General features: G+C 35.7%; 3 protein-coding genes across 3 annotated transcripts; 1 reads left to right on the top strand and 2 right to left on the bottom strand.

Annotated features, from left to right (window-relative positions):
* Positions 1 to 16,443: 16,443 nt before the first annotated feature.
* On the bottom strand, positions 16,444 to 19,251 carry LOC145629177 (bidirectional sugar transporter SWEET2-like). The gene is made up of 7 exons (XM_081681715.1): positions 18,940 to 19,251; positions 18,020 to 18,056; positions 17,692 to 17,908; positions 17,438 to 17,596; positions 17,106 to 17,225; positions 16,871 to 17,004; positions 16,444 to 16,773 (listed from the first exon to the last, which is right to left on the bottom strand). The coding sequence occupies exons 1-6, from the start codon at positions 19,001 to 19,003 to the stop codon at positions 16,894 to 16,896; spliced, it is 708 nt and encodes a 235-aa protein (XP_081537841.1). The 5' UTR covers positions 19,004 to 19,251; the 3' UTR covers positions 16,444 to 16,773; positions 16,871 to 16,893.
* Positions 19,252 to 28,506: 9,255 nt separating this feature from the next.
* On the top strand, positions 28,507 to 28,995 carry LOC145627997 (uncharacterized). Its single transcript, XM_081680333.1, has one exon. It carries the CDS (start codon positions 28,507 to 28,509, stop codon positions 28,993 to 28,995), a length of 489 nt encoding a protein of 162 aa, XP_081536459.1.
* A 2,489-nt stretch (positions 28,996 to 31,484) lies between these two features.
* On the bottom strand, positions 31,485 to 33,455 carry LOC145627996 (uncharacterized). Its single transcript, XM_081680332.1, has 2 exons — positions 32,861 to 33,455; positions 31,485 to 31,538 (listed from the first exon to the last, which is right to left on the bottom strand). Exons 1-2 carry the CDS (start codon positions 33,368 to 33,370, stop codon positions 31,485 to 31,487), a joined length of 564 nt encoding a protein of 187 aa, XP_081536458.1. The 5' UTR covers positions 33,371 to 33,455.
* Positions 33,456 to 72,089: the final 38,634 nt, after the last annotated feature.

The raw sequence follows: 72,089 nt of genomic DNA, 5'->3' as shown, positions 1-72,089 counted from the left end.
AGATGGAGTGGACCTTTCACCGTTAAGAAGGTGTTTCAATATGGAGCGATAGAAATCTCAAATAACAATGGTGAACCGTTCAAAGTGAATGGCTAAAGGCTTAAGGCATACTTTGACGGTTTTGTGCATGAGGAAGCCAAGGTTGTTCACCTTGATGAGTTTGATGTTCCGTACTCTCATTGATCTCGCAATGTCGTCAAGCTAGTGACGTTAAAAGAGCGCTTCCGGGAGGCAACCCGAGTTTCTCAACTCTCTCTCTCTCACAAACTATTATTTAATTTCCATCACTCTTACTATTACTAACTTTTCTCTCAAATGTCTTTTGTAGGTGTTGATGAAAAGAAAAGTAAGAAAAGGTTTTTTGTGGAAGTGAAGTAGTAGATAATAATAATAATAATAATAATAATAATAATAATAATAATAATAATAATAATAATAATCATGAAGAAATTGGCAGATATGTATTTCACAAAGATTACCGCTTCTGCAGAATCTGCTTATTCTTTAACTCCTCGACAATCAGCATTGTGGAAATCACAGCAGGGTGATCACACCTCTGCTTGGTTTCGGGCGGTTCCTATTTCGGGGTTGGGTCAGACGATGAACGCCAAGACTTATCGCTGTGTGTTGTCCTATCGGTTGGGTGTTCCATTGTTCTCTATCTCGACGTCGTGCTCTGCTTGTTCGAGGGTTTTTGCTGGAGATATTTTCGGTGATCACGCGGTGTCTTGTGCTGGTATTGTGGGTATTAAACATCGGCATAATGTTGTTCGGGATACCCTTGTTGATGTTTGTTATCGTTCTGGGATTTCAGCGAGAAAAGAGGTTGACATTGGGTTGGCTGGAGGGAACGACGAGGCCCTCAGACCTGCGGATGTGTTACTTTATTCATGGGATCGTGGTCGCGATGTCTGTATTGATTTGACAGGGTCTTCTCCTTTGACACAGTCAGGGCTATCTGACTTTATTCCTGGGCGGGTTGTGGCTGATGCTGCTCATCGGAAGCGGGTTAAGTATGAAGCTCGATGTCAGGCGATTGGATATGGTTTCATTCCTTTCTCCTTTTCTTCGCTTGGGGAATTAGAGAAGGAGGCTGTTGCGTTACTGAAGCGGATTCAGAGGTTCTCGACGACGCAAGACATTGGGGCTCGTGCTGCAGCTCATATCTTCACTAGGGTAGGATTTGCTATAGCTAGAGGAGTGGGGGCCCAGATTGTATCTCGGCTTCCCACTAATTTATTGTAGGTTGTATGACTTTTGTTTTTGATAATAATAATAATAATAATAATAATAATAATAAGGCTTGCTTGAAAAAAAAAAAAAAATAATAATAATAATAATAATAATAATAATAATAATAATAATGGTAATGATAATAATTCTATTATTATTATGCCTTACTATTACTATTATTCAAAAAAAAAAAAAAGGAGGATCGTGCAGCATCAGGTCTGCACGGACGTGCAGAGTATCGCACGTCCGTGCAGAGGCAGTCAGAAGCAATCAGAAACTTTGAATTAAATTTCTCCAGATTGGCACGGACGTGCAAAATTAAGCACGTCCGTGCAAGGTGGCTAAGCACGTCCGTGCCAAGTCCTGCACGTCCGTGCTGAACAAGTCAGTATGTTATCTAAGTTTCTGTCAGAGGCTGCACGTCCGTGCCAAATTACGCACGTCCGTGCTGAATTCTGCACGTCCGTGCCAAGCAAGTCAGTATCCTATTGACGCTTCTGTCTGAGGCTGCACGTCTGTGCCAATTGATGCACGTCCGTGCCGCCCCGAAAAAACCTGGCAGCAGCACGGTTATAACGAAAAAAAAAATCTTCACTCACTCTCATTTCTCCATCTCACGTTTCTCACTCCTCCTCTCTCTAAAACTCTTACTTCCTCTTTCAAAACCCACTCAATCCTCCATTCTCACCCAAATTCAACAATTTTCTCCAAAATCTTCACTCCATTTCAACATTTTCACAATCTACTACTCCTTTTCTCACATTCAAACCCAAAAATCACCCAAAATACTCAAACCCTAACCTTGAAAAATCAATTTGGGGGTTTTCTTTGGAGTTAAAGTTCAAGACAATTGGTTGAAGGAGTAAGTTCAAGTAAGCAAAAGGAAAGTTAGAAAGGTTCATTTGCGGGTTTTACACCCACGATAAGCTCGGTATAATCGTTCCTCCCTTTCACTAATTTCATGTTTAATTTCTTGAATTTTTGCATGAAATTGCTTGAGAAAGTTTGGTTGAATTGGTTGTGAGTGATTGATAGTTGATAATTGTAAAGCATTATTGAGTTTGAATGAAATTTGGTGTGTTTTGAGAATTGGATTTTTTTTGTAAGTGAGGTTGAAAAATTGATTTTCATGAAGGAAGAACATGCTTGTTTAGGTGGATTGTTGTGTTGGTTTGTTTGATAATGTTGCATGAAATCGATGTAAAATTGTTGTAGATGCATCATTGAAGTGGTCTTTGTTACTTGGTGATTTCCTTGTTTTAGGTGGGAGACTTAGAACTTGACTTGATTGTGTGGTGTTCATTGGCCTTGTTTGAGCTTTGGTTGGTCGACTTGTGGACTTAGTCTCTTTGTGTGGTTGCGAGGTGATTATTTTGTCTTGGTTTGTTTGATTGCATTGCATTAAGACCGACCATGTCTAGAAGAAATCGACCTAGAAACACGGATGCTAGGTATCGCAACCCCTCTCCTCCTCCTCCCGTTGATCCACCACAAGTGGACACCATGGGAATCGTGTTCAATGACCCAACATTCTTGAATAACTATATAAGAATAAGTAGGAGGAGAGTTCGACCTACAAAGTTCTATGACGAGAGTGTTGCCGAGGCTTTAGGGGTAGGGGACGATGTTAGGATGCTTTTCGAGGGTTGTGGCTTAGAAAATTGGCCAGATTTAAGCGCCCCGACCTACAAAAGGTTGACACTTGAATTCCTCTCCACCCTTCAAGTGCAACGAGACAACAATAGGTCCTCCCGCCGCCTTACTTTCAAACTCATGAACACCCAACACAACTTGAATATAAAGAGGGTGAACCAAGCTTTTGGGTGGCCAATTAACGGCACCATAGGACCAAAGGATAGGCCCCCCCGTAACTATTGTGCGGGTGAGTTTTGGAGGAAGATCACCGGCCTTTTCGACTACAACCCTAGGACTGATAAAGCTACGGCCATAATCCACCCCGCCTTTAGGATGTCACAGCGCACCATAGCAAACACGACGTTCGCTAGAGGTGATAGTTTGGGTGTAGTGTCCACTAGGGAGCTTCACTTCCTATGGCACTTGAGCGAGGGTAGTACGGCCCTAGATGTAGGGGCCTGGTTTGTCGATCACCTAGAGGATGTTGCCACTGGGTCCGACAACATCACCATAGGTGGCATGATCACCATTATTGCTTCTGCTCTTAACCTTGATTTTGTAGATGAGCAGGTTTGTCCAGGGCCGATGCAGCTAGACATGCAGTCGCTTAGGACCATGAGATGGGTTGCGGATGTGGAAGGGCCACATCCTTACTTGTGGCACGTGAGTGGCCGCCCCTATGCCTACCTCCCCGATCCGTAGCGGACCTACATCTACGACGAGAGCAACTGGGTATTCGAGAGGGACCACCCTTGGATTCCCGGTGATGATGAAGAAGAGCAAGAGCAAGAACAACCACAACAACAACAACCGCATCAACAACATTTCCAACAATAATTCCAACAACAACAACAATATGAGCACCAACAAGGGTACCAAGGTCAAGGCATGGGTGAGGGCAACCCACCCCTTTCCTTTGAGCAACAAATGCAGATGATGAATGCCGGGTTCAACCGCATGTCCACCGAGTTCGAGACTATGAGAAAGTCTCACGAAGACATGAGGTCCTCCTACGACAATATGAGGACAAGCTTTGAGGATCTTCGATCGGAATTGGGTGAATTCCGGAACGTCTACCGACATTGGTACCCCGGGGGCTCAAGCTCCCAAGGAGGCCCGAGCCAATGAGTTAGTTCTCTTTCTTCCCCTTCTTGTGCTTTAATTGTTTTAACATTGGGGACAATGTTTATGATAGCTTGGGGGGAGTCTTTCTCTTTGGTTCATATGTTGGTTCTTGTATGTCCTTGTTGGTATAAACCTTGCATGTTGTTTGTTCCTTCCCCTAGCATCCAAACCCCTAAACATCCAAATTTGCTCCTTTTGAAATCCAACACCCTAAATCCAAATCTCTTAATATGTGAATACTTCTCTTCTCTTCTCTCTTTATTTTTTTTAGATGTATAGTTGTGCTTCAAATTTCTTAAAAAAAAATAAAAAAAAAAAGGGCCCTTGGATGAGACTCAAATGACGATGCTTATATGATTTGCTTTCTTGACTCTTGAGTGATGAGTAAAAGTTCTTTTAGAAGGGTGTGTGCAAGAGTTGGGGTCATTTAGAGGCTTATTATTCTTGATTGCATTAGAGTATATGAAATGAAAACCGATGAATGCTCAATTGCACGTCTTGTATAGGATATTGTCAAATTTGCCCAAAGTAGGATATGTTTGAATCGAATTGCGGTCCCTTGTGCCCTTGATGTTCCTCCCCTCCTCCCCCTAAATGAAACTCTATTAGGAAATTGGTTCTATTTGTATCTTGTGTAATAAGTGGCATAATAAGCCACATGTATCGAATAAAAGAAAGAGCCGCTCACAGTTAAAAGAGGCGGGGGCAATGCATGTTAAAAAAAAATAGAAAAAGAAAAGGAGATCAAAAACTCCTCCAAATTTCTTAAAGTTTTCACTTTTTCTTCTCTAGAGTTCAAATTGTGGATGCCTCCCACACATTGTCTATTTTGATGTTTCTTGTGTAAATTTCCGAGTTAGAGTGTAGTTAAAGGGGATTGGGAGTGCATTTTGGGATGTGGACTTGCATTTTGAGATTTTATAACCGAAAGAGGGCTTTTTTTCAACTTTGGAATATCTAGACGTGCTCTAATGAACTAGTAAAAGGTATAAGGAAGTATCCTAATGCAACCTTGCTTAATTCTCCTCTCTACCCCCAACTCATGTGCACATTTGTATGATTGGTAATCCTTGAAAGTCGCTCACTTGTCTTGCTTGTGATTTATATCCCGATGAGTTGACTTGGGCAATAAAAACATTGGTTTTGGTGTGTACTGATCACCTTGATGATGATGATGTGTTATGACAATTTTGGCATGGTTTGTGTGAGTTGTGGGTTAAGCTCAAGGGAAACCCTCACGAGATAAAAACTCGTCCTCTTAGGCGACTTAGGGGTTCAAATTGCTTTTCACTTGTGCTAAAAGTGTTTATGGTTCTTGCCATGCGGATTTGTGTTTGTGTTTTCTCTTTAAGTATCTTTTCTTGGTTTGATCATTATCAAGTAATCTTCCTTCTTGATTTAACATGTTTGTTTTGCTCGAGGACTAGCAAAAGCTTAGCTTGGGGGGATTTTATAACTTGTTATTTGATACGATTTTAGAGTGAGTTCGAACCTTGTTTACTTGGTATATTGGCATTTTGGTTCACTTTTACTCTATTTTTGTTCAACTTTTGTGTATCCCTTGCTTCACGGGTTGTTAGTGTTTTTGTTGGGGTTTCCAGGTTCAAAGGCGACCATTTGAGGCATTTGGATGATAAACCGAGGTTAGAAGCCGAAACAATGGAGCAAAACCGAAGAAAAGTGAAGATAAAGGCCTTAGAGAGTCTGCACGGACGTGCAAAGTATGGCACGTCCGTGCAGAAGTGTTCCAGCACGACCAGAAGCTACTCCCTACTGCTTTCAAGGCCTGGACGTCCGTGCAGAACTCAGCACGCCCGTGCAGGTTATTCAGCACGTCCGTGGTTGATCCTGCACGTCCGTGCAGGTTGCTCAGCCAAAACTGATCCTTCTGCCTCCCAGGTGCACGCCCGTGCCAATCTCAGCACGTCCGTGCAGGTATAGCTGCACGTCCGTGCCAACCTCAGCACGTCCGTGCTGACCTGTAGCCGTGCCCGACTCTTGTTTTCTCCGTCCTTTTTATTTGGGGGTCTTTATAAATAACCTGGGAAGCTCATTTGTACGGCATCTAAGTTTTTAGTGCCTCCTCTTAGTTTGCAATGGTAGAAACACAAATATTCTCAAATCATTACCTAGATTATAATTATTAGCTTGGAAATTTGATTCTCAATCTTTGTAGAAGACAAGTTGCACCATTGATATTCAAGTTGAAGCTTCTAGTAACATTTTCTCACTCTTCTCTTCCATTTTAATTGCTTTTATTTTTAATCATCTTGCTTAATTCTTGTATGCTTAGATTGTTATTTAGCTTAATCTTTGGTTAATTCTTGTTCATGAGTTACTTGAAATCCTTAATTGCTTTAATCTCCATGGATTGTGAGTAGTCTAATTTTCTAGGGTTTGGGTAAAACCCTCAATGTAGTCACTAATTACTTGTTGCATGTGTTAATTTTGTAATTGTTGGGTGTTAATTAGTTGAGCTTAAGTGGTTTAATTGCTTAGTTCTTGTATATGGCCATTGCTAGAACTATTATCTAAGCTTTCTCAACGAAGGATCGAGAGATGAACTTGAGTTAGCTCCCTTGTGCTTAATTGACTTGAAATACCATGAGAATAGGAATTTCCAGTCAAGGGAATGTTTTTGTCATCGTGATTATGCTTTAATACTTGTTTTATGCTTTGTAACCACGAGAGTAGGTTGTATTCATAATTCGAGTAATCCCTCTTGCTTGAGAGAGTAGTTGGGTGCTTTAGATGACTTCCCCTATATTATCCCCTTTAATTACCATTGTTTGCTACTTGCTAATTGTGATTTGTGACAAAATTGAGTGGTATATCCCAAGCCCTAGAACTCTCTAAATATTGTTAATCTCCCCCTAGCTTTAGTTGACTTGAACTAGCACTTGTTACATAAAACCAAACCAATTTCGACTTCATTTAGCTTATTTATGCGGTAGTATTTCGGTGGTTGATTCAACGCCTCTCTTGGGTTCGACCTTTTCTTACCCTTGCTATTATCTAGTGAGACCAAGATAGGACTTTATCTTTGGTAGGCTTAACGACGGCCTATCACCCAGTGGAGTCGCCAAAAACTGTAGGGAATATTTCAAGCATTACCCCAAACTTGAACCCCACTGTGATCATACACTAAAGCATGGTGGCGTCCAACGGGAAAGAAGATAAAGCAAAAGAGTCACCAATAAGTTTTAGGAACTTGTAAACCGTTCACAGGGTAAAGATTACACCCCTTAACGATCTAGGAGATCGTCAAGTCCAATAAGTCTGGAACCATGATTGGTAGTTCGGGGATGAAGGTACAAATCCAACCTAAAAGAGATTGAACATGCCCTAATAATAGGCCTCTACTTTATTCTGATCATATTCATGTGCGCTTTCTGACTAACATGCAATCAGGAGGATTAACCCTAAACCTGTTTATCTATGTTGGTTGAATATTAATGCACAAATAAAACTATTATTGGCGATCACTTGAATTATAATCATATTAACCCTAAACAAGATTATTAATTATCTTATATAAGCATGATTACAAGTACAAATTCCCTTTAAACATGCATAAATGGTGTGATCAAACAATAAATAAATATCAAGGAAAATAATATGGATCATAATAAAAAATAATAATCAAAATCACGATAATAACAATCACAATTATCATAATCTCGTTAAAGCATAATAATAGTAAGATCCTAGGCATGATACTAACAAGATCAATAACAAACCCTAGCATGTCACTAAACAATAAAAATCAAAGCTTTAGCCCTAACATGATACTAACATGAATATTAGGAAAGAAATAGGAAGCATCGCAGGAATCATAATAAGCATATTTGATATTATAACCTTCTCCCTAAACATAATACTAGGAATCATTGTTGTCATTCAAAACATCAAGCATCCTAACATGATACTAGGAATCATAATAACAAACTAAACATGATTTCTATATCATAATAGCAATGCAAACAATTAATGCACTTACTTGGATACCTCGTATCTCTTTCTAATAACAAAATACACATGTTAGTAACTTCAAGGAAAATAATAAAACAAACAATTAAATTAAATAATTGAAGGAGAGATTTGGGACCAAACCCTCATAAATTAAAACCTTTCACGTCTAGGGCGAAGGCAACTTCAAACTTGGCTAGGTGTGTCTAGATCTTGTGAATGCGGAATTTTGTATGCAAAAGGGTTGGTTTAGAAAAGAGAGAGAGAGAGAGAGAGAGAGAGAGAGAATAAGCTTTAGCTTAGAAAGAGAAGAGAATTAGAAAACTAGAGATTTGATGATAATTGATGATCGAAAACGGAGATTTTAGGAGGCTATTTATAGAGAAAATCAGCCGGTCGGATAGAAAAACAAATCAGAGTTTCGACGAGAACAAAACAACTTTAGCGCCAGACGCTGGACATTAGCGCCAGGCGTTAGAGGTTAGCGCCCGGCGCCAAGCCTTAGCGCCAGGCGCTAATGCTTGTCGTCAGGCGCTAATAATCAGTTTCACGAGTTTTCTTAATTTTGATAAAATTTAGCCGTACAGAAGGGAAAAATCGTACTTTCCTTAAAAACACTTATTTTATTCTGATTACAACTCTAAAAAGTCAACCAAAATCAATTTATCAATGCTAATTAAATTAGGGTTTAAAAGAACCTTCTAGAAGAATCTAAAAGACTAAAATCAATTCTAATTGCATTAGGAATGATAAATCCATATTAGGCCCTCCTCTAGATCATTGGGCCGCATTTAAACATCAAATCAGGCCCAGTTTAGTAATTTGACCATAACTTCCTCATTTTTCATCGGAATTGGGCTTATAATATATCGTTGGAAAGCACTTTTCAAGCCCCATCCAACTACACTATTATTGGACCCTTGCCATGGACCAAACCAAACTGTATTGGCTATTTTCTTAAAATAGTTTTTCAAAAACAGAGAGAAAGGAAAGAATTAAAAAATATCCGCAACACTAGACTTTCCACACTTTCACTTCATTCGATTATGATTCGACATGAAAGGTACTCATCACTGGGTTTGGTTTTGGGGAGGCACATTTGGGTGTCTACAATACCTTCATCCCCGAACTTCAGTCATGCTTCCAAACCTATTGGAGTTAACGATATCATGGATCATTAAGGGGTGTAACCTTCACCCTGTGAACGGTTTACAAGTTTCTAAAACTTGTTAGCGACTCTTTTACTCTAGTTTCTTTCCCTTTGGACGCCACCATACTTAAGTGTATGATCACAGCGGGGCTCAAGTGTGGGATGCTTGAAATATCCCCTACAGAGGTCAAGGTGTTCCGGTGGGAGGTCAGGGGCTGTCAACGACTTTGGCTGGTGGTTCCGATGGTGGGGTTGGGTAACTTGGGTTAGGATTTAGGGGGATATTTTTTGTTGTCTTTTTAAAACAAATTGCTGAGTGACACGTGTCCATAATGAGCCCCACCAACACATTCCATCCAAGAATCCGTTAGATGGTGGTGAAATCATTTTTTTATTTTTTTATTTTTATTTTTTGTGTGTGTGGTGTTATAATAAAAGTTTGAAAAATTGTGGTGTTATCATCCATTTTTGGTAAAATTGATGGTGTTATTTTCTTATTTTTTTTCCATATATTTATGTACTTCCTACGTTACGCATTATGTGAAACATTTGCCAAAAAGGGAAACTACACATTATGTGAAGCAAACTTTTTCTTTCCTTTTTTGGTAAGTTTTTTTAAAAATAAAATTACTATATTACCTCCTGTTTAAGAAATAACAGCACTATTACTTAACATTTATAATTAAAAAAACTCCTCTCCTTTGCCACCATCATCATTGACCACCACCATCATCACTGACCACCCATGAGAACCAACGTACCAGACCACCAACACCACGAACAACTTCGACAGTTCACCTGACCACCGACACCAAGGCCACCATAAACACCTCCGACACTGAACCATTATATTACAACCACCAACATCATCTTCTTCATCTTCATTTAAAATTCACCTTCTTTACAGCCACCACCACCAACGCCAGTCGCATTCTTCTTTATCTCAAACTCTCAATTAAGGATCTCATATCGAAACAAAAGAGAAAGAGAATTGGGTGTGTGATTTCGCTGTTGGATTTCAGATCTAAAGCTAGGGATTTCATAGGTAGGGTGTTTTTGTGGTGGATTTCGATGGTGGTGGGGGTTTTGAGATTTCACTAGTGGTGGTCGTTTCTGGTGGTCGGGGTTTTGGAGTTTCTAGTGGCAGTCATTTCTGGTGTTGGTCGTTTCTGGTGGTGGTGGAATTGCGGAGTTTTTGGTAGTGGTCGGGGTTTTGCGATTTCGCTGGTGGAGTTTATGGTGGTGGTCGTGATCGGGATTTCGGAGTTTCTAGTGGTGGAGTTTCTAGTTGCGGTGCTGGTGGTGGAGTTTCGGGTGGAGAACTAATATAATAGTGGTGGTGGAGGGGTGTGTGTTGGTGGTGATGTGGTAGATTATTAGTCATACCACTCTCTCTCTCCTTCACATAAGCACTTGCCCTTCAATATTACTAATCAAGTAATATCTTTTGTCTTGGAGTCTGTGTCACCTATTTATTGCAGATAATATGTGTAGAGAATATTTCAAGCATCCTACACTTGAGCCTCACTGTGATCATACACTTAAGCATGGTGGCGTCCAAAGGGAAGGAGCTAGAGCAAAAGAATCACCAACAAGTTTTAGGAACTTGTAAACCATTCACGATCACACGATCATAGAGCTCGTAACTCCATAGTGGTCTTGAACCATGACTGGATATTCGTGGATGAAGGTACAAATTCAACCTAAAAGCGATTGAACATGCCCTAAATAGTCCTATATTTTGTTCTTCTTATACTCATGCGCGCTTTTCGAAGCAACATACAATCAATATATTAATCTTAAACTTGTTTAATCTATGTTCGTTGATATTAATGCACAAATAAATCTATCATCAGTGATCACTTGAATGAAAATCATGTTAGCCTAAAATCAAATTATTAATTATCTTATTAAGTGTGATTTAAGTACAAATTCCCTTTAAATCTGCAAGAGAGGGCGTGATCAAGCAAGCAATAACAATAATATCAACCAACATAATAACATTGATACAACAAATCATCATCATAACGATCTCAATCTCATTAAAGCATAAGAACGTTAGTAAGATCTTAAACATGATACTAACAAGATTAATAACAAATCTTAGCATGTCACTAATCATTTAAAATCAAAGCTTTAATCCTAACATGATACTAGAAAGAAATAAAAGCATCCTAACATGATACTAGGAATTAATAAAACAATCTAAGCATGATTTCTATAGAAATAGAGCAATGAAATTATTAACTTAGAAGCCTCGTACCTCTTTCTTTCACGTCGAGATCTAAGTCAACTTTGAGCTTGGCTAGATCCTAAATGTATTCGAGACTCGTGAATGAGGAATGGTGTATTTTATAAAAAGGTGTAGAAAGGCTTAGAAGGAGGGAGAAATAAAGAAAGAATAAGCTTTTAGCTTAGAGAGAGAAAAGAGAATAGATGATTGTTGATGATTTGAAAATGGGGGAAATTGATAGAGGAATAATTGCATCGTTAGACGACTACACCTAAATCAAATACAATTTTTAACACTCGACTTATCCTAATACAAGTATATGGTAAGAAGAGGGGTCGAACCACAGGGAGAAGCACATAAACACCGCATTCATCACTAGACTTTAAGCTATCTCGGGACAAAGGATAGGAATGACTAAGAGATTAAACTAAAAATAAAACAAGTTAAAATCAATATAACTAAACACCAAGGGAGATGGGTAGATATAGATGCCGCTTGATCATGCAATAACATAAAAGCAAATCAATAGTGAACTAAACATGCATGAATATCGAAATAAGGTTCAATCTAGCCGCCTTCCGGGGTTAATCGGTTTCTCCTAACATAGCCTCTATATTTCCACACTAGAACCATATATTAGGAGGTGCAATCAAAGAACAATCGATAGTAATGAATCCTAACTAAGTCAACTTCCGTTTCTTGTTAGCAAAGATTCACCTTTAATCAACTAACAATGTGCACTTGCAAGAAGATCAAAGAATATCAAGCATGCAAAGATTTTAATCACAATTAACTTAATCCCAATATTATAAGTATGAAAAATTAGCAACTACACCATCCCCACACCCTTGGCTAAGAGACTACTCGCAAACCATGTTGAGGACTATATCAATCATCAAATCAATAAGCATCACATGATTAATAAGCAAAGAAGGAAAATCAAAGTAAACAAGCAAAATTAAATGCAAAAGTAAAGAGAAAGAGTAAGAGATTTCTCATTAATTGAAGTTGAAGATCTACAAAAGATTAAACAAGCTTCTTCTTCAAAATCCAAGTTCATCAATGAAGAAATCCACACTTTCTCTCTTTACCAAATGAAGACTAATAGTGTTTCTCTCTCTAGATTAAGCTAAAAGTGCAGAAAATTAAAACTAAGTTAATCTAAATTTCATCAAAACGTTCTAAGATGGGACTTATATAGTCCGTACAGAGCCAGCTAAAAAAGAGGAGTGGTCCAACCGAACAATGGGAAGGTTCGGTCGGACTACAGGGTAGGTTCGGCCGAACCATGGCTAGGTTCGGTCGAACCTCCCTGATCCTGGTCTGGTCGAACTTCTGTGGTCCGACCACTCCTGCAAAATTGCCAAATTACTTCTTGACCCTGCCTTGACGTTCGGCCGGACCACTGAGCAGGTTCGGCCACACCATGGTTCAGCCACACCTTCAGGAGGTTCGGCCGAACCTCTTCTGAATCTTGCTTCCTTCAGCTTTCCTTGAGCTTAGCTTCCTCCTCTTGAAAACCCCAATGGTTCCTACAGAGCATAAGCATGGAAATCAAAGTAAAGAGTAGGAAAAAGGGGCAAAATCCAGAAAAGAAGATGCATAAAGGGAAAGGGAACTAAGTGCAAAGAAAAGGATGCAAACAAGCCGCAAATGTGGGAAAATGACCATCAAAATGAACCTTAATCGTGGCATAAATGCCACTCATCAGAAATCGACCCTATTTATAGAGAAAAATTGATTGTAAACGATTGAAAAGTGTAAGAATCAGACTCGGAGTAAAACTGGTTCCATTGCGACGCGACAGGACTATCGCGATACGATAGCTTCATCGCATGGTGATAATCCCATCACGGCGCGATGATTGCTGTATGATAAAATTTTCGTATGGAGTCCTCTTAATCAAATTAGGTTACTTAGAGTCCGTACTTATCTTTAATTAATCCGGATTAAATCTTTTAAAACACTTGTTTTATTTCAAATAAAATTCTTTATCTTTTCGAAATCAAATATATTAGAACTCAAAATAACCTTCTAGAAGTTTCTAGAAGACTAAGAAGAATCCTAATGACTTTAGGAATACAATTAAGATTAACGGACCCTTTACATGATCATTGGGTCGCCCATAAAACTCATTTAAGACCCAGTCTAGTATTCTGACCATAACTTCCTCGTTATAACACGGGATTGGTTTTATAATATATCGTTGGAAAGGTCTTTTCCAGCCCCATCCAATTACACAACTATTGGACCCATATCATGGACCAAACTAAACTGGATTGGATGTTTTTCATAAATAGGATACAAAATGAATGATTTTTAGAAAACATAAATGAATTATTTTTATTAAAACATTTTAGAAACAGAAAAATTCACGAGATTTTTCAACATTTCAGCCCGTTCGATATTCAATGACGTGAAAGATACTCATTACTGGGTTTGGTTTTTGGGGAGACACAATCAGGTGTCTACAATACGTAATGGAGGAAGTATTTTTTTTTTTTAAACTTAACTATTTTCTAGATCTTATTAGACAAACATTTTGGCATTTCATTGACCTTACCTCATAAGGGCACTGTCAATTAAAGGCCCTATCCACTAAGTACCGTTTAAGCTTGACCTTGATCCTATTGTCACTGGGCTACCCTATCCAATAATCAGGTCTAGTCTTTAGTAAGTACATACCCCCTTTCTTCGTTAATGCAAACTAGAAAATCGCCTCAAACACTAGAAACTCCACATTTTCTTTCTCCTTCGTTGTGTGCATTTACAACGAACCCACCATTGCTAATAGTTTATTGACTCATCAATAGTAAGCTAGACTAGACCGAGACTTGAATTCATGTACCATAAATTGCCCCAAACCTATCCAATAATCAGGTTTAGTCTCTAGTAAGTACATACCCCCTCTCTTCGTTAATGCAAACTAGAAAATCATCTCAAACACTAGCAACTCCACATTTTCTTTCTCCTTCGCTGATGTGTGCGTTTACAACCCACCATTGTTAATAGTTTATTGACTCGTTAATAGTAAGCCAGACTAGACCGAGTCTTGAATTCATTTACCAAAAATTGCCCCAAACCTAACCTAATCATACCCAATTACCCATATCCAAAATAAACCCAACTCTAACAGAACATGAACTACACACGAAAGGATAACTTAAAATGAGTTTGTCGGTTATAACTCAAACCAAGCTTGACTTGAACCAAACCCAAACCCAGCCTAGAGGCTATCTTGACCTAATAGGTACCAATCCACGTATGACCCACATGACCTAACTCGTACTTGCCCTAAGGATTAAGGACCAATAACTGACAAGTTGTCCAATAAAAGTAACGTAACTTAAAAAACGACGCAAGCATTTTACATAAAATTATTATCTTTTTTTTTTTATGACAGGTGGGAAACAAAATAAGAAACATACTACATAAACTAAAACCGAGTTACCCTTGTCTCATATTCCTAGTTTGAGTTGCTAGGATATGAGCTCTGATGGTAACATTCCTAGGAACATAAGAAACACAAAAGTACTTTAGACTAGAACTTAAGGAAAGGATATCGAAGACCAGATTTTGCAAGTCCTTTGGAGCCTTTTGCGGATTCTTCAAGGATTCTACACTAAGCTTGCTATCCGTTCTGACCTCCAACTGATCGAATCTTTGTTGTGCTCTTAAAATTCCCTCTCTTATGGCTAATAACTCGCATTGCAATGCAGAGCTACCAATCACTCTCTTATTTCCTTCTTCAATTAAAGCTTCCTCTTTCGAGAGCCCCCATCCTACCGCCGCTGCATCTAGCTTCCCCGTTTCCTTTTTCCATGCTCCATCCACTGTTACCACTACTACCTCTTGTGATTCATGCGTACCCCGTTGCCAAAAGTTCAACTCATCTGCACCGTTGCCTGTTGATACTTGAACTGCTTTGCTTATGTCGGCCTGTTCATCTCCCTTGCTACTACGTCAACCGCTTCCCTGATCAAGAGCATTATCCTGATAGGCGAGCTGGTAGCATTTCTAAATATAATATCATTCATGTGCTTCCACACACACCACAAAGTAGCTAAGATGCCTCCAGCGAGCAGGAGGTTTTCCTTGTTTTGCAAAGCATAGGCCAAAAAATTTTTAACCCATTTCCCTACTGGTAACAATTCATTCTGAATCCTCAACCCTAGGAGCCCACAATGCCACACCCTCTTGGTAACTTCGCAATCTCTGAAGAGGTGATCAGGCGTTTCTTGATCTTTCCTACACAATACAACACATGATGTGTCAACATTTACGCCCCTCTTTGCAAGCCTTACACTACAACTGCATGCGTCATTTTAGATTTTCCATCCGAGCATTATTAGCCAACTGGGTGGTACTTTCAGCTTCCAATACTCCTTCCAGAATCGATTCTTTTTCTCATCTTCCCCTTCCCCCTGCCTTGCCAACCATCTGTACCCTAATTTCACTGTATACTCCCCATTCTTTGTTTCCCCCCAAAGGATTTCATCATCCTGATCAAGTCTGGGATGTGTAAAGAGAATCTGTTTAACGAATTCAGAGTCGAACAACTTCCAGATTACTCCTGCTTTCCATAATCCTTTGTCATCCATCAAATCCGAAAAACTCCCATAACTCCTTCTTTCTTCCTCGTTAATTCCATCTTTCAGTCTCACCTTCCCTCCAGATGTCCACCTATCTCTCTGTGTATGCACATCACTGCCTCTCCCTATCTTGTACCAGAATCCCTCCTTCATTTGGATTGCTGTTTTAGTCATCCCTCTGAATGCCCATGAACATCTAATCGCCAAAGTTATCTTACTAATTTAAAGTATATAACTAATAAGATACCTATAGGATCGTCAAAGTTGTGCGTCGGCAATTATTAAATTCAATTGTAAAAAATTAGAGAACACATAAATAACCTTTTATCACTCCATCTTGGTAGATATGTGGGACAAAGACCAAGTTGTGCTTGGTGTTATGGATTCCAATTTGAGGTTATCTGTTTCCAACTACCGGTTCGACAAAGACCATAATACTGAGTATTTAACTTGTAAGAAAGAGTTCAACCCTTCAAGTTTTCCTTTGTGGTAATTTTTGCAGGGAATAACCAAATTAATCATACTTTTTATCATTTGCACCCAAAAAATTACAAAATTTGATGAAGAATTTTTCCAAATACAAAGCAAAGAATGGAAATACTCCTCAAGCAGGAAGAAGGTTATTCCATTCATGAATGGATGAATCAATCGGAATAAATATCAGGTGGACATCACCTGTGACAAAGAATTGCTTGATGCAAACAAATAATTCCCAAGGCACCAGCCAATGTGACCGGAAGAGATAGCTGAAGAAGAAAGAGCACAGATCTTATAGGATTCTTCCAATGCGGAAGAACAGCAGCATTGCACTTCTGAACAACCATTTATCAGTTCTCCTGCAAGGGTGCAAATAGATGCACATGAATTCGCTCATTCCATGATGTTAAAATTTATTTACAAAGGTCAAAGTGAGAAGCTTCAATGAAGCTTTACCTTGTGAATTTCAGCAAAAATTATCATGAGTAGGAAACAATCAAAGGTTCATGTTCTTCATTAGCCTTGTTACTATAATAGCCATACAGTCCCAGTTGAATGATTGCGAGAAGGGCTCCTATCCCATTTGGAACCTGGAGTTCAATCAGGAAAGCAAATACGACTGTATTCAGTAAAAGGGCAAAAAAAAACATTAAGCTATATACTTGATAAGTGAAGATATAAGACTGCTTACATAGATGAATGCATCCCAGTTAAGCATCCCATACGTAAAGAAAGACATGCTCATCAAGAAAGAAGAGAGTGAAAGGTAGAAAGGCATATATTCGACACTTTTTGTCCTTATAACCAGTCTCTGTAAAGTCAATACTGTGTGTCAGAAATGAAAAGGCATAGTCTGTATTTACATAATTAGTTAAGCAACTATTATCGACGACATGTCTTCAGCACCCTTATTGAGCAAACTGTAGTTAGCTGAGGGCGCATTGATCCCTTGGTTAATTAGCCAAGGAGGATTCAATATATTGCAAGAAATCAAACAAGAGTGCTGAAACTTGGAAAACATACGATTATAAAGAGTGGTGAAGCAAACATTGAAATTAGAGATGCGCAGCTCAAGAACCCAACAAAAATCTGCCTTGAATTAAAGTCAAAGACTCTTAAGCTCAAGGTGACCAAAATGGCAAACGAGACAACCACAGCAGATAGCAAACCAAGCATCTTCATCTGTTACATAACATGAAATGAAAGCAATCAACTAATAAACCATTCAATGATACTCCCAATCAATAGCCAGAGTTAAATCAGAAATGATATAATACCTTTCTCACTCGCTCAGCATATGCTATGAAGAGGGATATATAGACTATTTGGAAGATAGCCCCAGTCGAATTGACTGTTGTAATCAATATATTATCAACTGATACGAAGGGTGACCCATACCAGGCGCATATCATACAGTTCAGGAGGGTGTATATATAGGGCAATCCTGAGAATTCTTCTGTTGACCCATTTCTGATAATTCTCCTAAATGTCGGTCTGTTTATTGCACAAGTTATAGGATATTCAGTGAGAATAACACTCAGAAAAACTTGAACATAGATGAATGAAATTTGCAATATTCACACGAATTCGAGTGGTAAAACTCACATTGGTGACACAAACAGCCCAAAAGCAAAGATGTTCCCTGTAATGCAATGCAGATGAAAGTTTGTAAGTCAAAAGTCATGACATAAGAAAATCCTACAAATAATATCTATCATAACAACTACCTTGGTCATTAAATCAGCATCACTGATAGCTTTCAAATGTTCAATTTTAAATATGATAACAAACAACTGAAAACTACTTTTCCCATCTTAAATTGGTGTACTTATTTTTCAAAATAAACCGAAATATTCAAAACTCGCAACAACAACGATATGAGGTGCTTCCAATAGACCAACATCATCGAAATGAACAATTGATAACTCATTAACTCCCATATAAATTCAGTTATTCACAACTACATTAATCCCATCATTTTAAAAAGTACTTCCACTTTGACTTTTATATCTGCCACTGTACCATCCTATTACGAAGAACTTTTAGAGTCGGAGGGAGTACGAGAGATAATCATTCATATACAGTATAAGGCTTCTAGGATAGATGACTGATCGCAACAACTAAGCAAAGATTATATTACCTCCGTTTCATATTATTTGCAACAATATGAAACGGAGGTCGTATGAAATAATTACTCAATTATGCAATCTTTAACCAATTACACTCGAATGACTCAATTTAATATCAGCATTTAAATGTTTTGCTCAAATCATAAATTCCCAGAAATTAAAAACTCTCCTTGATATATTCCAACAATAAAGTCAACAAATTTTAATGATTGACCTCAAACAAGATGAAATCTAATCTGAAAAAAAAAGTCAAATCACAAAAATTAACACCCAAAAAGAGAGAATAATATCTGAACTAATCAATCAATTACATTCAACTATAAAAAAATTGCAATACAAAATCTCCATTTTTTCCAATAATTTAAAATAAAAAGAGAGAGAGAAATGGGAAATTACCAGCAACCCCAGCTGCATCTTTGAGAGCAGAATATGCAACTGCAACTGAAAGTGAAGAAACCATGAATTTAATTTGGATATGAAAATAAAATTAAAATTCCTGTTTCCTTTTTTTTTTTTTTTTTTTTTTTTTTTGTGTGTGTGTGGTGTTTTCAGACCAATCTCTTCTAAAATCTAAAATGTAAGTATGCTCGTCAAAGAGGTATTGTATTACAGTCTGTCACAAAAGATGTGACATTTTTATAATGGGAAATTGTCATGTTGTTAAAAAAGTGAAAACAATTGTTATGGTGGAGAAATGATTTTTAAGACTTTTATAAGGATACGGAGGTATTTTTATTCCTTATAATTGCAATTACTGGTTTTGGTCATTATCCTTTCAAGGATAATAGTATCACGTAGGATATTATGATGACTAGGTGAAACAACCCAACAAAATAGTGATTGGGCCCCAAGGATAGAATTTGATGACCAATATTCAAACAAAATCGGCCCTAATAAAATTTTCACTAACTTTTAACTTTTATGTCAGTTTGTTTACCGTGTGATCAGCTCAAGTGCCACGTTGGATATTATATGGGTCCAAAGTCAATTTGTTGACTTGATGCTAATTTAACTATTAATTAAAGCTAATTAAATTGGGTGAATAAATCAGATTAGCCCATTTAGTTATTTTAATTAAACTTGGTTATTAATTATTTAATAGTAAAAACCCATTAAAAATGGGTTATAAACTTATAATAATCAAAGCAGGCCCAATTCCAATGTACATTTAACACTAACCCTAGGTGTCACACACTCTATAAATAGAGCTCTCTCAATTTCATGAGGAGGAAAAATTCAGAGGAAAACCTAGAGAGAGAGAAAACTAGAGAGAAATAAAATACAGAGAAAATCTCTCAAATACTCTAAACCTCTTCAGAGAAAACCTCTCATCAAATACTCTAAACTTCTCCAAAGAAATCCTCTCAAAACCTAGAAGAAGAACAATAAGCATTCGACGTGCCGTTCTACTCTAGAAGATCACTCGTGGAAGAGATCAAGCCTCGACGGCCCTCAACACGAAGGAAAGAAGGACTTCAAATCATTAAAATCTCAACATCAAATAGTCATTGATCGAGATCAAGCCTCGTCGGCCCTCAATCAAGAATTCAAGTCAAAGGTATACATCAAAGATAAGTCAAAGGTCTGCATCAAATCTTCGATCAAGATCAAGCCTCGACGGCCCTCGTTCGAGAATCAAGTCAATCTTTGAATTACGTCAAAGTCAAAGGAGAGATCGAATCAGAGGATCAAATTAAATTAGAGATTGTACCCAATATTATCATATTAATAAAATTAACACTTTGTTTCATTTATTTTGAATCTATATTTTGCAGATTTAAAATTTGTGTTTACAAATTTGGCACGCCTAGTGGGACGATTTCTACCTCTCATCTCTTTCTCCACGAATCGAAATGATGAAGCACGTAGAAGGAATGATGACAAAAGACGGTGCACAAGACGACGTCGTCAATGTCATGGCAATTGAAGCAAACACCATCAAGGAGGAGTTGGCAAATATGAAGCTACTTCTTGAGAAGCTCATCAAGGACAATGAAGAAAAGGGGGCACAAATTAAGCTCCAAAGCGAACAAATTTCTGCGCTCGAAAGAAGACTCGAGAAGCGCCCAATCGAAGAAAGTGAAGGTGATAGCAGCGGGTCAGAACTTAGCACGAAGACGAAGCAAAGTTCAAAAAATGAAAGGCCTCATGGCGATTCATTCAGCTTTCAAGAAATCCAAGAAATGATAGCCAATGCTATTAAACAATAGCTTGGTAGAGACGTCGACAAAGATGGTCGCTACAGCAAACCTTACACCAAGAGGATTGTCAAGATAAGAATGCCAAGTGGTTATCAACCTCCGAAATTCCAGCAATTCGATGGGACAGGCAACCCTAAGCAACATATCGCGCACTTCATAGAGACCTGTAATAATGTAGGGACCTCTGGAGATTTGCTTGTAAAGCAATTTGTCCGCTCTCTCAAAAGTGTTGCTTTCGATTGGTACACAGATCTACCTCGCAAATCCATCGAAAGTTGGGAGCAAATGAAAGAAATGTTCCTGGATCGCTTCTTCAGCACTTGGCGCGTTGTCAGCATGACTGAGTTGACACAAACCAACCAGTTAGAAGATGAACCAATCGTGGACACTACTAGAAAACAGACCATTTCCGACGGAACCTTTTCGTCGAAAACACCCTGAAATCCGTCGGAAATGGTGTTTCCAACGGAATTCCGTCGAAAATGGTTGTCGGAAACGGGGTTGTAGGAAAAACCACTATTTTCGTCGGAAATTCCGTCGGAAACACTTTTCCGACGGATTTTTCCCTCGAAAAGAGGTTTTCAGGTGCCAGAAAAATCCGTCGCAAATTCCGACGGATTCACTTCCTTTGGAAAGTTACAACGGAATTTTCGTCGGAAAATTATTTTACGAAATTAAAAAAAAAAAGTCGTGCCACCATCGGCACGGCGTATGACCGCCTCTAACCACCACAAACCATTACCCTTTCCACGACTTAACCCACCACCACCCACCACCGAAACCCAGAAATAAAAACAAAAATTTTGCCACGACTTAACCCACCACCACCCACCACCCGAACCCACCCCACTTTACCAAACCCACCACCCACCACCCGAACCCACCCCACTTAACCCTAACTAACCCAGATCTGCAGCAACCACCCAAAAACTAACAAAAAAAACAAAAAAAATACAACCACAATAGCCGAAAACCACCGGTACAACCAAAAAAAATTAAAAAAAAAAAACAACCAAAAAATAATAATAAAAAAAAAACAATACATACCTTAATACGAACTAGGATGTTAATTTCTCCTCGAATTTGGTTTAATACGACTAAATTCGGCCATGAAACCTCTAGATCTAGAGATTTCATGGTCGAATTTGACCATATAAACCATTAATATGAAAGAAATAGAGAAAATTAGAGAGGAGAGAGGAAATTCGTGAGGAAAGAAAAGAAAAGAAGTGAGGAAAGAAGAGGAGATCGAAGAAAGAGAAGTGAGGAAAGAAAAGAAGTGAGGAAAGAAGAGGAAAATAAAGAGACGTGAGGAAGAGAGAAGAGGAGAGAGAAGCAGAAAAGAGGAGAGAGAAGAAGAAGAGAGGCGGGGTGAGAGGAGAGAGAGAGAAGTCAAAAATAAATGAGGGGGGGAGGGGCGCCGAAAATATTAGGGTTTGGGGGATTTTGTTTTTTTTTTTTGTTTTTTTTTAAACTTAAATTCCGTCGGAAAGGTATTAAATTCCGTAGGAAATTTACGACGGAAATTAAATCCGTAGGAAATTTCCGACGGAATTAAATTCTGTCGGAAAATATAACATTTCCGACGGATTTTCGGTCGGAAGTAAAGAATTTTCCGACAGATTACAATTCCGTTGGAAATTTCTGACAGATTTCCGACGAAAATAAAATCGGTCGGAATTTTCGTACTTTCCGACGGATTTTAGTGTCCGTCGGAACCGTTCCGTCGGAAATGACCTGTTTTCTAGTAGTGGGACTACATTAATCGATGGCGAGAATTAAGCCTTCAATGCAAAGATCATTTGTCCGAAGTTTCGACAGTCGAGATGTGCATCCAAGGCATGAATTGGGATCTTGCTTACATTTTGCAAGGAATCAAGCCCAAAACATTCCAAGACTTGGCGACTCGAGCTTATGAGATGGAGTTTACGATAGCCAATCGTGAAGACGGATCTGATTAAAAGATCATCAACATCAAAAGGGGGCAAAGATGAAAAAGCGGTCCTCAAAGCTCCTAAGTAAGAGCCTAAACTGCATAATAAACAAAAAATAAAAAATAAAAAAATAAAAAAAAAAAAAAAAAAGCGAAAAAAAAATCACACAAAGTGAACTACGTTTGGCTTGATCCAAAAAGTAAATTTCAGTTGCTTATTGGTACGTAGGCATCTTGGATATAGAAAAATTTATTCAAGAGCAGCCACAAAAAAAAAAAAAAAACGATTGACCAACCACAAAATTGGGGGCAAGTTTCAAGTTGAATGTTCCCACAAAGTTGTGATGTCATCTATTGAAGATTGGAGAAAGCTTTCAAGCACCAATACCAAATTACTTGAAAATCCGGATAAAGCAGCAAGCACCGGAGATTCACTAATCAATTTGAACATGGACATCGGAGAAAGCTACGAAGCACCGATCCCCCAAAGTTCCTGAGATCTGGAGAAAGCTTTCAAGCACCGGAGGTCAACTCAAAGCGTTCAATACAAAGATTGGAGAAAGCTACCAAGCACCAATACTTTAACAAATTTACTTGAAGACCTGGAGAAAGGTTCTAAACACCAGAGATCATTAACTCAAAGTGTTGAATATGAAGATTGATGAAAGCTACCAAGCATCGGTCCACCAAAGTTCTTGAAGGTCGTAAAAATGGTTGCCAAAGTTATCATGAAGCATGATAGTCATTTATCAATACAAATTACAAAATCAATTTTCAATAAAAAAAAAAGAAAAAAAAATGGAAAAAAAATTCAAAGGTCACGATGATGTTATGAATATGATCTAATCATGATCATCGTTTAATCTCAAGATTAAAAATAAAATATAAAAAAGAAAAAAGAAAAAAAGAAAAAATAAAAGGGGGGTGAAGTTCACGTGGAAACTAGGCATGGTATTCCACTTTCCACTCATCAAATTAATCAAGGTTCATGAATTCAAGATCATTATCCTTCATTAATTAAAAAAAAAATTAATAAAAAATTAAGCAAAGACAACAGAAGGTAAGTAGCGCAACATTGTAGTCACAAACTACTTGGAGCAGCCTAAATCAATCACTCGATCGAATGAGCAAATGTGGTCCGATTTGGATGAAATTTGGTCACATTGTTGAGAACACTCAAAGCTACAATTTGTACGGTATAATCGTGAAAAGGCTTTCTGGTTAGTCGAGAATAAAGGCTGGACAGAAGCTTCATCTTGGAGTTGTTATGTGCGTGCATGGCTTTGCGAGGCTAAGAACGTCATTCCAATGTGTCGATGTCGGAAATGTAATGTAAGGCTCTGAGTACACTTGTATGCAGCTTCAAGCCTTCAATATATCAAGGTTGAGTTTCGATGCTCAAGTGTCTGGCTCTAGGACTTCAAGGTTCGTAGCCAAGGACGTATGTTACTCCAAGGTAGCACTCATCGATGCGAAGCTTGGGCAACGAGGTTTCAGCTGTGAGGCTCTATGTATAACTCCGCAATGTCAAAATTCCTAATGCATTCCAACTTCAAGGTGCCGATGCTCGAGTTGTAGAGTATAGCCATCCGTTGCCCTCTTTGGGTGATCATGAAGAGAGAGAATTTCCAAAAAAATATTAAAATAATAAAAGGGAGTGGTTTTTGAGGGAAATGGTGCATGACCAGGTCATGGTCATGCCCATTTGTGAAGAGTGAGCAATGCATGTGTATATGACACTTGTCCAAGAGCTATTGGTTGATAGTTTTTTTTTTTAATTCAATTTACATTGCTTCACGTGGGAAATTGGAGGAGGGAAGAAAGTTGGGTTAATTTGTTGGGAAGTGACACTTAGCATCATCTTGTTTGTTTTGTCATTTTGAATCCAATGGTCTGCAATTAAAGTAAAATATGAACGTCATAAAATCTATAACGGTCATAACTTTTAAAATAAAAACTTTTTTTAAAAAATAATTATACCAACGGCTCTAATTTTTTCCCCTCTATAAAATGAGTATAATTTTGAGGTATTTTAACCCAACTTTTTTTTCACCAATTATTACTCCCATATTTAAGTAAGCAAAATTTTGTGGTAATCCAAGGTTAGTGGATTTAAAATTTTTGGAGATGAATAACCCAAAATGCCAAAGGAAAAAAAATCCCACAAAATCCAAAAAATCATCACAACTTCAAAATAATTCAAATATTCATCCCTCTTTTTCTAATCATCCTATTGATCTGAATTCTGATTTAAAACCTAATTTAACACAATTTTCTACTTACGTTTCTGGAAATGTGAATTTCTCAAATCCAAATACTTTTACTCAATTCCCTCAACGGCCACCACAATATCCAAACATCTCATTTAGTCAAGATGATTTTCCAGCTACAAATTGTTCTTCTTTTCAAAAATTTCAATTATCTCAAGATGAATCCACATTTCCTATCTCACAACATTTTACTATGTCACAAGGTGAAGTTGCATTTACGGGTTTTGATTGTTCATATAGATCGAACGCACCATCAGATGACGGTGATGACGAGGAAGAAGTTGAAGAAACTGATAGAGCTAATGAAGGAGGTAATCAACTAGGCAATCGGTTTTGGTCAAAAGCTGAAGAAGTAACTCTTGTGAAAGCTTGGCTTGAGGTTAGTCAAAATAAAAAAAAAAACTAATACCAACCAGAAAGGGGATTTTTTTGGAAGAAAATTGAACAAATGTATGATAATGTTAGAGTATATAAACAAAAGTGTTTTGAGGAAGGTACTGAAGGGGTTACACAAGAAGATTTGTTAAAGGTTAGAGGTTTAGAGCAACTTAGATGCCGGTGGAGAAGGATAAACGCTTCATGCTCTAAGTTTTGTGGTTCATTTGCTAGTGCTCAATCTAGAAGGGGAAGTGGTGAGAATGATGAGGATGTTATGAAGACAACATATAAGATCTATGCTGCCGACAACACAAAGACAAAGTTGATGTCTAAAACCTTTCACGATCAGCATGCTTGGGATATTCTAACTCAACATGTATGTTGCTTGGAAGCCGACTGAAAATATTGTTGGCACTTGCAAGAAAAAGACATCCACTCAAGGTAGTGATTCAAAAAGAATGAGGATCAATGAAGATGGTAACTACTCATCATCAACAAACCCAGATACACCAACCAGTGGTGATATTGGGTGTTCTGGCTTCCCTTCAAGCAATGAATCCAGCAAAAACAAAGGTAAGAGTAAAATGGTGAATATGCCATCAGAAGCATGGAAAAATTGGTTGGACACGGTCCAAAACATGAACATAACACGAAAAACAGAAACAGAAATTGAACTTACGAGATTGAAGTAGCGGAGGGAAAAGGAAGTAGAGTTGTTTCAAGTGGAAAGGGAAAAGACTCAGTTAGAAAGGGAAAGAGAAGCAAGAAAGCAAAGGAAAATTAATATGGAGTTGTTCAAGCATCTTGATTCAAAGCCATACTTATCTGAAGCAGATCAGGAGCTGAGGAATAGTTTGGTGAAGAAGTTATTTCCATCAGATTAGTTAATTATTGTTCGCTTTCATTTATTGTGTTTGGTTCTAATTAGTTTATGTTTACCATATATTGTTGTATTTTTTTCGCAATTAAGTTTAAGTGTGTTTCAGATATTAATAGTTATGTTTTATTGTATTGTCATTTATAATTAATAATACGGAAATTTCACCAAATGCCCCTGAGTTATTTTTTTATTCACCAAATACCCATCAAAACTTTTAAATTCACCAAATACTCCTGAGTTTAAGAAAAATGTCACCAAATGCCCTTAATGACTAACAGCGAACACCGTTAGTCATTAATGACTAATATGCCACGTGGCAGCTTCTAATTTGTTGTTGTAATTTTTGTTAATTAATTATTAAAAAAAACTTTAAAAATAAAAAATAAATTTTTTTTAAAAAAAACAATTTTTTTTTTAAAAAACCCCACCACCCCCAACGGCCGACCACCGGCCACCACCGCCACCACCCCAAAAACCCACCCCTCCCCCTGCGGCCGGTGGTCCATTTTCGCTGGCGAGGGGCAGCCCCCCACCCTCCAACACCCACTCCCCTACCCCAGCCCCCTTCTCCCTGCGCTTCCCCTCCCCTTAAACCCCTCCCCCGACCCACCTCGAAACCCCCCCTCCCTTCATGACCGGCGCCCAAACCCCCTCCCCGGCGCCGGCGAACCACTTTCGCCCTACCCCCCGCCATCCCCACCCCCTTTCCCACCTAAACCACTACCCAAAAAAACCGAAAACCCCCCAAATCGAAACCCTGGATTTCGATTTGGGGCTTTTCGATTTGGGGGGTTTTTGATTTTTAGGGTGGTGGTTTAGGGGGGGATGGCGGAGGGTGGGGCGCAAGTGGTTCGCCGGCGCCGGGGAGGGGGTTTGGGCGCCGGCCGTGAAGGGAGGGGGGGTTTCGAGGTGGGGGAGGGGTTTAAGGGGAGGGGAAGCGCAAGGAGAAAGGGCTGGGGTAGGGAGGGGGTGTCGGAGGGTGGGGGGCTGCCCCTCGCCGGCGAAAATGGACCACCGGCCTTAGGGGGAGGGGTGGGTGGTGGCGGTGGTGGCTGGTGGTCGGCCGTTGGGGTTGGGGTGGGTCTTGGGTGGTTGGGGTATTTTTTTTTTAATTTTTAAAGTTTTTTTCTTATTTTTAAAGTTTTTTTTATTAATGAATTAATTAATATTACAACAACCAATTAGAGGCTACCATGTGGCATATTAGTCATTAATGACTAACGGTGTTAACCGCCGTTAGTCATTAAGGGCATTTGATGAATTTTTTCTTAAACTCAAGAGTATTTGGTGAATTTGAAAGTTTTGATGGGTATTTGGTGAATAAAAAAATAACTCAGGGGCATTTGGTGAAATTTCTGTTAATAATATATGTTTACTTACTAGTGTTTTTTTTAAATAAATATATTATTTCATAAATTATTTACTAAAATACTGGTGCATTGATGTACATATCACTGCAAAAAAGGTATCAATTATTTTCTGAAGAGTATAGTGCATTGATGTATGTATCACTGCAACAAGTAATAATTATTTACTGAAAAAACTGGTGCATTGATAATACACTACCTAAAGTATCAATATACAAGCATCTTTACAAACATGAATTATCACAAAAATACAATTGATATGACTACTCAATGGAAGACATTTATTGTTTTGAGTAGTGTAATTATTGTGTGTGCGTATGTGTTTTGATAGCATACATACACCATTGTGCTATAAAATGGTTTATATCAATTTGCTTTTCATTCAACCTCTATTCTCAAATTAAACTATCTTTCATAAAATATGTCTTTAGAAGAAACTTCTAACTCTTCTAATTCCTCTTCCAATTGTTCAAATTCTGAAAATGTTTCTAACCTACTAACCCAATTATCAAATGATAGTGATGATGAACGTTATGAAAGGCGTAGACAAACAAATCGAGTTTTTGATCGAATGATGGATCAAGTAATGATATCCAATCCAGTTGAAATATATCAAACTTTAAATCACATTCCGAGGGAACCAAGGAAGCCTGTTGAAAGACATCGTGAAGATGGACAAACTCGTTTATGGAACGACTACTTTGCAGATCCTCCAGTGTTCCGTGGACATCTATTCCGTCGAAGATTTCGAATGAGGAAACATGTCTTTCTCCGTATAAAAAACACTTTAGAAGAACGTCATTTGTTCTTTCAACAAAGGCAGGATGCTACGGGTAGATTTGGTGCTTCAACATTGCAAAAATGCACAGCGGCTATGAGGTTAATAGCATACGGCACCTGAGGTTTCCCAGGAATGCTCGGATCCATCGATTGCATGCATTGGCGGTGGAAGAATTGTCCTCTTAGATTGAAAGGGATGTTTTCTGGAAAAGCCGAAAAGCCCACATTAATTTTGGAAGCTGTGGCATCATATGATCTTTGGATTTGGCATGCTTTTTTTGGGACACCGGGTAGTCGTAATGATATCAATGCTCTTGATAGATCTCCATTATTTAACAATGTGTTTGAAGGTCGTGCACCACCTATTAACTATGTCGTAAACAACCACCATTACAATATGGGATATTACCTTACTGATGGTATATATCCTAGATCGGCAGCATTTATTCCCACCATATCCCTCCCACAAAACAAAAAAGAGGGTCTTTTTGCTAAGAGACAAGAAAGTATGCGAAAAGACATTGAGCGTGCTTTTGGGGTATTACATGCTCGCTTTGCAATAATAAGAAATTCCGCTCTTGCTCGTGATGCATCTATGTTGGGAAAAATTATGATAGCTTGCATTATTATATGCATAACATGATAGTTGAGGATGAACGAGATATGTATACACCATATTATGATCCGACTGAATATGATCAAGCATCACCTCCATCTTCAAGATGCAGAAATAATAATGAACCCTTTCAATATCAAAATGGTGAAAATCGAATTGCAAGTTTGGATAATTACATGTCTAATAGAGCTCGTGTTCGTGATGAAGATATGCATAGAGCCCTAAAATCGGATTTAGTGGATCGGAACATTTGTGGCTCAAGTTTGGGGGTAATAATAGGCATAATAATCGACAGTAATGTAGTATTGCAATTTTAGCTATCTTTATTTTTTTAAAAAAAAGGGTAAACAAGCGAAATTCATGGTTTGGATTGATCGCTCCATATGGCTTGCTTCGAGGTGCTCAGTGAGTGTCTTCTTCCGGATATGTAGTTGAAGGTGTAGTAGCTCCCTCTCATGGCGTGATGGCTTCCCCATGCTATTGATGTCAAGTAATTAGTAGTGTTCCTCCGTGTCTCCATGGCGGATGTCGGTTCGAGACCTACAAGTAGCAGCTCCTTTCGTGGCATCAAGATTACTCTTCGATGACATTCAAATGGCAGCTCCCTTCAGTGGCGTCGTCAAATGATGAAAGCTTCCCCTCGTTGTGCTTCTATGTAGGACAATGTGAGGCTTATGGAATGAATGCTCTCAATATCTCCGGTGGTATATATAACATAAAGAGGATATGCTTCCAAGAGGGTTTATGTGACAACAACCTAAGAAGATAAGCAAGGACTTGATCATACTTATCTCCAACAAAATATCTCAGCAAGATTAGTATTGATAAATACTTGTATATTTTTGAAAATGGTTGAGCATTCCGTGCCTTTGATCAAATGATTGAGCTTTCAAGTTTATAACAAAAAATAAATAAAAAATAAAATAAAAAATAAAAAAGATAAACATTATGAAGTTCAGCATTTCGTGGGTAAAGGTAGAACTTCAAAGTTTATCTGCCAAGAATATCTTTCATTCCAAAAAAAAAAAATATTAAATAAATAATCCAAGGTCTTGCTATTGGACGTGAGTTGCTCACTTGTGTATTTAGTCATGATCCTTTGATACCAAAGGTGAACACAATTACACAAATAAGGAAAAGCAATAAATACTTGCTTTTAATTTGTTTCATAAGCCAAATGGTTAGACGATGATCTTGTTTTTACGTCAAAAAAGGAAAAAGCAAGCAACCGTGAGTATTGAAAGTCTTTAGATTGTTACATTGCTAGCAAGTGCACTCACAACAAAAGAAAGTTATTTACAAAATAAAAAATAAAAAATAAAAAAATTCGAGCCCGATCACGATCAAACACTCCAAAGTCGTGTCCGTGACCGATCTCGAATGGGGCAATTTGTAGGCACGTAAATTTTATATAAGTGCCACGTTGGATATTATATGGGTCCAAAGTCAATTTGTTGACTTGATGCTAATTTGACTATTAATTAAAGTTAATTAAATTGGGTGAATAAATCAGATTAGTCCATTTAGTTATTTTAATTAAACTTGGTTATTAATTATTTAATAGTAAAAACCCATTAAAAATGGGTTATAAACTTATAATAATCAAAGCAGGCCCAATTCCAATATACATTTAACCCTAAATAACCCTAGGTGTCACACACTCTATAAATAGAGCTCTCTCTATTTCATGAGGAGGAAAAATTCAGAGGAAAACCTAGAGAGAGAGAACCAAAATACAGAGAAAATCTCTCAAATACTCTAAACCTCAACATTCGAATATAATGATCAGATAAATAAATTAGGAACCACTTAAAAAATTGATCCGCCCAAAATATTTGGATCCACCTAGGTGGTTCCTAATTTTTTAAGTGGATCCACCGTACCTAGGTGGATCCTAATTTTTTAGGCGGATGTTTTATTTCAATTTTTTTTTAAAAAAGTACGACGACTTACGGAATCCTCCGACGAAACTTTCGGTGTCCAAACGTTGTCGTCATCCATCATCCTAAACCCGTCACTAATGCTTAATAAATTTTTTTAAAAAAAACTCGGATTTTTTATGGTAGATCGAATGTGGTGGGGTCGGATGTGGTGGGCTGAGGTCGGATGTGGTAGTGTCGGGATTTTTTTTTTTTTACCACGTGGTAGTAAGTGGAGGGGTCGGGAAAGATATTATACCATTATACACTACAACTTACACAAAGGGCAATATCGTCCTTCCATGTCAAAAAGGGAGTGTTTGTATGTAAAATGGGAGCGACATTTAGCAGTTCACTTGTAAAATCAGAACTTGATCTTTTTTATCTTGCATTATTTTCTTTCATATAAAGAGAAATAGCGCAGCTGATCTTTTATACTATACTTGTATGAGATTACAACAAGAAAAAAGAGGCTAAAACCAAATTGATATAATGTATGTACATCTCTTCCTTGATATTGCATATGGTGAAAATCACATCGAATAGAAAAGGAAGCATGCATGAATAACACTCTCGTGAGATTTATCTTCAACAATATCATAGTAAATCCATAAGCATACCCGCCGTCGTTCCAGCAAACTCTGCTTCTTCCTGTGAATTATGATCACACGCACTCACATATAACTTTGCCTTAGCCAACCTTCCATAACTAAAAACAACATATTAAAAATTTAAACACATGTCTTAACACACATAAGTCCTATGTCTTGACCGCTAAATCAAGACCTTCAATTAATAGTTTATCTACCATAACCATAGACATTAATAGATGGATACGTAATTTTATAATGTACAAAAAAGTTGATAATTCCTACAATAGTACAAATGGATTTTTACAACACAAAAAACCCAAGTCTTGATGCCAATGTTGGCCCATAAACCGTACCCTTTATCAATGAATGGAGAGAAAGTTCGAAAATCACATTATGAAGGAAAAACCATAAACTTATCAATATGATTGTAAGCACTAATTATATGAGTATATGACTATATGAGCCCTAGCACGTACTAGTACTAGTAAAAATTTCGTTACAAGATATATAGTGCAATTTTTTAATTTAGAAATTTTTTTGAACCAAGGAAGTAGATCTTAACCCTCGAATCAATCTTTGCAAAAATTGAAAATAAAGTAAATAAGTACTCTTTTTGTTTCTTTTGTAAGTCTCCTATTTTAAATATAAATATCTTGAATTACAAATTATATAAAAAATCTTTGCATATTCAATATACCTATACTAAAGGCGAAACCAGAAATGACACTTGTCATAACCTGGTTAAAAATTTTCCCTCCCAAAGATTTTTTTTTTTTTTTTTTTTTTTTTCCCAAAGCTTCTTAGAGAAGTATTTAATTTAATACTTACTTTACAATAATATTTGGCAAGTATATTCATTATTCAACAAAGATTTATTTATTTATTTTATGACGAAAACAAAGTCATATAATACGATAATAATGTAATCTTATCTATAACTTTGTAATGTAATCCATAGTTATTTTTATTAGTCGTGCATGCATTTCTTCCTCTGTTTTCTTTAATGATTTAAAAAAAAAATCATAATTACAGAACTTTCATCCTATTTTACAATTTGATATTATTTTTTATAGTAAATATTGAAATTACCGTGCATGGCACGGGATCTAACCTAGTATTAAAAATATAAATTAATAAACAAATCAAATAAGATTTCGCATGAATTAAAATTTCTTATATTATGTCAATGATTTCAAATAAGGCCCGGTGCAGTTTACCTAAAAAAAAAAAATTCATTAAAAATAATTTCTCTTCAACAAAAAATTATTTTAGTTTAGTAAAATTAATTTCAGTACAGCAAAAATAAGGTAAAGTGAACAAGTCCTAAGACAATAAGCAAGATGAAACAAATTGGAGGAGGTTATATATTGTGTTGCTCACCTGTTGGTAATACTGATGGTGATGATGATCATAGTGGTGAGTAATTGGCCTACCCCTTTCATCATACAAAATCAAACCACTAAATCTAGGAAGTTCACACCTCTCACCCATTAGAATTGGCCTTTGCCAAACGGGCATCTTCGACCGGCCTACACAACCTAAACACTTCAAACAACTCGACACAACGTTCATCCTTTGTTTCCCTAGCACAACACTCTCGTCGTTCCACTTGTGTGCCAAGCTCCAACACGCCGACCCCAACAATGCCTTCCTTACTTCCATCAATCCACACTTGGAATGAGATCTTTCGTACACTATCATAGACTCGGTCTCTTCATCAAATTCATCGTGGCACGCGATCTTGTTCCTTTGAGCGGCCTTCTTCTTAAGGACTACAAAAATTATGGTTAAGCAAACAAGTATGACTAAAATTGACGTACAAATAAGTAGTACTACTGCTTTTTGTGTTGATATCTTCAATTTATCCTCTAATTTCCACAATGCATCCATTTATTACGTAATGTTTCTTTCTACAATAGAAAAATTTGCTTTTCTTTTTATTTTTTGGGTAATGAAGTGATTAATTAAGCTAGCTATGAAATGAATTGCATGAAAATGGAAAATTGGTTGGTAATGAAAATATAAGGGGCTGACGTACGACGGTGGAGTTTCACATGAAACATTTGGCAATTTAATCAGAGCTACCGCAATGTGTATAAATGTTTTAAATTTAGTTCACGGGCAACCCATGGAATCAAAATGGGAAAAAATGTTGTGTTTTATAGAGGATGTACAACTATTGAAAACACATTGATACAATCTAATATATCATATAACTAATATATAAAGCTAAACTTTTAGCCAGACGACGAGACAACGACACTTGGCATTCTAACTTTGCCAAGTGTCGCGCCACGTAGGATAGAGTTATACAGAATTCAATTTGTAGGATAAAAAAGTTCGTTAAGAATTCCATTTTCAATCAAATTTGGATATAATTTTAGGATAAAATTGTTAATTTAGAGTTTTATTTTCGATAAAGTATCAATATTTACAAATTAAATTATAATTTTATTCAAAAAATAATTACATTATAACTCTCATAAATTATCATATAATTTTATTTTTTGTATCATAATATTTTTTTTGAAGCAAAGGAATTAGTTCAAAATGTACCACATCTATTATTTATAATATATACTAATCAATTAAAATAACAATACTTCAAAATCTAATATAATTTTATTACTGTGTGAAAACCTACCTATCAATCGGCTCGGATCACGAGTCATTTTGAACAGGGTCATTATTTCAAGTTACGGGTCAAGAAATGTTTTCACCAATATTATTATTAGTAGTAGTCATTACATGCCTACTATATAGTTTAAATTGTCACAAAATTAAAACACATAATTTCCTAACTAATTTGTATCAATGATATGTTTTAAAATTTGACATATAAATTAAAAATTAATTTAAAAATTCAATAAACAACCCGGGCATCACACGGGCACAAAACTAGTATATATATAAAGGGGAGTTTTTTCCCGAGATTTTAGAGCGCCATGTAGGATTTTTATTTTTAAAAAATTATAGTTATATCCAATAAATAATTCAAGTGCCACATAAGCATAATTGACCAATGAGATTTTAATGGTTACATTAATTAAATACGAAATATTATCTTTTGAGATTAGGAATTTTATCTAATATTTTAAAATAAATACGGAGAAAATGATATATTACGTACAACTAATAAAATTACAAATGTAATCACATAAATATAAAAAATATTTTTTAGAAAAAAATAGATCGACCCGTGCATCGCACGGGCTTCATCTAGTATTATAATTATTTCTAGCCTCCGTCCCAAAATAATTATTAACTCCCTTAGTTTTTTTGTAAGTGGCAAAGTGTGTTTCAGTATTTGTATGAACCTTAAAAAAGCTATGGAATAGTTTTTTTATATATAAAAAAAAATACTCTTTTTAAAATGGAGTTTGTTTTCTAAAAAGTTATATATAAAAAAATAAGGTTTATTAGATATTTTAAAAATTACAAAAAAGTGATTGCGAAAATTACATTGTAGTTTATGATACATTACACGATAATTTAAAAAATCAAAGGGAGCTTACAAGTAAAAAGAATTAAATACTTTATACAATTATGCTTCTCCTATTGTCATATGATTTCGAGAATGAGAAAAAGGGGAAAAGAATTAGAGTCAATTGGAATTAGCTAGTGGAACTATAATTGCAGAGCTAATTTTGCAACAAAACTTCACCACAATCTTTCAAATCCCAAGTACTCAAATTCTATGCATTCCACTCTTTCTTTCTTTCTTTTTTTATTTTTTATTTTTTATTTTTTATTTTTTATTTTTTATTTTTTGAGCAAGAATTAGGAGACTACTTTTTAGAGTATTTGAGTGAATGTCTGATGAATACAATCACTTTCACACTACATGATACAGAGAAAGGAAATGGTGACATTATAATTGCATATGTATACAAGTAATATGAGAGGAAGATTTCTACTACTTCAGGAGAGAGATGCAGGGACAATCAAATTAAAGACTTAAATTCATTTAGCAGAATATTTCAAGACTTAATTTTTTTTTTTAGGGAATCAAGACTTAGGGCTTGTTATGATTGACTGAACTCAGTTCAACTAAACTGAACTGAATTTATTATATCTGAATTGAACTGAATATTTTATAAGAGAAGGAAATTAGGAGCTGACTGAACTGAAAATAATCGTATGAGAACAGGGCCTTAATTTATTATTTGTAATCAATCTGTTTGGGTTTTTTTTTTTTTTTTTTTTTTTTTTGGGTTATGGTTTATGTACTTGTGCATATATATATATAGATTATGTTTTTATTTTTTTTAATCCTATCATCCTTAATCATAACTATGCTATTGAAGCTTAAGAGTTTTGATGATGATAGACTTAAACTAATACGCAAACTCAATTAATAAAGGTTTACAAGTATTTGATTAGCACAGGTGAAGTAGACCATGGTGGTGGAAGAGTAACTCAAGCTAAGAAGATATGAAGAGACCTTTGAAGAAAAGTTAGTCAAAATAGAAGAAGAGTTCTCTAACAAGAACTATGTTCCCTAACAGGAACTTGGAGACAGCAAGATGAAGACCATAAGTTCTGGAAATAACTTAGCCTGCGAAGTTCCAGTTTAAGACTACTGGAGTATAAGTGACAGCAGGAACTTGGTCCTTGTCTGCATGAATCCCAAGGAATTCAATCTTACAGTAGTGCGGCACATCAATATCAATTTAGCTAAGATTTTATCTTCTAGATTTATTGTTAAATATGTTAAGTAGGATATGCATGAAATCTATTAGAAGCGTGACAAAATTACTTGGAAAATAATTTTAAAACGGAAAAGATAAAAGGATAGATTTTAAGAAAAGATTTTCTAAGTGTTTTATTTCTTAAAATCGGTTTATTAAAAAGATATACTCTTTTTGATATATCTTTCTTTATCTTATTTTCCAAAAAGAATTTCTCTTAAACAATTTACTTAAAATCCATGTTTTGAGATTTGGTAATTTGACACCTTTATCTTTTGAAAACCCTACTTGCTATACGAGTTAATCTTGTATAAATAGTAGAGATATCAATTCATAAGTTTTCTGTAAGTTTATGCGTGAAGAAATCATTGTACTGAAATTGTGTAAGTTTGCCAAGTTTGTGATTTTGTCAAATTAGTTTCGGATTTCGTGCATAGCTTGCCTTTCATATACTAGGTGTTCTATCTTCTGTATTGGTTGAGTTATTGGGAGTGTGTGTGTGAAATTTATATTGCATACAGTTGTGTAAGCTTTGAGTGAAAAAGCTGTGAGGTAGTATTGTCATAGTACGAGTGAATCTGAGTGTGGAACTTGGGTTGGGTAGGATATGGTCCTACTGTGTAGCAAGTTCAATCTCGAACTTGTGAGTAATGGTCTTTTTTATAATAGGTTGTAACTTGATGTTTGCCCTATTATAGTGAATTGGTTTGGTTTGGAAATCCCTTAGAAGGGTCGAGGTTTTACTTCCTGTTGGGCCCTGGAAGGTTTCCTCGTAAAATCCTGTGTGCATAGCAAAGTTCCTTTATATTCTGTTTTATATTTTGTAAAAGTAGTCACTAGGAACTCACATACAATTCACCCCCTCTTGTAGTGTTCGTTTCAACTAACATATGCATTAGCACAAACACCTTCTGATTCACCTAATTAATAGTTGAGAAGTAGTAGATGAGAATGAACATAATGTTGTCATACATGCATTTTAGAACATATAAAATAAATGTAACATATCTAATTACCTAGGATAATAAACTTGCATTGAAGTTTTGTGAGCTATTTCCTACTGTTGGAGGCTTCATGTTCCCAGTGACATCCATATGCCACCCTCTATGCAAGGAGAACCCTTGGTTAGTGCTCGGGGCATTTACATTGTACACTGCATTGCTTGGCACAAACCTTTAGGCTATTGTAGAACGAAAAGCACAAAATCGGATGGAGGGGGGTGGCGGAGAAGAGGAGGAGGAGATAATTGAGAAGGGGGCATAGGAGCAGTACTGGCGGGATTTAAGGCAATTGTAACAAAAACAATGATAAAAATAAAAGAAGTTATTTTTGAGTTAATAGCTTAGTACCAAGTGTATAGTAAAACTTTAACTAATGATATGATACAACTTAGAAATTTACAACTCTTACAAGCATTTAGCTTCAATTTATAGAGAGGAAAATTAATAACACCCGAATTTACAAGCATTTTTATTTACAATACAATATGAATTATAACATTTTTTTCTTACAAGGAATTATAACCTTACAGTTTATTCCAAAATAATACTACATTATTGTATATATTTATATTTAATATAATTTATTTACATATATTGCACATATATATTACATATATGTATCATACACTAACATAATACACATATATGTTTTATGTAATATACACATTTATTGACCATTATATGTTTGTGTACCTTAAATTTGTAGATCGAATTCGTATATTATTATTTTCCTATATTAAATACATTTGTAGTTTAATTTTGTATTTTTATAAAATGTTACGAGAAAACCTTCTTAGGTTAACTTAACTTAACCCCACCTAATCAATTTAAAATTATTTTTTTCCCTAAATAACTACTTCTCATAAATATTTTCTTACTCAATTGAAGATTACTTATGCATTTTTTAGGGTTAAAATATAAATACTAGTAGTTGACCATAAATTCTTACTATTTTATGGAGAAAAATACATAGTACTCGTAATAATATTGTGAAGTTTTGTTAGATTCGTGAAGTAGTACAATAATAGTCAAAAAGTTTATATGAATATATATTAGTACAATAATAGTCAAACTAGTAAAATACATAGTACTCGTAATATAATATTGTGAAGTTTTGTTAGATTCGTGAATTAGTTTGACTATATTTGTACATTTGTAAAACTATATATATATATATATATATATATATATATATATATATATATATATATATATATATTCTTTTATTTTTAACATACTTGCTTGCACATATTATATATTCTAGTCATGCCAAAAAGTTTACATGAATATATATTTGTATAATAATAGTCAAATATTGTTATATTACACTAGGAAGTTTCTGACAACTAAATAACAAAAATAAAATATATTCTAAGTACTTAAACCTAGAAAAAAAACCTTTCAAATAAAAGGTAAACACTTACAAGCAAAAACTCTAGAAAAAACTGAGTAAAACAAGAAATCATCCATTTCATCCCGGAGCCTTCACGACTCACACGCGCCAGTCCATGGTGTTGCAAATTTCAAGGTGGTTCAAAGGAGGTGGTGCGTGACCCTTGGAGTGGCACATGGCCATTGCAAATCGCCGTCGGAAGCTAAATGTGTCATATCATCTTCCTTAGAAATCAAGCTCTTTTCTTTTCCAATTACGCTATTGAATCTTAATTTCTTTGTTTCTTTCCTTGTTTGGGCAGTCTATATTGGAGTTATTAAGACTTTCTAAAAGTATATTAGATCTTTCAAAATAATTAGCAACTTGACTCATCATATATAAGGACTTTGTTTTTTTTTTTTTTAATCACCTTTTTAATATAAGGACCTTTGTTTATTACAAAGTCCACCACTTTAAAGAACCTTTCGGACGGATTTTCCTTATCAAATTACTCGAACCATAAAAATTATGTTACTTGGACTCTTTAACTCAGATGTGCGTAAGACACTTAGGCACTTCATTTTAGTTCAAGGTCATTTAAAAATTTTCACAAATAATAAAATCAAACGCTTAAACACATACTCATCTCGGACATAAGTACCCAATTCAATTCCGAATAACATAGAGTATAACTATTAGATTGAATTAAAAACCAAGGCTCAACTGTTTCAAATTAAACCACCCGGGTTCAACCCGATATTATAACTCGTGTAATGGTACATTTTACCAACTACAAGTATAGTACACTACAGTCCTCGTTTTTGGGCAGTCGTTTAGGCGGTTAACCCTTTACTGATGACACCTCTATAAAGGCGGGAACAATTATAATGCCAAAATCAGCAATTAATTACCCAAGAAAAGAGATAAAATCCTCTTTCTCTCTCCTCATAAACTAAATCATCATCATCATCATCATCATCATCATCATCAACAACAACAACAACAAATCCAAGAAAATCATCATCTTCATCTTCAACAATGGTGAAAGCACCCCCAAAAATCACTGACAGAAAAACAAGAAGACGCAGAAAAATCCCTCAAAAACAGAACCAAAAATCTGCAGAAAATCTTCTTCTGGGTTTCAAAATGGCCAACACTACAATCCAACCTTCTTCAAATCATCTTCATCTTTTTCATAAAACAACAAATCCCAACTCAAAACCACTGAATTTCGATCAAAATACAATAACCCCACCTCAATTAATCAAGAAACGAGGCTACTGCTGTTCTTCATCTTCTGCTAGTTTCAGTTCTTCAACTTATGGCACTTGTTCTTCTTCTTCTCCGCCTATCTCTCCTTCCTCTCTTTCGTCGCCTTCGCCGTCTTCGCAATTCTCTCTTCTTCGCTGCACCAGCACGAAGACGAACACGAAAGCGAATAATCAGCCTCTGTTTCTGAGAAGAACTGTTTCTGACCCACCGATTTACAGCTCTGATTCCAGCAATGAGGATAGTTCCAGTAATAAGGTAGTTTTATGGGGTTTTCTTGCATCTTTTTTATTGGGTGATTGAATTTGGTTTAATGTTGATTTTATGAATGCAGAGAGTGAAGAAGATACTTCAAGAATTGGGTGCTTCGCCGTCTCAACCGGTGCATCGGAACGCAATGGGTTTATTGCTGCCGCCTCTTCCGCCGCCTCCATCTCCGAAGCTTCTCAGAAGGACTGTTTCTGATCCTGTTACACTTTCCCCTGGTTCCTCCAATTCAAAGGTTTAGTATGATACAATTTTTCTGTTCTGATTTTTTTATTTTCAATTTCAATATTTGTTGATTCTTGTACGTTTTCTGTTTTTGGGTATCTTTCAATTATCTGGTTTATTTTGAATTTTCTGTTTTTGGGTTCTTTTAATAATTAATTTTTTACAAGTTTGTATGCTGTTTTGTTTCTGTGATAAAACTGCATTGAACTGAGATGATCAAATTGTTTCAGGGAAATAATGAGAAGGAGAAAAGGCAAGAACATTTGGTTAAGACAGAGAAGTTATCAGGAGATTGGACAATGATCAAGCTGAAATGTGGATGTGGTTCTGATTTCCAATTTCTTTTCTGTGCAGCTGACAGTAAATGTTACAAGCTTGTCTGAATTTCAAAGTTCTCTGAGGAATTTTCGAGGATTGTTCGTTATGGTTACGTGTACCTCAGAAATTGTATACGAATATTCGGTTTGGATAGTTGGTCAGTCATAGTTTTAGGTTGGTTCATTGTTACGAGTTCGTTTTAGATTGCAAATAATATTGTAGCATTTACTGTCAGCTGCATAGATTTAGTCATTTAGGTCAGTTCATTGTAAGAATTAGTTGTATTCTTTAATCAGAATATAGTCAATTGTTGGAATAGTATATTGTAGTTCTGCTGAAATTTAATTGTAATTGGAATTTGGAAGCAAATCTGTAAAATTTTCGATACATTGCTATTTCTGTTTCACTGTCTGCCTGATCAGCTAAATGGAAGTTTTGCAGGATTTCTTGAATAAAACAGTTGTTTTTTGTGTTGTTTCTCACAAGAGAACAATTGCTCTAACAAATTCTTCCTAGATTTTTTATATCAAAAATGCATAGCCAGTCACGTAGCTAATTGATTCGAAATTTCTGATGCAATCGAATTAACTTGGTATTACACTAAACATGGCTATTACCCTGCCAATTTCTACAACAAATGGTTGAAGGGAAGTTTTTCTGACTCATTGATCAGCTTATTGTTAGAGAAATTATGACAGGTACTAGTATTAAGGCAAAACATTTTTCCTGGATACATTGCAGTAGAGTCAACCAACTAATACAGGACTTCATACAGTAGCAATTAGGGAAATCGTGGGTTAATTTGTATCTCGTTAGCTAGTTCTATCTATTTTGACAGGAATTGGGTGCTACATGATGAAGCGTTCTTGTCTTCCTACGGTGATGGTACAGTTCTTTGAGGCTATTGCAGACATATCATGAAGCAAGAGAAGGCGACATTGCTGGGAAGGCAGTAAGGAGCTGGGACTTCAAATGACTACATTGTGAACATTGTGTACTTAGATATACAAGTAGAATTGCTTATTAGGCCTGGATGCTTAATCTTTGTTCGCTTCAGGTTTCTTTTGTCTTGTGTATACACCTCAATTATTTGGTAAAAATAAACTTACATTTGTCCACTCCTTTGTCTAAACTTGATAGAGGGCCTTGTAATGTTCAAGTGCAGACAATACCTCAAGAAGTACATTCATAAACAGGCCATTGATGGAAAAGGATACCTTTTTCTCAATATGATTAAAAATTTTGAAATCCTTCCGTGCTGATTTTCCTTTCTAACCAAACTAAACCAAGCAATTGAAAAGAGCCCTTGTGTTGTAGAAATGTCAAATTTATACCACGAATGAAAACTTATGTCATAATCAACTGGCGATGCTTATTATTGCTGGGAATTACGGTAACCAGATATGATGAAACCTGAACATCAACAAACATAAACACAATCAATAAACAAAGAGAACACTAGTTTCATCATGATAGAAAATGGAGGTCCTAAACCAACTTCATGCTTCTTGCACATCCAGAGAGTGATTACACAAGAAACAGCAGAAAGTAGCAATCATAAAATGTTACAACAAGGCACAAAATTTCCTATCACCACTATCTCAACAGAAAAAGGCAAACTATTTTGCTAATTGGGCGTTCTGATACAAACAAGATAATGTGTACAGGCTATCATGGAAAGTTGGCACGCCCTGTGCTATCTTATGGAAGCTGCCAGATGCATGTTTATAACATGTTTCAGAAGTATGCCCATTTATACTATGATTCTATATATACCACTTCTCTCAAACTTTGTGCTCACTTGTTACGACAATGGAGCAGATTTTGCTTCCTGAATGGAGTCAGTTTTGCAAACCACTAAGGCGGACACAAGTTTAAGCAGCTTAAAGCTCATTACATGTGCATAAATGACAGATTAAGCAGATAAAATACACACAGAAACTCCTGACAGCTGAGTGAAAACTATGGAGGTGAGGGAAAAGGCGGAGCCATGCTTTTGTAAGATTGAAAGCATACTTATTCCAAAAGATGCAAGAAGAACATAGATCAAATAACATATGACAGTTATGGCATCCTTTACTCTAGGGCGCGTTTAGGATAAAATTATGTATAGTAACAGACTGGAAACTCGAAAAGTAGAACTCTCATTATTGAATTGGGCTTCACATAGTGTTGCTACTTTAAAAATAGAAGTAGAACTCTCATCAATTTTCATCATTTTGCTTGTCTCCCAAAATGTGCTCGGTTTATAACATTTCTCCTCTATGTTTATACTAGTCATTTCCAAAGAAGAAACAAGTTATCTCTGTTTGTGCAATTCAAAATAATGGTAAGATTGGCAACCTATTTAATCCCTGATACCTTAACTAAACTGAGATAAATAAGGTAGAAGTGCTCTCCTTGCACCAGTGAATAAGTGATAACATCAATCATCTAAATCTCTGTAAAGCAAAATTTTCAATAGTTTTAAATTGTAAATTAGCATTACTCTTTTTTTTTTTTTTTTTTTTTTTTTGAACCAAGAATTAACATTACTCTTCAATGCACGTCATTGACCATTTGGCCTTATAATTTTAAGAATACTAGATTAAGTCCTGTGCCATGCACGGTTTTTAAAATTTTTTATAACGAATTATAATGTTAATTCAAAATCTACCGAAAGATAATCCTCATATTTTAAAGGAAAATGTTTAAATTACTACTCAAATAACCACCCCTTAATTTTTTTTTTTTTTTTTTTTTTTTTTTTAATTTACAACCCGTTAAATTAAATAATCACTCAAATTACCACCCATTTGAAAATTTCGGTGGCTTTTCCATCTGTGGGCCCCACCTATCTTATTTTCCTCCTTTTTGTTCATTTATCTCAACTTCAGTCTCTTTTTTATGCTATTGTACTCAACCAAACCCCTTCCTCATTCAATTTCTTTATTAATTTTCTAACAATCCACTTTCTTCTCCCTTTTTCTTCATAACTTCTCAACTACTCTTTAAATTAGTAAACTAAAACCCTAATTTTTTGTTAGTTCTGCAAAAGAGTAACTGTTAGGTAATTGATTGCAAAGAAGTCACTTTCTCTCTCCTCCTTCTTACCTGAAAACATCATGGGAGGCACAAGAAGGAGCCGCACTCAATGAAAACATTTCAAGCAAAGGGGAAAGACGAAGGACCCTAATTTCACAACAAACCCAATTTAATTGAAGTAGGAACTCTAATTTCAGAAAACCTCCAATTCAATTAAAATAGGAACCCTAATTTAAGAAAACCCCCAATTCAATTGAATCATGAACCCTAATTTCATAAAACCCACAATTCTACCTATTTACCCCAATTATAGTGGATTTTGGTGAAGGAAATATGAGTTGAAGTTGGGAGAGCTATTTTAAAGAGAAAAATTGGGGGAAAAATCAGTCAAAGGGTCAAAATAGTGGTTAGTAGCCGTTAGGTGGGGCCCACGAATGGAAAACCCACTGAAATTTTGAAAAGGTGGTAATCTGAGTAATTATTTAATTTAAGGGTGATAATTTTTTGTAAAAAAATTAAACAGGTGGTTATTTTAAAAATGGATACATTTTTGGGAGGTAATTTAAAAATTTTACTATTTTAACTGAAATTGAAAAAAAATTGAATCTTAATTTATATCCAGAATTGAGTTCCAAGTCAAAAAGTAAAAAAAGGAATATTAGTTTCATATTAATGCTCCAAACTTTTATTATGCTAAATTGGTTTCATATTAATGCAACATATAATTCTAAAATATTAGTGATCACTTCGATTATACAACAAGATTAAAAAGGAATCAAAAACCGGTTGTCCAATTTATCTTATTAGGCGTGATTTTCAATTACGTATTCCCTTTAAACATGCAATATGTGATCATAAATAATATAATAGAATCAACATTAATATTAAGCAATTTAACCATAATAGCGTTAGTCAAATCAAATATAAATAAACTTAATCATGATACTAGCAATATTAAAATAAAATAAGAGTAATGAAATTAATTAATTACTCACATTCCGCGCGTTCCTTTAAATTGCTACATCATGAATAAATTGTTAGTAACTTCAATAAAAATTTAAAACAAATTAAAATTAAATTAAATAAATGTAGATTTGATTTGGTCCAAACCCTCAGTTATTTGTACCTTTCACGCCTTGGTTTAAGGACGGAACCTCGGGTTAAGTATGGACTCCTTGGAGTACTTAAGGGAAGAATGGTGTAATTAGGAATATAGGTTTAAGGCTTAGAATATGAGAGAGAGAGAGTAGAATGATTTTTGGTGTAAAAGAGAGAAAGAGAGCAGGATTTGGTGCCCTGAACTGAAAAAATGAGGGTCTTATTTATAGGGAAAATGAGTAGAGGGAACATATGAAACCCTAAAAAGATAAAAACCCTAAAAATTAACACCGCGACACGGTAGAGAACACCGTGAAACGGTGCCAGGCACCGTCAGACGGGGCACACTCCCGTGACACGGTGGAAAACAGTGCGACGCGAGAAATAATTAAGGTACGGGAGAGAAAACGCGTGAAGGGTTTACGTGTCACAACACAGGCACCGTGACACGACATTGTCCATCGTGGCACGGTACAGTACACCGTGTCACGGTAAAAAAAGTACGCGGAAATTACACGGAACATCCCCGTGTCACGGAATGGGCACCATGACACGGTGCAAAATCCCGTGACATGGTGAATTAAACGCGCAGAATTACAATAAAAAGGCACCGTGTCATGGCAATAAGCCACGTGACACGTCAGCATTTGCCGCGTCGCGGCGTTTCAGCTGCTGCGCGGTAATTCCAGTTTTTTATCCGTTTTTAAAATCATCATAACTTTTGATCCGTAACTCGGAATAAGGCATATAATATATTATTGGAAAGCTTATCAAGTATATTTTCCAACACAATTAAAATCAGGTAAAAATCATTTGTAGATTTTATGATATGGTCGTTTTAGTGGAAGGGTGTCGGTTTTGGGCTGAGTTTAGTGTTTTGCTCATATCTTTTTCATTATAGCTCGGAATTGGGCTTATGATATATGGTTGGAAATCTTATTGAAAGGCCTATCAAACCAAATAATAATTGGATCAAAATTATATATCCATAAAATCAGTTCATCTCGGTTTTGAGATGTGGACACGAAAAGTGGATAACAAGTTATGGTTTAGGGAAATGAGCTAGGAAATGGATTGGTTTATGAAATGTATTGGATAGAACATGAATTTAAGTGCTCCAAAGATTAAATACTCAACCCTACCAGTAATGGCGGTGAAAGGTTGTTCATCATCGGGCTTGGTTTTGGAGAGACATTTTTAGGTGTCTACAGTTAAGGTACTATATTATGCTCCTGAAATTTGCCAAAAGGCAGCTACGATCTAAAGTAAACTAAAAAGAATCTAAAGTGAATAAAAATAACTTTAAAGTAAACCTTTTAGAACATTATCAAGAAACAAATTGGAACCCCAAAGCTCTGCCAAAGATCATGCATCATCAAACAGGTTGTCCAGTTTTAGAATATAGTGGTTCTCGATGACAGAATTACCTAGATTATTCTAACATGAACAAGGAAGCATTTGAACACATAGGAATATAAGAGAAGCAGTTACGTTGATATGAACTGGTGAAACTACACAGTTAATACAATTAAAGATATAAATTGTTAAGTATACAATGAATCATGTGCCATATTTTTATGTTTCATATTATTACACAAAGTATACTAAAACCTATTAGCTCAAATGGTAGAGCACTATGAAAATGCATAGGAGATGTAGGTTCAATTCCTACATAGGTTGTCTCTAAAAGTAATTAAAAAAACCTCTATAGTAAATCAAATCGTCTTAAAAGTAAATCATAGTAGCTAAAAAGTAAACACAAAAAAGTGAGCATATCAAGCTAGGTATGAAGTGATGAACTTTTTTTTAAGTTAAGGATCAAACACTCTAAAGTTATTAAAAATAACTCAAAAGTAAATCAAAATAACCAAAAAGTAAATCAAATTATCTTAATGTATACAAACAATTAATTGGCTTTTAACGAGTAATGACACTATGGAAACATGGAAATAGCACAGAATTTTTGAGTCATTGACTTTAATATCCTTACAAAATAAATCAAGTTATGAGAAAGAAGTATATGAAGCTCAATGTAAAGGTTTAATCAAAAGTAGAGCAAAGTATGTCAAAAGTAAATCATAATTACTCTTAAGTAAATAATATCAACTCATAAGCAATGTCATTAAAGTAAATAAATAATGTCATCTATAAAGTAAATAATAATTACTCAAAAGTAAACTAGAAAAACTTAAAAGTAAATATAAATTACAATCAAATGGTTTGGAGCATTAGAAGAACCTACATGGGGTTCAAACCCACATCTTTTGTGCAGTTGCACATTGCTCTACCTATTGAGCTAGTAGGCTATCATAGAGTAAGAATAATTAGTTTACATAATCAATGGTTTTTTTATGCAGAATAATCATAAATTAAATATATCCCTACCTTATAAAAAGTAGAAAGTTGTTCTTATGAATAGTGCACGGACTTTTGAGCTTTCTCTCCTCCTCTCCATGACTCCAACAGTCCAACTTCAAATTGTTCTTATCCGTCTACATTTCCTTACACATTTGAGCTTTCTCTCCTCCTCTCCATGACTCCATCTCTTGAAAGTTTTTAACTTTCTCTCTCCACACTATCATTGCCAATCCAAGTACTAAATTCCACATCTTTGTTCACCACCTTCCCAAAATTTCCAAATCAAATTGTGGCAAAATAAAAGTTGACAATACCAATATATAGCGGTTGTTTAATATTGTTAGCCTCTGTGGTGGATTAGGAATTGGTTGTTTCGGTTTCATCATTGATGATTCTTTATCTATTTCGTATTGTACCACCACAATTAAGTAATGCTAACATCAACACAGCGAAAATAAATAAACAACAATGCTAACATTTGTTCCTTTTCTACATTATTATTGAAAAACCTAAGAATTATATTCTACTGTGACTCTACATAGTACTCCAATTAAAAGAATCATCATATACAAATAATAAAAATAAAGATTTTTTTCAATATACGAGATATTTCACATGTAACATTCAACTTAGCACGACTACAAACAAACAATGCCTAAGCAATAAAAATACTACGTATATTCCTTTGTCGATCTTTTATTCCTCCATGTGAAGTGCAAACACAAGACAAGTAAAATTAAGTTGCAAAGGCTAGTCATTTCGCGCGCAACGCGCGCGTTGGCTGCCCTAGTTATACTCAAAAGTAAATAAAATAATCAATAAAGTAAATGTACAATCACTTATGCTCGGAATATAATGCCACAAACTTTGAGCGTGGCTTAATAGCATAAAATATATTCTGAACTAAACAAACCAAATATATTTTTTGAGTATGGCTTTATAGCTCAGAGTATAATACCACAAGCTTCATTTTCAAGAATATATCAATTAGACCCCCAATTTGGTATTATTGCAAATGCAAAAACACAGGATATCTCAATAATATATCAATTAGACCCGATAAGATAATCTAGCAACATTTTCAACATTAGGACTAACCTGAAATTCTCACTACATGAGCAAGTGTAAGATGGAAACCTGGCATAACCTCCCCATTGCTTCCACTTATGTTAATTCTAGTATACATGTAAGCTCTGTGCTAGTAATCAAGAAATACACATCTATCATTGACAAGGGTTGGAACTAGGTCGTCATCTAATTCTCCCTAGGTCAAACTAATTTGTAAATGCTTAAAAAAACCTTATACGAGTACAGAGGCAAGCTAAGGGTCGAACCCAAAGGAATGAATCAAAGCCATGTTATAGTCTAATGTTAAGCTAAATCGATGAATTGTCAATGGTTGAGTATGGTAACTGGGATAACAAGAATCAAGAATTCAATCAAATTGCTAAACACTAGGGATATAGGTTCCACATGCAAGCTTAACAATCACGTTAGTTGATAGATCACCCATTTGATTCAAACGTTGCAACGGACAAACAATAATCGCAATCAAAGGAATTCAAAGGTTACCTCCTATAAATCAAACTAGGGTTCACTATGAATGATTAACAAGGAGAATCACACTCAAGTTTAATCAATTAGAGCAATTCCCAAATCAATTGTTCGTGTCGTTGAAATTTGCAATGCAATCTAGATTAATCTTATAGGTTGATCACTCCTAGTCTAATTAATCACATGCACAACTATGTCAACCAATTTAATTGCAACAATCAATCAATCAAGGATCATCAACTAACAATAATCATCAATCAAGCATGCTTCCCCTTCTCCATAGCAACTAATCTACTCACTAATCATGGTGAATTCTAAAGCTAAAATAAATTCAATTAGAACCACATACATTTCAAACTAAATCAAAAGGAAATACAATCAATCAACAAATTCTCAAAACTAAATCAAAATCCAAACCAAACATTCAAGAATAAAAGTAAATTACAATTGAAGTAAATTCAAAGGAAAGAAATCTTACTAACTTTGATTGATATGAAGAAGAATCACAAACTTGATTGAAGAAACAATGTTGAATTACAATTCAAATCCAAAGATTACAATCTCTACTTTCTCTATAACTTCTCTCTATTTTCTCTCTCTAAAAACTAAGCAAATGAAATATTATCTAAAAGTTAGTCTTCAAAAGGATTTACAAGAGTATATATAGACAAAGAAGAAAAACTGATCGGTCGCGCCCTCTCCACGAAGACTCCACGGGCGCGCAGAAATGGGTACGGAACCCATAACAAACTTCGCGGGCAGTCTGGGAAAAACCCGCGCCCGCGGGTACTGTAGCCCGCGCCCGCGGCATCGGCATCCGCTCCCGCGGCTCATGGCGCGGCAAAATGCCCTGTTCCAGGTGAAGCAGGGGGTCGCGTTCTCTCTAATCCGGAGCGCCCTCTCCAAAATCTCCGCGCCCGCGGGTAGACCGCAGCTAGGGCGCGGAGAGTTCCTACCCAAAATCACCAAAATGTGCACCAAAAACCGCGCCCGCGACCCATAGGAGAAGGGGAGCGCCCTCTCCAAGCCCTCTCCATGAGACTTGAATCCTTTTTGCTTGGCTCTTTTTGCTCCTCTTGAATCCTTTGCTAAGCTAAGTCTTTAGGCACCTACAAGAGAAACCAAAGAGAGAAAATAGAAGAGAAAAAGAGAAATATAAAAGGTAAACACGAGGAAAAGCACATAAAGGAAAGTAAAACACGAAAGAAGAAGAAATAGAGAAACTAGAGGAGAAATGATCAAAATGGTAAAAGAAAAGCATGAAAAGCATAGTGAAAATATCTTAAAACACTATCCTATGAGTGCCATAAATGACACTCATCAATCATCTGACACTAGCTCACATGTACTTGTTTATTTCGCAAAACCAAGCCTCAAATATGCATCTCATCAATTAGAATCACAATCTAAGTAAATATATGAGCTCAAAAGTAAATTACTTGAGCAAGTAGGCTAATGTATCATGCATAGCAAAGAAAAATTACTCTACGTAAATAAAAAAAATCAAAAGTAAATAAAAAAAAAAAAAAAACTCTGTAAATCAATATGGTGAAGTGTATGTCATAATACACGTTCATAGTAAGGAAATATAATAATAAAGATACAATAGCAAGACAAAAAATGATGTTGAATTGAGATTACCAACTGCAAACTTTATCTAAATTTATTAGCTAAACATAACATCCGTAATTACTCTGGAAAAAACAATGTCACTCTATTACAACCATGCAATAAGGCACTATATACAAAAATAATAAAAAAAAAAAATTATAATTTGAAGTATCAAACATAATTAATAATCAACCATCAACCCTGCAACAGCAAATCATTCAAATGGAACCAAAATAAAAAGTGAAGTTATCGTCATGCAAGCAATCGGTAGAAATTTCCCCGAAATCAATTCAAATCGAAACACCAACTAAATTAAAAACTAAATCGAACAAATCTGACATAAGTCAGATTAATTTCTATTATTTCAACCGAAAACTTAGTTACAAAAAACTGACAATAAAATTAAATTCAATTCTCTACCTTGGACTTGAAAATCGCAAGAAAGATCAACAAGAATCGCAACAAAATCTCGCTAAAAATAAGCAAAATAGAAAATTGCTCAAACTGAAAAATAACGAAAAACCCCAATTGTAGACTCGAAATCATAAAAAATTAAAAAAAACTACAACAATTGAATTAAACACAAGTACTGAACAATCAAATAACTTACTTGTGCAGTATCAATTTACGATGAAAAAAAGTAAAAAAGAACAGCAAATCCAACGACAATAAGAGCTTTGATAATTCAAAGGAAAAGAGAGAACTAGAGAGAATTTAGAGGAAGAGAGAGAATGTAAAAATGAAAATCAGATTGATTGAAGCTAGTCATTCGAAGCGTGAATTTACGATTTTGCCCTTAATGAGGCGGGTGAAGTGTAGACCGTCAGATTTAGTGCGATGGACGGCTCGAATGAGTTCTCAGTTCGTATTATTCGACATAGTTCACACATGTTCCTATATATAAGAACTCTTTCTTATGTAAGAGCACCTTATGTCAGTAAATGTTCTAAATTGTTTTTTTTTCTGCTTATGTTTTAAAATTTTTCCTTTATTCAAATATTTTTTTCTTCTGATGTTCCAAAATTTTTTTTTTGAGGGAATTCCAAATTACTTCCTATGCTCTAATTTTTTTTTTTTTTTTTTTTTTTTTTTTTTTTTTTTTTTTTTTTAGCTTATGTTCAAAATTTGTTCGTATGTGTTAAATTATTTTTTCAACTTTTGTTCTAAATTTTTTCCTATGTTCCAAATTATTTTTTTAGCTTATGTTATAAATTATTTTTTCAACTTATATTCTAAATTAGTTTTCTTATGTTCTAAGCTTTTGTTTGCTTATGTTCTAAATTTTTACTATCTTCTAATTTTTTTTTTCTTACGTTCTTAATTTTTTCTGCTTATGTTCAATTTTTTTTTTTTTTTTTTTTTTTTTTTGCTTATGTTCTAGAAATTTTCCTATGTCCTAAATTTTTTCTATGCTCTAAATTTTTTTTATGTTAAAAATATGAACTCCTCAAAATTACAAAAATGTCATTACTAAAGGATCATTTTAGATGGTTAGATAAAAACTAATAAAGGCTTCAGATTGGTTCTTTTATATATATATATATATATATATATATATATATATATATATATATATGTGTGTGTGTGTGTGTGTGTGTGTGTGTGTGTAATTTAGAACATAAAAAAAAAAAAAAATTAGAACATTGGAAAAATTTTAGAACATAAACAAAAAAAAATTTAGAATATAAGAAAAAAAAAATTTAGAACATAAGAAAAAAAAATTAGAACATAAGCAAACAAAAATTTAGAACATAAGCAGAAAAAATTTAGATTTATGCTTGATTTTCGATTTATGTTCAATTTTATATTTTCATGTTCTAAATTTTTTTTGTCTATGTTATAATAACAATTTGTCTATGTTCTAAACTTTTTCCTTTGTTCTAAACTTATATTGTGAGCCTATGTTCTAATTTTTTTTCCCCTATGCTCTAAAATCATTTCCTATATTCTTAGTTTTTCGTCTATGTTCTAAATTTTTATGTGTGTTCTAAATTTCTTCCTATGTTCTAAACCTATCTTTTGAGCCTATGTTCTTAATTTTTTTCCCTATGTTCTAAATATTTTTTTCTATGTTCTAAATTTAGATTTATGCTTGATTTTCGATTTCTATTCGATTTTATATTTTCATGTTCTAAATTTTTTTTTGTCTATGTTAAAAAAAAATTGTCTATGTTCTAAACTTTTGCCTATGTTCAAACCTTATATTGTGAGCCTATGTTCTAATTTTTTCCCCTATGCTCTAAAATCATTTCCTATATTCTTAATTTTTCGTGTATATTCTAAATTTTTATGTGTGTTCTAAATTTCTTCCCGTGTTCTAAACCTATTTTTTGAGCTTATGTTCTAAATTTTTTCCCTATGCTCTATTTTTTTTTTCTATGTTCTAAATTTTGATTTATGCTTGATTTTCGATTTATGTTCAATTTTATATTTTCATGTTCTAAATTTTTTTTGTCTATGTTAAAAAAAAAAAATTATTTATGTTCTAAACTGATATTTTGAGCCTATGTTCTAATTTTTTCCCTATGCTCTAAAATCATTGCCCATATTCTTAGTTTTTCTGTTTATGTCCTTAATTATTATGTGTTTTCTAAATTTCAATTCTTCCTATGTTCTAAACCTATCTTTTGAGCCTATGTTTTAATTTTTTCCCTATGCTCTAAAATCATTTCCTATATTCTTAGTTTTTCTGTTTATGTTCTAAATTTTTATGTGTAATGTAAATTTCAATTCTTCCTATGTTCTAAATGATGTGTCTATTTTATATAATATTTTACCCCCGTCCCTTGGTCGTAATTAGTAGTGTTTTTGGCTCGTTAGAGCCACTTTTATTACTAATTGGTGTTTTCTAGCGTTTTCGTAGATTTGGTTGACTTTTACAGGGATTTATGCTTTTGGAGTATTTTCCCGAGATATTTTGGAGCATTCACGAGCATTGGAGAAACACGACCTGATTTTATAGCCCAGGGCCGGTTAGAACCATCGAATCGGTGATTAAGGGCTTGGTATAGGTGATACCGGGGCATTTGGGCCGAGTATTCAAGACCGGAAGAGGAAACCCAGATTGGCCCGAAGAATTGGGGCCCAATCGTAGTCCAAACAGTGGCCCAAGAGAGCCGCCCGGCCAAAGAGGCTGGCGCCCGGAGGCGCGCCCGGCCGGGCGGGAGAAGCTAAGGTTGGCGCCCGGTGACGCGCCCGGCCGGGCGCGAGATTATTATTGAGGAAGCAAAAAGGCGCTCACGATCGGGCGGTGCCTCGCCCGATCGGGCGCGTGTATTTATTAGGGGACGATTAGCGTCGGTTTAGTTTGTTTTAGTTTAGGATTTGTACGGAGTATAAATACTCCTCCCTAATACGATTTTATCTCTCTTCTCTCTCCTTTTTCCTTTTACTCTTTCTTTACTCTCTTAATTGTTTTTTAGATTCTCTCCCTCTTAAACCTTTGTTCATTCTTAATTCCAGAATTATTTTGGTAACGATTTCTCTACTCTTAATCTTAGTTGTTTATTTCATTCCGTTAATCATGTCTTGTTTTATTGCTTTGATTAGTTTAGTTTCTATTATGTGTGATTAGTTTTCTTTCTGGGGTTTCGGGGATCCATAAATAATATGAAGGGGTAATTTATTGTTGTTGATTGTCAATGCTAGATTAATTTCCTATTGATTGATTTAATGCTCTGTGACTAGATTAGGCCTGATCTTTTATGCATGAGTTTGACAATATTGATTTGAGATTCGACAGATGAGAATTGATGTTTAGGTCTAGTTTCAATAGGTAGGTTAATTTATAAATGGTTAGGTCGAGATTCGAAAGATGAGATTTAATACCGATAAATTAATTGTGTGATTATAATACGTAGAGAAAGCCCTTTATAATCTAATTAATATATGCATTGATGAATGATTATTATATTTTATCCTAGAATATTATTTATTGGTGAACCTATGCCCTAGATCCTTTTATATATTATTTTCTCCCTATTCTTGATCTCCATAGTTTAGTTTATTATTCAAATTCACATAATTGGTTACCTAATAATTTAGATCATATTAGTTAATTAGGAATAGAAAGATCCATTTCTCTATGGATTCGACCCTACTTCCTTATCTACATTAGTTAGAGGATTTAGGTATTACTTTTGATTTAGGGATACGACTTTACCTTGTCACTAAACCTATCTTTTGAGCCTATGTTCTAATTTTTTTTCCTATGTTCTAAAATTATTTCTTATGTTCTAAATTATTACATTATGAATTATGATCTAATTTTTTTCTAAAGTATTACCTATATACAAAAATAATGAGGCTATTAGGAGAGATGATTAAGTTTTTTTTATATAGTTATTTATAAATATAACCTATGTAGGATTCGAACCTACATAATCTATGCAGTTTGCATAGTGCTCTACCACTTGAGCTAATAGGTTTTTGGTATAGATCAATACACTACCCTCCCATAGAAGTAGCGGAAAACGATCACATGTAGAAACTCAAATGCCTCCATTATTGCTACAACAACCACCGTAGCTCACAAGTTACCCAACAGAACTTCTACATTAATACTAGGATCCTAAGTATTACCAAGTAAATTACATCAGTCTGACAGAGGAAAATATACAGTTGGATGTTCATATATTGATTCCATTCCTATAAAATATAATGCAAATTTATCTACTGCAAGTGCTAACCTAATTTTTTACTATAATACTCTTATTTTTACATGAACTAACCTAAATAACTAAATTTGTGCAACTGACAACAAATGCTTCTAAATTATTTGCAATATCATATTAACTCTAACAATGAACTATCAAAACCAAACATTCCAGTATATTTTTCCAGAGTTATACTTGTTAAATGAAAATATTAAAAATTCCTCGAACAATTACAATACAAAATTGAACAAAATTGCAGTACAAAATCAAATAAAATTGGAGTAAAAAATATTGGAAATTCATGAAACATCGAACAAAATTGCAATTGAAAATTGGAACCATGGAAAAAAAATCACTAAATAAATCGCAGAAATCGAGCCCATAAATAGCAGAAAATAAAATATTAATGCAATTTCAAACATAAAACAAAAACCAAACATAATTGATGCAATTTCGTAACAAATTCCTTAAAAATTGGAAATTTTTTTTAACAAAATCGCTGAAATTAAATTGCTTGAACAAACATACCTTAATTTACCGAATTGCGTGAGAAATGACAGAAAATCGCTGAAAAAGTCTTTCAATGTGCTCTAATAATGGAGATTTTTGGGGGTTTGAGGAGAGAGAAAACGGTGAGGGAGAAAACAATGAGATGTTTTTGTGGGAGGAGAGAGAAAATTAGAATATATATGGAGTATTGTCTTATTACTTGATTTCCTTTAATCTTGACTGTTTAATTCAATCTAATCGTACGGATTAGATTGGTTCTTATATACACTTGGGTTCTTGTAGGCGTCGTTCGAAGTGCGCCTACGTTAAAGCATGTTGTAAATATGCTTGGCACTCATAGGAAGTGGAAATTGACATAATACGATTGATATGTCCAATTTATATAGTGTTTTACTCCCGTCCCATGGCCATAATTAGTAGTGTTTTTGGCTCTTTAGGGCCACTTTTATTACTAATTTGTGTTTTCTAGTGTTTTTGTAGTTTTGCTTGAGTTTTGTAGGAAATTGACACTTGGAGCGTTTTCCGGGTTTTTCACAAAGCAACTACGAGCGTTAGTGACGAGGGAATAAACGCGTCGTCAATTGTCTATCCCTAGATCAAATACAATTTATACAACCTAAACAACCTAATACGAGTATAAGACAAGCATAGGGGTCGAACCACAGAGAACGGATAAACACCGCCAAATGTTATCGCCAATTAAGCTAGTCCGGAATAAGAGATAAATAAACTAAAGTCTAAAAATGCTAAAACAAGAAATAAAACATTAAGGGAAATGGTTTAGGTATAGCATTCACTTGAACATAAACAAAGGCATAGAAATTGAATTAATTATGAACTAAACATGCTCGAATATTGAAGTAAAGGATCCAATCTAGCCGCCTTCCGGGGTCAATTGGCTTCTCCTAACATAGCCTCTATGTTTCCACATTAGAACCATATACTAGGAGGTACTATTAAATAACAATCGATAGTAATGAACCTTAACTAAGTTAACTTCCGTTCCTTGTTAGCAAAGATTCACCTTTAATCAACCAACAATGTGCACTTGCAAGAAGATTAAAGAATATCAAGCATATAAAGACTTTAATCACAAATAAATTAATTCTAAAACCCAGAACATGCTCAAGATCCAACTACACCACGACCATCCCCTTAATGGGGAAATTACTCACTAATCATGCTAATAACAAGATTAATTAACAAATAATCAAGAATAAACATGATTAACAAGCAATACCAACAACATAACTAAAATAATAATCAAAATAAAGCAAATAAAAACAGAGGAGAGGGATTTAGAGATTCTCATTGATTGAATGTGAAAATCTACAAGCAAGATGATTAATCTTCCTCTTCAATATCCAAGCTCAACAATGGTGAAACCCTTACTTTCTCTCTCTAAACTACTCTAATCCTAACCTAAACCTAGAGAGAGAAGCTCTCCTAAAACTAATTAGAGAGTAGAATAAAATGGTAATTGTTTTTCTCTCCCCTTTACTAATTACCCCAAAAATGGGTATATATACCAAGCTAATAAAATACTAAGTAAATAAAATAAAATAAAGTAAAAAGGAAAAATAAAATAAGAAACTAATTTAAATTAAAAGAAAGTAAAAAAAGGGAAAATAAAAGAAAGAAAATAAAAATAAAAGAAAAAGAAAATAAAACCCCCAAAATACCCCCAAACCGTCAGACCCTTTACTTGTTCTTCGAAATTGGCTGCTTAAAAATGGTGGAATAATCCCCTACTTCACACCCATCAAATAAAATCAGCATTAATCAAGCTTCAATCATTGCCGCTCATTATCATCAAGAATCGGCGTCAAGCAAACACCACCGCTTGATCTTCATTTAAATCCCGTGCGATGCTCGTGAAATGGTTCGATCAAACCTCGGGTAGGTTCGACCGAACTACGGGTTGGTTCGGTCGAACCATGGGTATGATCGACCACACCTATTCAATTTAGGCAACTTGAAAAGTTTCTGACTGTTTTGGCACTTTGACCGAACTCCTATGCGGTTTGCCCGAACTTGATTAATTTGCCCTTTGCTCTGATTTTTGCAGTTTCTTATGCGAATTGGTGGGGTTGATTCGGGTTTGCGGTGGCTGGGAATTGCAGGGAAGAGGTGCGGTTAATTGCTGTGGTTTTGATGGATTGATGTGTGTGGTACGGTGGTGTTGCAGTGGTGATTGGTGGTTGATTGGTGTGGGTTTTGGTGGACGGTGGTGCAGGGGTTTGACGAAGGTAAAACTAGGTCGTTATCTAATCTTCCCTGGTTCAAACTAAATTTATAAACACTTAACAAACCTAAGTACGAGTGTAGGGAATATTTCAAGCATTATCCCAAATTTGAACCCCACTGTGATCATACAACTAAGCATGGTGGCGTCCAAAAGGGAAGAAGATAGAGCAAAAGAGTCGCCAACAAGTTTTAGGAAATTGTAAACCGTTCACGAGGTGAAGGTTACACCCCTTAACGATCCAGGAGATCGTCAACTCCATAAGGTCTTGAACCAAATAGGGTTCGGGGATGAAGGTACAAATCCAACCTAAAAGAGATTGAACCTGCCCTAATAATAAGCCTCTACTTTATTCAGATCGTATTCATGTGCGCTTTTTGACTGACATGCAATCAATAGGTTTACCCTAAACCTGTTTATCTATGTTGGTTGAATTTAATGCACAAATAAAACTATTATTGGCGATCACTTGAATTATAATCATATTAACCCTAAACAAGATTATTAATTATCTTATTAAGCGTGATTACAAGTACCAATTCCCTTAAAACATGCATAAAAGGTGTGATCAAGAAATAACGATAAAAATATCAAGCAACATAATAATAATCAAAATAATCAAAATCATGATAATAATCATCATCATAAAATCATAATAATAATAATAATATTCATAACCATAATCATGAATCATGTTAAAGCGTAATAATAGCAAGATCCTAGGCATGATACTAACAAGATTAATAACAAACCCTAGCATGTCACTAAGCATAAAAAATCATATATTTAGCCCTAACATGACACTAACAATCATAAATATTAGGAAGAAAATAAAAGGCATCGTAACAATCATATTTGATATTAAAGTTACCCTAGACATGATACTAACAAGATTAATAACAAACCCTAGCATGTCACTAAGCAATAAAAATCAAAGCTTTAGCCCTAACATGATACTAACATGATTTAATATTAGAAAGAACGTAGGAAGCATCATAACAATCATATTTAATATTAAAAATACCCTAGACATGATACTAGGAATATCATAATAACGATATAAACATGATTTCTACATCATAAATCAATTAAACCATTAAAGTATTTACTTGGATGCCTCGTACCTCTTTCTAATAACAAAATACACACATTAGTAACTTCAAGGAAAATAATAAACAAAACAATTAAATTAAATAATTGAAATAGAGATTTGGGACCAAACCCTCAGAAATTAAACCTTTCACGTCTAGGGCGAAGGCAACTTCGAATATGGCTAGGTGTATCAAGATCTAATGAATGCGGAATTTTGTATTAGAGAAAACAAAGTTTTAGAAAAGAAAGAATGAATGATTTTAAGAAGAGAATTGAAGATTCTTGGTGAATGAATATTGATAATCCGTGAATTAAAACGGAGTTTTTGATACGACAATTATAGAGAAAAACATCCAAAAAAGATAATTTATCAAAACAGAGTCTGAAGAACGAAAAAACAACTTGGCGCCAGCCCTGGCTCATTGGCGCCAGGACCAGTGGCTAGCGCAAGGCGCCAATGGCTGGCGTCTGGCGCCAATCCTGATTCCAGGCGCCAAGGCCTGGGGTTGGACGCCAAATCGGATTTTAACGCGTTTTCGAAAATCTGATAATTTTATTGTACTGGAAGATAAAATAATATAATTTCAGTCGAAAATGCTATTTGATCTAATTAAAAACTCTGAAGAATCCTAATTAAATTAGGAATGATGAGACCTTCTAGAATGTTCTAGAAGAACAAAACCATTCCTAATTACATTAGGAATGATAAATCATATTAGGCCCTCCCCTAGATCATTGGGCCGTACTTAAAGCTCAAACCGGGCCCAGTTTAGTAAATTGGCCATAAATTCCTCAATATTCATCGGAATTGGGCTTATAATATATCGTTGGAAAGGTCTTTACAAGACCCATCCAACTACACCACTATTGGACCCATATAATGGACCAACCAAACTGGATTGGCTGTTTTCTTTAAAATAAAGTTTTCAAAAACAGAGAGAAGAGAAAAGAAAAGAAAAGAAATAAAACTTTCCGCAACACTAGACCTTTCCACACTTTCGTTTCATTCGATTATGATTTGACGTGAAAGGCACTCATCACTGGGTTTGGTTTTGGGGAGACACAAATGGGTGCCTACAGAAGCCCCCACTTTGACTGAGTTTAGAGAAACGCAAGTTTCGAAAACGAAAGTCAAAGTATCGATAGGGACGGAGAATGATTCAGAACGTTCTGCGATCCTAAATCAATCTTATAACGCCGATACCTGCAAACTAGCATTAGTTAAACAGATAAAAGAGTTAAGAAACGCGTATCTTGCACCGTCGAGCACACGTCTCTGAAAGTAACCGGTTGTTGCTGCTGTTGTTTTGATGACCTCCTGCAAGCTAGAGAATGCCATCCCGCTTGAAAACCGCTACGCCTTGTAACTGCTTCCAAATTAGAAGATTGCTTCGCCTGAAACTACCTTCTCCGCTGTGATAATATTCCACGTCCAAGGGAATATCATCGAAAATTATTTCTCTTGAAACAATCCTCAATTGTTTGTGACAACTCTCCACAATCTAGGGAACGCCACCTTGCTGTTTTGATGTTCACTCGTCTCTGAACAAAGAGCTTCTTTTTCCCGCTGTGATAGTCTTTAAAAAGATCACTGCTTTTTAGTATTTCCTATGCCAGTACGTCGGCACTTTGCTGCTTGTGAACCAGTATGTCGGTGCTTTTGCTGTGATGACAGTCCTCTTTTCTTTGGGAATAGTTGCCAACACAACTCTTGTATGATGTATGACAATCCGATTTAGGGAAAGTTGTCTATGCTTCGTAACAATCCATCCTTGGAAATGTTGCCACGATGAAGCGACAATCCGTATCTCGGAAAATTTGCCAAAATCCAATTTTTGGAAAAGTTGCCAATGCTTCATAACAATCTTTCATAAGAACTTTGCTACGATCGACAATCCACATCTTGGAATATAACTCTTGAAAGCAATCCACCTTGGAAATTTGCCAACGGTATGCGACAATCCTTTTGGGAAAATATTGCCACTATTGACAATCCGCATCTTGGAACATTTGCAAAAAAGAGTCGACTGACAATCCTTTTCGGGAAAATTTGCCACTTACTGAAATGAATGACAATCCACGTTGAGGAACTTTTGTCGAAATTTATGATGAGTAGAGACCTACAACAATCCTTTGGGAAATTTTGCCATAGGGAACTGGGTGCATGACAATCCAATCTCGGAAAACTTGCCAGCGATCTATGAATGTATGACAATCCGAACTTGGAAAAACTTGCCAACAAAGAAGGAGCACGACAATCCACGCTTGGAAACTTTGCCAGAGATGACAATCCAATCTTGGAAAAATTGTCGTTGAAGAAGATGCACGACAATCCATTTTTGGAAATATTGTCAGTTGGGGATGACAATCCAATTTTTGGAAAACTTTGTCGTTTAATAAGAATGCGCGACAATCCATATTCGGAAACATTGTCGTTTGAGTGCTTGCTTTTGAACCAATGCTTTGGTGCTTGTAATGAGCCAATACTTAGGCGCTTAAGCTAAGTGAGACGATCTTTCGTCAGGTCGATCACTTAGACTGTAATCAAATCGACTACTCAATCATGTCAAATTGCTTATAGGGGCTAACTGGCGTACCAAGGAACCCGAAATTGATGTATGAGGTCGAAATCACCTTTTTGGGAGGCTTCGAGCTCTGTCGTTGCTGAGATATCTCTGGCGCCAAGAATTAGAGTAGGGTCTTCCCTATTCTGCTGCACCTGTATTTATTTTTGACTATAGAACTTTGCCAATTTCTTTAATTATCTTAGGGTTGACCTAAGGCTTAAAATTGCTTGACTCATCGACTTGACACGACTCAAGGTATAAACTTGACTCTCTGTGATTGACTGACTCGAGATTGACTCGACTCAAAGTGTAATGACACATGTGTTAGAATCAAAGCAAAGTGATATGACACGACATGACTCAATGTGTACATGACTCGTGTGTGCATTGTAATGTGATCGTGCGACTCGAAAAAAAGCAAAAAAGCAAAAATTTTTCGTCAATTGTGGAGGGTACCAACTTTCTCTCGAAAAAGAAAGACGTGAAAAAGAAAATCAAAAGTTTGAAGATGCATGTTGAATGAGCTTAGTCAAATGTTGTTCGATACTATCTCTCAAGGTTCAAGGATTAATTCATCCTAGGCTATCTCAATGGTTGACTCAATGATGAAAGTATTTGGGTAACTTGATAAGTGACTTTTATGTCACTTTTAGGGTGTTTATTGAGTCGTATTCCGACTTATTTTCCAATAATTTCACCTTTTATATCCTTTATTTCTATTATTTTATTATTCTCGTCTTTTATCTTTATTTTGAGTATTTTTGTAATTTTCTATAGTTTTTAGTTTATTTTCGTGTTTTATTTTATTTCATTTAATTTTATTATTTCTTTAGTTTTAGCATTTTATTTTATTTTATTTTATTTTACTTTATTTATCTTATTTTATTTTACTTTATTTTTCTTTATTTTATTTATTTTATTTTATTTTCCATTTCACCCTCGTGTTTTTGGTTGTAGGTGTTCCGGGTTTCAAAGTCATGTTCGAGTTCAAAGTCCGAGATCCGAGGCACATGATTTGAGCCAACCCCTGCTGCCAGCTTAACCATCACCACACCATCCCTTAACCTCCACCACACAACTCCCCTGCTCCCAGCTCCTCAACACCACCAGCCCTCACAGCAAAGCTGCCCACTCACACCATCTCCATCACCAACCGCAATAGCAGGGACAACAACCATCAACAACACCAACAGCAACAGCAGCCTGCTGCCCTAATCATCACCCACGAAAACCACCTGCAACCACCACCTCTGCCACCATTTTAACCCCCGTCACACACTCACCAAACCACCACCAATCGCACCTTCAACACCACCTCTCAGCCCTCTCAAAACCGCAACCACCTGAACCACGCCCTTCCCCTGTTTTCACTCGCAACAACAACAATCATCAACCAATTCACCACTTCACCAATTCGCACCAATTAAACCACCCCTGCACCACCGTCACCTCCCAACCAACACCACCAAACCGCCAGCAATTACCACTTCTAACCAGCCCCCACAACAACCAATTAAACCAACAATAACCACCCAAATCACCACCAAGTTACTTACCTCATAGCCGCGCAACTCATACCATCTCAAGCCCCAATTCGCGGCCGCGCAGCCCTGTCAGAAAGCGCACACAATTGAGTCCAAAATCAGAGTCGAGGCAGAAGCTTTGCGCGACCTCTGTGCGATGTCTGTGCGGGCGCGCAATTGTGGGTTAATCACGAGCTTTTCACGTGATTTTTATGAAAATCGGAGGGTTACGATTTGATGCTAGATGATAATGGATGCTTGCGATGGTGGTGATGATGGTTGCGTGATGATTGATGATGGGGTGTGGTGTGGCGTGAAGCAGGGGATTGCATCCCAATATTGAAGCAGCCAAAATTTCGAACAGGAGGAAATCGGGTTGCTGAGGGAATTGGGGATTTTGGGGTTTTTTATTTTCTTTTAATTTCATTTTATTTTTATTCCCTTTTTCTTTTTCCCTTTTTCTTTCTTTTGTTTTATTTTATTTTCTTTATTTTGTTTTCTTTTATTTATTTTATTTTATTTAGCCTTGTATATAAATACCCTTTTAGGGTTATTTTCTCAAAAACTTTCTCTTAACATTTTTATTTTACCCTAGATTAGATTAGTTTAGCCTTTATTTTCTCTCTCTTAGGGTTAGGAGTAGTTTAGAGAGAGAAAGCTTGGATTTTTCTTGGAGTTTTTGGGATTTTGAAGAAGCAAATTTGTGGATTTTTCCTCTCATAAATTCAATGAGTTTTCCTAACTTTCTCTCACCTTTATTGCTTTCATTTATTATTGTTTTTGCTTATTTATTTGTTGATTTGAGTAGTTTAATTAGTTTAGTTATTTGATTCTTGCTTTTATTATTATTTTACCTTGTTTTCCATATTTTTGTTCATTATGTTAGCTTAGGTTTTGTTCTAGGGAAATGGATGAAGGTCATGTTAATAAATTGAATGATTGATTGTAATTAGTATGGAATTGTTTCTTGATTATTGTGTATGGATGATGCTTTTATGTATTAGAATCTTTCTAGCTAATTGATTCTATGCTTTTAATTGTTCTTTCAATCGATTGTGCGAGAGTGAGTTGGTTGAGAGCCCTAAATTCTTCCATACCTTTGCTAGGCTAGTTGCACGAGAGTGAATTAGTTTAGTAGGATAATTAACATGCTTAATTGTGCGAGAGTGAGTTAAATGTGTTGATTGTTCCTAATAAAGGTCATTTTCATCTAATTGTATGATGTTATTGAATGTATTGATGTAATTGGATTCCACTTTCCTTAGTTTTAGTTATTTGCTCTTAGTAGTGTTTAGTTGAACCTCTCTTTACCTCACAAGCTTCCCTAGTAGTCTAATTAGCATAGATTGATACACTTAGTCCTTTTGGGTTCGACCCTTTACTTACCCCTATACTCATATTAGGGTAGTTTAGGTATTATAAATTTCAAATTTGATTAGGGTTAGTAGACCAACGACACTATCTATCCCCGATCATAACTTAGGCACGGAGGCTAAGCACTTCATACTTCGTGATGCAATGACAATTATGAGTGATTTTGATATGATAAGGCATGATTCAACGTTATGACTTCATGACAAAGGGTTCCTAAGGGAAATACATTTGGTCATGTATCTGTGCAGTGTGTGAAAGTGACACTAAAGCTAGGCCGCAAGAGCTAAGTGTGTGGAAAAATATATTGAAAAGAGTCAAATGGTGGTGACTCTTAGGCTAGGTAAGCTAATAATATAGGGATCAAGCCCCCAAGTCTAGCTCTAAATGAAAAGGGATGAGCATAGGGAATTCCTTGATATGATTATGGTGTAAGTGTGTGAATATGAATATGAATGCATGTTTATTACGGCCGCACCTCGATGTAAGGTTGCCTACGTATCCGTTAGGAATCAAGCCGAACGTAGCTCTAGCCAAACCTCGCACAAGTGTGTATACCTCAAAAAGGTTTTTTTAAGGGTTGTAACGTGGTTAGGCTAAAGGATTAAAGAAGAAGGGGATAAAGGCTCAAGACCCTAGATAAGCCCCCAAGGTGTGCATCCTTGCTTTTGAATATTTGTATTTTTATGCTTGAGGTTTCTACTCTTTTTAGCTCTTTTTGCTTTAGCATTTATTTTATTTTTATAAGTGTGGGCAATCCCGATCATGCGGTCTATCACTCACTTGGCATTCATGTTTCTCAGGCACGGTACCGAGCACTCGATAAGAGACGCAATCTGAGACGTGTTCTTATCGAAGATATTTTCATATCAAAGACATTGGAACACTTGCCCTTTTGTACACTTTTATTTACTTTTTGCTTATGCTTATTTTTGCTATTTATTTTGATCTTTTGAAATCACTCAAGCCTTTTTTTTTTAGAATTGAAAAAGTTGCACACCATCCCATCCCAAGGTTAGATAGATGTAGGTTAAAAAAAGAAAGGTCTATCGTTAGACGAGGCTCAAAGTGGTTTATGAAGAAAGGATTTGTAAATTAGAAAGGCGAAAGGAGATATGACGTGGCTACAAGGGGTGCCTCAAATCATTAGTATACCTTGTGCTTAATTCGACATGGTTTTTTTTTTTTTTTTTTTTTTTTTTTTTTTTTTTTTATGCAATATAATGAAATGATCATATATAAGGAAATAAATGCTCATTTTATTGAAAAGGGAAAAGAAAAGAAAAACTATAAAAATAATCTAAAGGAAAAGAAAAGGTGCCTATGCTAGACTTATTGGGGAAAGGAAAAAAATGAAAAAGAAATAGAAAAAGAGGTCATGAAATCTTGTCATTGAAGCTCGCCTCTTGTCTTGTGTTGTTTCATCATCACCCAGTCTTCTCGCTAACTAGAGGCAATGGGACCTTGTTTGCTTCTATGAGGTCTTGAATGAGATTTTGAAACCTGTAGCATTCATCGGTGGTATGACCGTTTCCTCGATGGTACTTGCAATAGGAATTTGGATTCCATCTCGAAGATCGATTTTCTGGTGTTGGATCCTCGGTAGGGCCAATAGGTTTGATTAATCCTCGATCATAGAGACGATCGAAAGCAGCATCGTAGGTCATTCCAATGGGTGTGAACTCTCGCCTGGGTTTCTTTCTAGATCCTTGATTGTCTATGGCTAAGACATCATTATGGTCAAAGGTACTAACATTATTACTAGAGTGGGCGTTTTCAGAAGAAGAAGGATTGTCGTTCTTCTTTCCTTTCCAGCCACCGTGGTTGCTATTGTTAGTAGCTTTTTGCTTTGCGAGGTCATCTTCGATCTCGATACCTATGTCATAGACGGCCTTGAAAGTATTCAAGTTGTGTTGATATTTTAAGTGCTTTGAATACTTTTCTTGGAGATTCTTGATAAACATCCTCACGGATTCTTTTTCAGTGGGGACCTCAATCATCTTGGCGGAAGTTTCCCTCCATTTATTAAAGAAAGAAGTAAAGCCTTCATTCTCTTTTTGTCTTAGCATCTCAAGTTGTCTATGGTCGGTTTCAACTTGGGTATTGCACTTGTACCTACCGACGAAAGCGTTCACCATCAATTCCCAGGTAGAGGTTTTCTCCTTGTCAAGGGAGAAGAACCATTGTTGGCAAACGGTCTCAAGAGATAGTGGGAACAGAGAGGGGAAAACCTTCTTATCGATACCCTTAATGCTCATTATAGTTTCAAAAGCTCTTAGATGGAAGTAAGGGTTATCTGTTGCCTTGAATTTAGGGATGTCAGTGGCGTTGAACTTATGCAGAAGAAGTTCCTTGTCCAGCGAGACCCCTTGTGAACTCATGCCCTGAAATTTGTAGTCACTAGATAGCTTGCTCAAGCTTTCTTGCATGAGGTCCATCCGTTGTTGCTTCACGGGATCATCAACTTTGAGGGTGAGTAGTTTCAGTGTTTCAGTCATGGTAACCAATTGGTTCCTAAGCTCATTGACTTCTTCTTGAGTTGCCATTATCTTCTTAGCCTTCCTCTTTTGACGAATCGGTTTATCAAAAAGCGAGACTTGAATAAAGAAGTTGTCCTTGATTAATCGCCCTTCTCTCCTCGACCAAGTACTGTGGAAAAGGAATTTGGGGATACTTATTGTTAATTATTTGACTCAAACTTTATTCAACATGCAATGGATGGAGGAGGTGAAGAAAAATGGAAGAATGTGAAGAAATATTTAGACGGAGGGATATGAAGAATTAGGAATAGAATGTACCCCCCAACTCAAATGACGGAAAAGACCGACTCATGCATGAACCTAAGACATGGCCATGGTGACATGTGCTCAAAGTGTGTGCTAAGACTAGTGAGTGTAGATGGTACTTTAAGACTCGTGTCATGACCATGTGGCTAGACTATGTGACTAGACTCAAGCAAAGACTAAGTTAAGACTTCACGTATATGCATTAAACTGGACAGACTGTGGTATTTTAGTCATAACTTTTTATCTGTGACTCTGATTGGGATGAAACCAACGCCGAATTAAAGATAAAACTCAAGGCTACAGATCCATAGGTTGTACTACTCATAGTTATTTCTAGAACTCCAGCTATGACCAAAACAAGTTGACGTTTGTGCAGTATACGGGAATAAAAATCCGGGTTGACTTAAAGGAACTATGACTCGATTTTATGTTTATTTATTAGCTCAAATTAATTAATTAAACAAAGTTCTTTAGTCATTAATCAGTTTATTTAGTCTTAACACAAGTCAAACAAATGGTTAAGAAAACATAGAATATATATGCACAACAAATAATGCACAATTAGTCAAGTAGGCACAACATGATGCAATGAGTTCGCAACCTAACCATGGCTCTAGTTCTCTAAAGTTCGGGATATGATTTAGTCAAATAGGGTCCATGGTTAATTGTCCACATGCACCGCGTAGAAGCCTAACCGTGAAGGGTTAACGCGTGTGGATAGGACACCGCGAGTTTTTAGAAAAAACTCACTTCCATGGTTTGGTGAATTCAACCTCTCAGATGTACCCTTTGTTGCCAGGAGCGTTCAATCAGGTAGATAGAGCATGAATTCCCAGAGGGTTATGTCCATATGTAGAACACATATGGGTTTCAGAAAAGTGAGAAAAAATTCGATCAGGAAGTAGGATCGAGCAAACAATACGAAAAACCGGTCGAAATTAGAACGCATATTTCTGGCTCGGTATTGGGGGAAATTGGCGCCAGCAAACAGAGACTGGCGCCAACTTTTAACTGTAGCGCCTGGCGCCAATACTGGCGTCTGGCGCTACGGCTAAGAGTTTGGCGCCAAGCTCTGGCCCCTGACGCTACTTCCCACATGCCTCAGCAGCTTTCTGTGCTCAATAAAATCATCCCGTTTCGCGTGGTGTTATTTCAGTCCTAGTTGTGAAAGACATTTCTCAAATTTCCTACGTGTAAAATCCTATGTTTTTGACTCATTACGGATGGTCTTTCCAATGAGAACCTTTTTATGCATATGCCACAATGTTAATCAAAATTACGCACATGAAATACTTAGAACTTTTCGAGTCTCATCCACTCATTCTAAATCATTGCCGAAACAAAAGGAATTAAAATAGAAATCTTCCCCAGCGGAGTCGCCAAAAACTGTAGGGAATAGTTTCAAGCCTTTAAAAATCCCACTAGCTTGAACCCCACTGTGATCATACACTAAAGTACGGTGGCGTCCAAAAGGGAAGAAGATAGAGCAAAAGAGTCGCCAACAAGTTTTTAAGGAACTTGTAAACCGTTCACGAGGTGAAGGTTACACCCCTTAACGATCCAAGAGATCGTCAACTCCATAAGGTCATGAACCAAAATAGGGTTCGGGGATGAAGGTACAAATCCAACCTAAAAGAGACTGAACCTGCCCTAATAATAGGCCTCTACTTTATTCTGCTCGTATTCATGTGCACTTTCTGACTAACATACAATCAATAGGATTAACCCTAAACCTGTTTAATCTATGTTGGTTGAATATTAATGCACAAACAAACTATTATTGGCGATCACTTGAAATTATAATCATATTAACCTAACAAGATTATTAATATCTTATTAAGCGTGATTACAAGTACCAAGTTCCCTTTAAACATGCATAAAAAGGTGTGATCAAGCAATAAATAAATAAATCATCAAGCAACATAATAAATAATCATCATCATAAAAATAAATTATAATTGAAATAATCATGATAATAATCATAAAAGAAAATAATCATCATATTAATATTAATTGAAATAATTATCATAAATAAAATAATCATCAAAATAATAATATTCATAATCATTATAACAATTATAATCATAATCATATTCATGTTAATATTAAAGCATAATAAAAAGTAAGATCCGGCATGATACTAACAAGATTAATAACAAACCCTAGCATGTCACTAAGCAATAAAAATCAAAGCTTTAGCCCTAACATGATACTAACATGAATTAATATTAGAAAGAACGTAGGAAGCATCATAACAATCATATTTAATATTAAAAATACCCTAGACATGATACTAGGAATATCATAATAACGATATAAACATGATTTCTACATCATAAATCAATTAAACCATTAAAGTACTTACTTGGATGCCTCGTACCTCTTTCTAATAACAAAATACACACATTAGTAACTTCAAGGAAAATAATAAACAAAACAATTAAATTAAATAATTGAAATAGAGATTTGGGACCAAACCCTCAGAAATTAAACCTTTCACGTCTAGGGCGAAGGCAACTTCGAATATGGCTAGGTGTATCAAGATCTAATGAATGCGGAATTTTGTATTCGAGAAAACAAAGTTTTAGAAAAGAAAGAATGAATGATTTTAAGAAGAGAATTGAAGATTCTTGGTGAATGAATATTGATAATCCGTGAATGAAAACGGAGTTTTTGATACGACATTTATAGAGAAAAACATCCAAAAAAGATAATTTATCAAAACAGAGTCTGAAGAACGAAAAAACAACTTGGCGCCAGCCCTGGCTCATTGGCGCCAGGACCAGTGGCTAGCGCCAGGCGCCAATGGCTGGCGTCTGGCGCCAATCCTGATTCCAGGCGCCAAGGCCTGGGGTTGGACGCCAAATCGGATTTTAACGCGTTTTCGAAAATCTGATAATTTTATTGTACTGGAAGATAAAATAATATAATTTCAGTCGAAAATGCTATTTGATCTAATTAAAAACTCTGAAGAATCCTAATTAAATTAGGAATGATGAGACCTTCTAGAATGTTCTAGAAGACCAAAACCTTTCCTAATTACATTAGGAATGATAAATCATATTAGGCCCTCCCCTAGATCATTGGGCAGTACTTAAAGCTCAAACCGGGCCCAGTTTAGTAAATTGGCCATAAATTCCTCAATATTCATCGGAATTGGGCTTATAATATATCGTTGGAAAGGTCTTTACAAGCCCCATCCAACTACACCACTATTGGACCCATATCATGGACCAACCAAACTGGATTGGCTGTTTTCTTTAAAATAAAGTTTTCAAAAACAGAGAGAAGAGAAAAGAAAAGAAAAGAAATAAAACTTTCCGCAACACTAGACCTTTCCACACTTTCGTTTCATTCGATTATGATTCGACGTGAAAGGCACTCATCACTAGGTTTGGTTTTGGGGAGACACAAATGGGTGTCTACAACTATAAATATTCAAAAACATTCATGTTCTCTAATTAAGAATGGAAGAACACTAAAAACATCATTATAGGTAGATCTATCTAATTAAAAGGCGTAAAAGGAAATTACGGTGTGGGTGAAAGTTACTGTATTTCGATAGTAATGAGGGCAACCAAATTCGACGACGGTGGGGGGAATTAATATTCTTGTTGAGTTGGTTGATTCAAACTTTGGTGGTGATGTCGCCGGAGTTGATAAATTGGAGTTTAGATGAATGGTAGGGTTTGCTCTTTAATATCACCGGAGTACTTTATAGAAAAGGACAGTTACGCTTTTTAATGTTTGCTTTGATTCTTCTTTTTTTTTTAATTATGGCTGGGGTGAGAAGTCAAAGCGACAAAGAATTAGTAAGCGAAAAGACAATTTTTTTATTATTCGTTTGTTTATAGACAAATTATAAATAATTTACTCTTTCCCTCTTACTTTAAGTCATTTTTTACTAGTTTAAAAGACATTTTTACCATTAATTTATTTATAAAATCAAGACCAAAAAAATTAACTTAATTAAACATATTAACGTCTTATAATTATTAAAAATTAAAATGCATTACAAAGTTACAAATAAAAGAGTTCATTACTATTATTAGCAATGTTTTGTAACCCCACGGCTAATATGTTCTAACAACTAAGTTATGTTCCTGGGTGATTATGTACTTATCTTTGATGAAAACCTATAATTGTGATCAACTGAACAATCATGACATTAATAGTATTATTACATTTGATCTTGTATCTTGTAATTGTTATTATTTCCATGTAATGTTACAATGATACACTCTAAATGCTATTAGTACAAAGAATGAACTCACTTAACTATGAAAATTTGAGCACCACAAGCTACCAAACTGTTAATCATATGCTTGGTCATCTTTTCAATCATATCCTTGGTGTTCCAACAACTAAGTCGACGCAATCGTTTGCTCTTCTTGTCGAACATTGCATATCCTTTCTGTTTTGGGTAAAATTACCCTGCCACATGGTGGCCTGAGATTTGGACACTTGTCCGCCCAACATTGGCCCATACAGGACCAATGGCATGTTCACACGTGGACTCCACTGCCAGTCAATAAAATAGCGGCCTTCAGGCCCAATTCCCCATGAAACGTCATAGCCCACCAAATCTAGGCCACCTGACCTAGAATAAGGGCACATTTTCCCATGACCCTATAAATAGGGAGAGATTTCCCATTATGGGGACAGATTATTCAATCATTTATTACCTCACCTACATTTCTCTCACATCAGAGAAAACACCTGATCTCGGGATCTGTAAAGATCTCATCTTTATCTTTTTTCGCACTTTTTACTCACTCCTACACGTTCTAACTTGATTGTCGGAGGCGGAACTCCAACCAACAGGAGTTTCCGTTGTTTTGCAGGTACAGGCCGCACCGGACCAATTTTCGAGCTGTAACTCTCCCGAGGGACTAGATACACCCAAAACATTTGGCGCCGTCTGTACGGAGAGTCCTCAAGATGGTTCAAGAGTCTGTACCACCTCCTGGTCCTAGCAATCTACCACCGGTTATCCAACTGGTAACCCAAGAAAATCCTCAACCGGTTACTCAATTGGGAAGCTCTGCTATTCCTCAGTCAGTCAGCCGGCC

This window comes from Chenopodium album, chromosome 4 (genome assembly GCF_948465745.1).
Source record: "Chenopodium album chromosome 4, dcCheAlbu1.1, whole genome shotgun sequence".
Taxonomy (NCBI): Eukaryota; Viridiplantae; Streptophyta; class Magnoliopsida; order Caryophyllales; family Amaranthaceae; genus Chenopodium; species Chenopodium album.
Note: the sequence above shows the minus strand (reverse complement) of the source record. Positions and strands in the feature narration are given on the sequence as shown.

What these genes read in the sequence shown, in the direction of transcription:
- LOC145627997 (XM_081680333.1), top strand. Translation starts at nt 28,507, where the DNA reads ATGCATTGGCGGTGGAAGAATTGTCCTCTTAGATTGAAAGGGATGTTT.
- LOC145629177 (XM_081681715.1), bottom strand. Translation starts at nt 19,003, where the DNA reads ATGGTTTCTTCACTTTCAGTTGCAGTTGCATATTCTGCTCTCAAAGAT. An exon ending in ATGCTGAGCGAGTGAGAAAG is followed by an intron (nt 17,597 to 17,691) that starts GTATTATATCAT and finishes GTTATGTAACAG; the next exon opens with ATGAAGATGCTTGGTTTGCT. An exon ending in ACTGGGATGCATTCATCTAT is followed by an intron (nt 17,005 to 17,105) that starts GTAAGCAGTCTT and finishes ATTGAACTCCAG; the next exon opens with GTTCCAAATGGGATAGGAGC.
- LOC145627996 (XM_081680332.1), bottom strand. Translation starts at nt 33,370, where the DNA reads ATGGATGCATTGTGGAAATTAGAGGATAAATTGAAGATATCAACACAA. An exon ending in ACCATCAGTATTACCAACAG is followed by an intron (nt 31,539 to 32,860) that starts GTGAGCAACACA and finishes CATAATTCACAG; the next exon opens with GAAGAAGCAGAGTTTGCTGG.